At 44.5% G+C, this 72,089-nt stretch overlaps 1 protein-coding gene across 3 annotated transcripts; it reads right to left on the minus strand.

Annotated features, from left to right (window-relative positions):
• Positions 1 to 7,603: 7,603 nt before the first annotated feature.
• On the minus strand, positions 7,604 to 51,790 carry DNAJB6 (DnaJ heat shock protein family (Hsp40) member B6). Of its 3 annotated transcripts, none has more exons than XM_080936379.1 (10): positions 51,640 to 51,790; positions 39,391 to 39,482; positions 38,675 to 38,784; positions 37,339 to 37,401; positions 35,880 to 35,990; positions 25,127 to 25,258; positions 23,879 to 24,020; positions 22,635 to 22,705; positions 11,310 to 11,657; positions 7,604 to 7,839 (listed from the first exon to the last, which is right to left on the minus strand). In XM_080936379.1, exons 2-10 carry the CDS (start codon positions 39,453 to 39,455, stop codon positions 7,757 to 7,759), a joined length of 1,125 nt encoding a protein of 374 aa, XP_080792505.1. In that variant the 5' UTR covers positions 39,456 to 39,482; positions 51,640 to 51,790; the 3' UTR covers positions 7,604 to 7,756. The 3 variants fall into 3 exon arrangements, with proteins under 3 accessions (XP_080792505.1, XP_080792506.1, XP_080792507.1); XM_080936380.1 differs by having other exon boundaries at positions 11,367 to 11,657; positions 51,640 to 51,786; XM_080936381.1 differs by lacking the exon at positions 11,310 to 11,657 and having other exon boundaries at positions 51,640 to 51,788.
• Positions 51,791 to 72,089: the final 20,299 nt, after the last annotated feature.

Below are 72,089 nucleotides of genomic sequence, written 5' to 3' on the forward strand. Positions count from 1 at the left end.
CTTCCAGCAGCGGAGAGGCTAGCAGATCCCGTGCCTGCTGGGGCAACTAGATCCTGCTATACAAGAAGGAGACTTAATCCTGTGCTGTCGCCTCACTTGGTGGGCCACCCCTAGCAGAGGCCCCCAGAGCACCTTCGCTTAGGAGTCTCCTTTCCTCTAGTGCCCTGCACACATCACACTGCCACTCCCCTGTGCTCCGGGCTCAGAGGTTCATATGACATCTGAAGTGGAAACTTAAGGGCTCTTTGGAAAGTCAGTTAGATGGTGCTTTGTTGTGGCAGACACGTGGAGGCGTGTTTTCCTCAAGTGAACACAGATGAAAGACTAAGGCAGAGTCGTGAAGTCACTGAAGTAGACACCAGAGAGGGGATGCTAAAGCAAACACACGAAAGGACACGTGAGGAAGGATTCTTTTCTAATGACACCTGTACTGCTCGGCCTTACGCTGGCCTTACATTGCGTAGCTGAGCTGCATTTGTAGGGTCTCCACAGAGAGAAAGGCATCAGAAGTCTGGTGCTGTGCTGCAGTTTCTTGCCAACTCTGAGAACTCAGGCTGACTGGCAGTGATGTCAGCCAAGGCAGACATGTGGTAAGACAAGACCCACAGAGGACACATGATGTTTGGAGGGAGTGTAGAAAAGGATTCTACAGACCATGAGGGCTCAGCTAGGCTTGCTTATAGAGCTCGCTGTGTAACACTTTTTGGTCTCACGTCTTCATTGATCTTCTCTTCGCTGAGAGAGGCACAGCCAAGAATTTCTCCTGGCATTCCTCCCTGGTCCCTCCAGCTGAGGCCTGGCTGTCTCTGCTAGGTAATGCCATCACTGCTGATTGATGTTTGCTATTCCAACTCTGCCAAACTGGACTGCTGGACTATCTGTGAAGTGTTTGCTGTTGCTGACCTGTGAACTCAGTGGCCGACTTCCAGACAACACAGACAGGAGTTGCTCCAAAGAACCATTTCTAAACAGATCCACTTCCCCATATCCTCTCTTTTCCACTACCTCTAGTGGGTGGTGGGCTGTAACGAAGGTTAAAGCATTTAAGAACCATCATTAAATATAAGGTTTGAAAAGGTTAAAGCTACAGCATCTGAGCAGGGCAAGGCTTCTGCAGTACTGCAGCTCTCTCCTGGCCTCCCTGCCACAGGGCGGCCGGGGAAGCCGTGTGTGCATGCTGTGTGTGGCCTGGGTGGAGTTGTACAAAGATCTGCAGTGATTACACTGTGAGCAGCTCTGTGTCTACCAAGAGGGTATTTGCACATAGATCTACATCCATATGTGAGTACTGTTGACCTGAAGATGGGCCCCTGACTCTCAGACATCCAATCTTAACACCTGGAAAGGAAGCACCTAACTACAACGAACATGTTTCCAATTGAGCGGCCCACAGAACTGACTACATCTGGATCATCTGTCCATGTGGACGCCATTACAAGATGGTGCTGGCTCCCTCACGGTTTGAGGTAAACAACTCCATATATAGCAATGCTCTTGTCAGCTAAGGCGCTGCACCCTGCGCATGCGCAGTACATAACCTATCTCCGGCCAATCCCGAGGCCTCTGGTGTCAGCAGACTGGTGACAACCAATCATGGCAAGCCCGTATGCGCTTCTCCCTATATAAGCAGACAGCTAGGGTAGTTTGGGGCCCCTCGCTTCCTGCTCTCCCCTTCAACCAAGAGGCTCCCACAATAAAGCGTGATCTGAGAAAAATCCTCTGGTGGTGGTCGTCTTTCCTCGCTGGTCGAAGAGCGCGCCGCAATCTGTCCCCTTGGAACAAGATGAGATACATAGCTTCCGAAACGTCTGAAACTTTTGGTAACCATTTTCCCCCTTAGTGGGCACAGATGATGTGTGACAGGGGAACATCCAGCCAGTGTGACTCTGCCACTCAGCACTCATGGCCACATATGATTCTATTCCAGTTTGATCTTTCAATTCTATCAATTCTTCCTCTTTATTCAGTCTTTGACAAGGTTGAGCTTTCAATCAGCAACTTATGCTAAGTACACAGCGCTCCTTTAGCAAAAACTGTATTTTAATTGACTATTGAATCAGTCTTTGGTAATGTTTTAGATTCAAGTTCCATGATTTCTTGTGACAATTATCATCTGCTATTCATATCAAATTTGAAATGTTTCTATTAAGGTGTCCTTGAAAAAGGTAATAAAAATACCTACTTCAAAGCAATTACTGTTTTACCCAAGTGGTCATATTTTATAAAAACTACTTTTTACAGTTTTGTCTAGTGACCTGACATTTGAGCTGCACCCTAATGAACTCCAACTCTGAGTAAACTGGCTGTGATCAACAGAACCAGTGCTGAAGAGGAGGTAAGAGGCTGCCAGAGGTACACACAGGCGTCTCCATATGCAGAGCCCAGCCAGATCCTGACGTTATCATCTGACGGACACACAGCTGTGTTTAACAGAGATACAGAGATTCGAACCACCAGCATGTCAGCAGCCTCTGGGTGTAACACAGCTGCACAGCTGTGCGAAATAATCCTGGCTTGAGTCTGTCTTGGAATTATGGTCTCTGGGTCATATCGCACTTAAAGCTATCACTACAGTAAGAATGACAGGGTGAGGCGTAAGAGCACATGAGGCTAACATGAGTCTCCTAGACGTTCCCTTCCCAGTCCCACACACCAACCATTGTGTGTGCTGAACCTATGCCTAGAAGGCAGTTGGGGTGCCTAAGTGGAACCTCCTCCCAAAGCAACACTGTTGTGGGTTGATTCTAATTCTACCTGTGTTAGTAGGGTTCCCAAAACTACGTGGGCACCCGAATGTCTGCATGTAGGACACTGAGGGCCCTGCCCCAGTTGGCTTCGATTCGTAAATAAAGTTGCCAGTGGCCGCTGACTGGGCAGAGATACAGAGGTGGGACTTTAGGATTCACAGGCAACTAAGGGTGAGAATCTCACCACGGCCAGGAAAGGAAGAAGATCAGGTTTGAGAGATGTAGAAGAGACCACGCACAATTATGTAGGAGCCAGGAAAGAGTGGCTCAACACCCTCAAATTGGGTCAAGATGGAATATACATTTTAGTAAGTAATGATTAGAGGGCATTTAGCAATATGGAAGTTTAGGAGTGGCCCAACCACTGAGGCATATTAAATATAAGGTTCTGTGTATGTGTGTGTGTGTGTGTGTATGTGTGTGCGTGCGCAAAAGTGTCATCTGAAAGATTAAAGCCGATTAACCAACTATGGCTACACAGCATGGCTTCTGAAGCTACACAGAAGTCCTGGAAGCCCAGTGCTACTTATAACAATATAGTTCTAACAATAAACTTTGATACTTGACTAACTACTTTCATGGCAATTATAAATCAACCTACCTTCCTCAAAACTGAAGCCAGAGGGCAGGCAAGATAAGCAGTGGACAAAGATGCTTGCTGCTGTTGCAAAGCTCTCTCTCTCTCTCATACATACATACACACACACACACACACACACACACACACACACAATTTGTTTTTTGTTTTAAGTGAGACAAGTACTTGAGGCTAGGCCAAGCAAAACCCCATCAAAGTCTCCATCCAGGGTTCAAAGCAGTGTGAAGGCTCAGCAGCTAAAGCCCCTTGCCACACAAACCTGACAACCTTATCTTGATCCACAGAACTTACATGAAGGCAGAGGGATAGAACCCCACAAGGACGTCCCTCTGACAGCTGCACGTGCAGTGTGACATGAGTGCACCCCCATAAACAGGATGCAGAAGCAGGCTGCCCTTCCTCTCCACAGCTCACAGCTCTTGTGGAGTCCCATGCTCCAGAGCCAGCCATGCCTTCCTAAGTCAATGGGTTGATTGGGAGGACCCAGGCTCTATGGTCTGTCAATCCAGCCTGCTGCATACCTACACACAGTACCTTTCCAGGGAGGAAGTTATCCCAAGGTCTCTGGTCCCAAAAAGGGCACTGCAGGTGCTGGGAATGCAGCTGTGACTAGAGTTTATGAAAAGCCTCAATTTAAAACAACTTAAGAGAACTGGCTGCTCTCCCAAAGGTCCTGAGTTCAGTTCCCAGCAACCACATAACTTAGAGAAAATGGGATGAAATAAAAAGAAGCCAAGTATAGCAACACAAGCGTACACAGACCCAACCCCCCACAGGAGACACAGCAGGGCGAAGGACTGGCTTCAACCTGTTATAAAGTACATGGCAGACCCTCTGGTTTCCCTAAGGCGTGTCCTTTCCTCACAACTGTAACCTCAGTTCCTTCTCACTCCCACTCCTCCCCTTTCCACAGACCCTCAGTCACCTAGACACAGAAGCCATGTACAGTAGACCCTTTCTGACTCCCAGGTTTTCCACAATGTTCAGCCAAAGCCAGGAGCCAGACCTCCTGTCTCAGCCTGTCATCTGTTCTCCACCTATGGACAAGAACTGTACTGCCCTTTAACTTTAAGGGTGGTCAGGGTCCTGTGAGTGGAGGGCTCAGTTCTTCCAAGTGCTCCTGGGTACCTAGTTCAGCTGACAGGCCATTGACTTTGTTGCCTAGGAGCTACCCACCATTGATTGGCAGCTCTGGATTTAGAAAGCAACATAGTGATGGAAAAGTACTCTTCATTGAGACGGAGAGCCAGTCCCAAGTAAGACACCTTGAAATAATGAAAGACACTAAGAAAGGCTATGCTACACACCTGCCTAGAGAAAGCTCCACAGCACTGCCAAGGCAGCACAGGGAGACCACTGTCAGACCCCCAGGCCCTCTTCTCAATCTTGGACCACTGGGGATACGCATAACTTGTTCACATGGAGCCCACTACATATTTGACACCGCCTACAGTGACCCACCCTCGGATGACTCAGGCCCCGCCTTCTTTATCGTGGCTCTCAGACAGGGTGGTACCACACTGGGTAAGTCAGTTGACAGGGACACCTCAGGCAGCAGCTTTTTACAGGCCAAGCATCACCCTTGTATGAGAACTCTCAAACAGGGCACTCTCTGCCGTATCTCTAAGGGCAGAGGAAGAGAGAGAAAATCTTGGTAGGTGGTGGGAGCTGCTCCAGACCAAGATCTGAGAGTACCAGATGGTCCCAACTGCCAAGTCGGATTCACAACAGTGAAGAGCCTTGAGGAAGGATGCCGGAACTAATTTGGAAGTCAGCGGGATAAATTAGATCTCCAAAATAAGCCACTGAGTAAAACCTTGTTTAATCCATACATTGCAAGTTTTCTTTTCAGAGGTGTGAAGTGTGCAGGCAGGGTGTGTTACTGTATAGTTCTCACTGGCCTAGAAATATATGTAAACCAAGCTGATCTCAAATTCAGATTTCCAGCCTATCTGCCTCCCAAGTACTGGCATTGAAGGCATGTGTTACCGACATGGGGCTACAACTGTGCCTTTGCCACGTTTGCTGAGACACTGGTAATGACGAGAGCTGTCCACAGTGCAGCATCCCTTCTGGTTCCCTCTGCCCTACAGCTAAGATGCTGAGCAGACCTGGGGCCTTCACCATGCTCAAAAATAATCACACTCACTCACAAAGAGGGTGGGAGGGTCCTGAAACTACTAGGCAGACCCTGGGTGTGGTCCTGATCTCTCCAGGCCCCCTCTCCCCAGCCCCATTGGGCATTTCCACACCCAGAGTTCCACCTTTTATCTCACACAGAGGAGTGTCACTGGAGCTGCACAGGAGTTTACCCTGATTCTACTCTCACTGCCCCTCTCACTGCGTAATGCACCAGCCCACATATGGACCAGCAGCCCTGGCTTTTCTGTGTCTCTTCATCTAAGCACTGGCCTGGGTGCACACAGCAAGCTCTACATAGAAGTTGGTTCCTTCCTGCTGGCTATCACATTGGGCAGAGCTACCCATCTGGAAAGCCAGGCTAGCTGAAGGCATTCAAAGACTCAGGACTAGGGTTAGGGGAGGGTTAACCTGCTGGCTACACACACACCTGTGACAGGCCTGAGTTGCTGTGGCTGAAATAGTAGTGACTCTGTCCCTAAAACCTCTGTTGACCATGACATTAACAGCTAGACTGGGGTCTGAGTGGCCAAGTGGTCTCTCACACATGCATTCTAACCCTTCCTCTTCAGTGCTGGAGACTTGAACAATATTACTGTCACATTCGTGAGGCCAGGCTGAGAACAGACCTCCTGCAAGCTCCCAGCATGCTCAATCAGGCTGCTAGCCCATAAAGCCATGCTCACTAGACAACAACTCACCTTTGTACGGGACACCAACACATCTCTTTTCCCTAAAATGTCACTCTGTCTCCCATCATTGAAAATGTAGGGGCTGGTGAGTTGGCTCAGTGGGTCAAAATTTTTGCCACCAAATCTGACCACCAAAAATGGGCACCCAGAATGCACAAAGTTGAAGAGGAGCAACTCCCACAAGCTGTCCTCTGACTTCTACACATGCACCAGAGCACACCCTTAAACACACACAGACACACACACACAAATAAATGTATAAAACTGTATTAAAAAAATAAAGACCTGCTTTTATTTTTCATAGTAACAGTGCAACTTACAGACAGGGAATGACCACAAGAGAGCTGGACTCGGTGACGTTTACATTTTATTTGCGTCGGTAGCACTAAAATACATTCCTCCTTGAAGTCACATTTCCACAACACACATTATCACCAATTCGCACTCCATAAGTGCCCACACCACCTCCCACTAAAACCAAGCAAACACAGCAAACACTTCATGGTCACTTCTTCAAACCCAGGTAACCCTGTCCCAGCCCCAGCTACAGCAGTGCCCATAACTCACACAAGTCCCCCTTCCACACTGCTGGGCCCATCTCAAGCTCACCAACACTTTTTATAATGTACTCACTGCCAAGGGGATAAAGTTCAAGCAACAGATCATCATGGCCAAAAGGAAGGAACACAGCCCCTATAGGCACATGCAGCCCCGAAGTGAGATGGTGTCAGAACTACCAGGTGCTCAATGCAAACCAGTTAGGTGACAGCATGGCAGGGGTTGTGATGGGACAAAGTTTGTGAGGGGCCATTATTTGCAATCTAAAGATCTGAGGTTAAGCTTCTGCTTCCTAGCTGATTATCTCCACGCACCTCTGTGCTGTGTGCTTGTGTAAATAGCCAGTAGCACTGACCTATCATTACTAGAAATGGCATTGCTAAGCAAAACCTTTTGACTGAAAAAGGACAAATATTTCTCCAAGAAAAGATGAGATTTCCCAAAAACTAAACTATATTTGGTGTCAATTTTTGACTACCTGGAGAAGATTAAAGGTTAAACAATAAATAAGGAAAGACTCTACATCTGAAGTGGGTCCTGACGGCCTGTGTTGCTAGAGTACCCTGAATCAAAACATCCTGACACCCACGGCTCAAGGCACAGCTTACTTCACCTGTAAATTCCGCTGTACTTAAAACTGCGCACTGCACCGCCGCCAGGGGGCAGTCTATCACAAACACATACCCAACTCCCTAGGGACACTATGGACTCCTGCAACTACAAATACCTCAGGGCTTGGGCTGCTGAAAAGAATAAGGCAAACCCTTAGAACTCGAGGAAAACGCTAAGGATTTAGTGTTGGGGAAAAGCAGAGTTACAAGGCTGAGACTGTGTCACAAGCTTATACAGGTCACCCGGGATTGTCACCTCCATCTCCAACACCCCTGATCCTACCGATATGTGGGCACACGTCCATAATCCTGCTAAGCGGCATGACCCTGGGCGGCACTTAAAGGATGCCGCTGCTGTGAGCGTGCGCAACACACACGAGAGCGGCTGCTGTGGCTGCCGCCAAGTCCAGCCTAGTGGTTCCCTTTGGTCGACTTCTTCTTCTTCGAGTCCTCTTTCTGCTTCTGCTTCTTCCTCTTGGCACCTTCTTTTAGTCCTAAGGAAACATGGCTTGTGAAACACTGCATACCAGCAACTGCATCCCCATGAGGTGGGTCACTCACTAGACACTTCCCCATGGTCAAAGAAAGCAACAGGACAGTCACTCACGGTGTCCACATCAAAAAGAAAACAGAATCTGTCTGGAATATCGTGTTAAAGACTTTCCATATTGCTCCCAGAACGTCACCACTACACAGAGAAGTGTGCCACCAAGAGCAAGCACCCTACATTTACCCTGCAGTCCAGCCATAGAACTAGCTCTGTGGAGCAGGCTCCTCTGAGGCCCTGCCAAGGCACTACCTGCAGTGTACAACCTGCCGTCACCTATGCAGCCAAGTCAATCAGACACCCTCCACAGCTGCCTTCTGGAATGGAAAGTACAGTCTCTCTGGCAGCCCCATTTTCTACCTCGAAAGAAAGCCTCTATTTTTTCTGTCACTAAAGCTAACAGATACATGCCCTTACCAACCACGGTAAGACTGACAGAGGTTCAGCTCTGGACACTGGCAATGTTAGAAATGAAAGGCTTTGCCTTCAGGCTTGCAGAAGCTCAGACCCTGGCCACATGGAGTAGGTGGAATGTGGGCCTGGTGTTGAACAAGACCCGCAAAAAGAGATCTCAAAACCCCAACTTCTAGAACATGCACACAGATGCCTCAAAATTCCCATGGTGAGATCCACCAAAACCTCAACACACGTGAATTAGTTGGGGGCAGGGAGAGGCCAGCAGCAGGATTAGATGCAGGCTCTAGCTCTAAGAATTGCAAGCCATGCTCTGTGAAGATGGCCACACTCCACAGCACAACTAGGTAGAGCCAAGTTCAGCAGGAAGGAAGGAAATGTTCACTCTTTCATTCATGACTCCTCTCATGTTGAATAATTTCTATTTTTAATGACTGTGTAGTGTGTGGAATCCACAAACAAATGCAAAATGTCATTAATCCCCTTTCTAAAATGCAGCTTGTCCTCTGCAGAACAAACTTTCAAGGCCACAGAATAGCCTGCAAAAAAAAAGAGAGAGGGAGGGGGAGCCTACATATCCTAAACCCATAGCTTAGCAATACAGAGCTTACCAAGCATGTGGACAATCTACAACACGCACACTCACACACCTTTATGTGTATGTACACACACACAAACACGCATGCACACACACATATGAACACACAACCAGCAAATCATTAGTTCTCACCTCCTCACCAGCAGTTTGGACTATTCTGGCTGAGCACAGTCCATGAAACTCCTAACAACCCCAGGTGGCTTGATCTGCATAGTAAATCCTTTTCTAGGAAGATACCTCAGTGAGAATTTCTTTCATTTAGGACTCTCCACTTGCTGATACCAACCAGCCAGGCTGCACCTAGGCTGTACCCAGCAGCTCCAGGGCTGACAGCCACTGGGAGCTGCAACTGGGATGGCTTGCACCATATTTTTCCTTGTGAGAATTTTTAGGAAAACTTGCCCGAGACTTATAAATCTAACCAAAACCAATAATAAAGGCAAAGCCCCTGAAGGCTGCACTGGGTAAAGTGTGGGACGCCTGGCCCAGGACATCTTAGTTCTTCAACAGTGGCTCTCAAAATTTTAAGGTCTGGACTTGGTCCCCCTGATCCCAACAGCAGAGGGCCAGACTTTGCGAAGCCTTCCGTGTTCGCCAGAGGACAGGAGCTTGCAATACAGAGGGAGCTACGCTGCCCAGGTCATGGTTTTGTTGTGGAAACCAGAAACCACTTTTGTGTGGTTGCTGTTTCTAATTTCCCTCCCAACAGCCTCTGTTTTCACTTAATTAAGCCAAACCCTTGTGGAACTCAGATGGCAGTTTGGAGAACCCCACTTCAAAATGGGTCATCACCTCTGAGACAGAGGTAAGTGAAGGGTTACATTTTTTTTTCCTATAGGAAAGTATGGCTCCATGACTTAAATCATGGGAGTAAAGGGACATAGCAGAGGAGGTGCATCTACACCCAGGGCCACACAGGCAGTGCTTCTGACTCCAGACTCAGAGGACACAGCGAGACCACCTCGCCTACAGCTTTCCCAGCCTCACACAAGATTCCTACTGGGATCCACAGGCGCACCACTACACACCCGAGCACACACTCGCACACACAGTCTGGATCTGCACTGACAGAACACAGTGAAAGCACTTTGCTGTTCTTCCTACTAAACTCTACTGTCTCCAATCAGCCTGGGCTGGTGGCTTTAGAGGCATGGCCATGTGCGGCTGCCACACTTCTTGTCCAGATCTGCTGCAGGAGGCCTACGCACCTATAAACACACCGGGTCAGGCCTGTCCCTACACACCTTCTAAAAACCACATTAATGACATGGCATGGCACCTCACAGGCCAGGCTACAGCACCTTCACAACACAACACGAGTGGAGGGAGGTTGCCAAAATCTACAAGGCTGCTCTGTTGTTTTTCTTACCACCCTTTCCAACCCTCTTGGGCTCACTCAGCACTGGGACAGTGCTCATGGGAGGTGACCACAGCCAGAGGCACATGAAGCCCCCCAGTGCAGTCAGGCAAGCATCTGCCACTCAGCTGCACAGAGCTCAGGCACCCATCTGTTTCTGCTGGCAACTCTCCACAGCAAGGCAGCTATGCTGGCTACCCAAAACTCTAGTGATGCCAGTAGTATGCTTGCTTCTACTTTAGAACCCTATAGGTCACCTGCTTCATTCTCCTCTGAGGAGAACCAGGGGTGGGGTGGGAGTGGGTCTGAGGGCTCCACTTTAATACAAACTTCTCAAAAGCAAAGAAAGAGACCTTTGCCCTGTTTCCTGCTTGGAGCACTTTGCAACACAACATGACAGACCACCAAGCCACATCTCTGCCGTTTGGCCTGGAGCGTTGTATGTCCACAGGCACAAACATGTCTCACTTCTAGGCAACAAAACTACACTACTACAGAGCTGGGAGCCTGACTGGGAAAGTTCTATGTGTGCATGCTGACCATCTAGAATGTTCTGAGGAGTACTGGAGATGTATAAGCATCTGAGGGTGGCGCTGGATGGTGGGTGCACAGAGGAGTCAGGTTCCACCTTCACCCATGGCTCACCTGAGGGAACTCTCCTGGGAACACGGCTGGGGCTTTCTGTCTGGAGAGTGAAGCTAGTAAGTGTGCAAGTGGCCTTGGAGCAAGTCAGGCTAAGTGACAGATTCTAAGCTCTAGGGTCAAGGTATAAACCAGAACCATTAGGGGCAGAAGCAGCACCTCACAATTCCCTAGCAGTAAACCTAACCCAGACAATATACTCCATACACATCAGATACTGGGACCCCTGCTTTAATCATGGGGTTGGCCGTGAGCCACGCAGCTAGGCCATACACAGAGCAGCTGGAGAGGTGAGCTGGACGGACACAAGTATCCTCTCTGTCCCTTCTCAGCAGGCCTGGCACCTACCCCATGCCCACTCAGGTCAGAATGCAGCAACATAGGCCTGACTTCTGTGCTCGCTGACCTGTATTTGGGGGCAAAACATTCTGGGGGTGCTCCACACCAGCTCCCTTCTGCACACCTGCTGAGGTCACAGGGGCGTCACAGTTGCCAGGAACCGGCTGCCTGTCCTGCTCTTCATCTTCCCAGTTGCTTTTAGACACAAGTTTGGCCGCTGAGGCAGGCCTGGGAGGCTTCTGTGGGCGGGTGCTGATAGAAGGGGCCGGAGTCGGGGCTGGGGCTGGGGCTGGGGCTGGGGGCCGGGCCTGGGAGGGGACCCGGACTGGTGCTTGGGCCGGGTCAGGGGCCAGAGCTGGTGTGTGCTGGCCTCTCCGCTGGCATTCTTCTGCAAGGGCGTTCTCGTCGGCCACACCTGAAAGCACAGCACACCAGGGAGAGCTGTGAGCCTCAGCCCTCCCTTGGGAGCAAAAGGCTTCACACACCTTCTTTCCCAAAAGATGGCTCCATCTCTGGAGCCGCCGTACATTTATAAAAGCAGAAACCATCCATTCGGCACCACTGGACCTGAACATTCTCCTCCCACGGTGGGAAAGAAAACAACCCCAGAGAAATCAACTCTCTTTCTGCTGTATTACCATCATCCAGCGTCTCAGCAGAACAACCAAGGCACAGGCCTGGCAGATACTATTTAACATGATTCTTGCCAACCCAACAATTCAGCCCTGCAGAGAGCATGTTCATAGGCCAGCAACGAAGGAAACATCATCTCTGCACAAGCATAACGTGGTTTAAGAGGCACTCACTCCACCACCATCCCTATGGGGTACAGCCAGGCCCCAGACTCTCCCAAAATTTCCCAGCCAACACTCTGCCCGCCATCATTCAGAAGGCTGGTTTATCTTTGGTAAAACAGAAACAAGGTTTTACACACTAGATAAATACTGAAAATAAAACAAGAAAGCTACACTTAAAGGGTTAACTTCCCCTCCCTGTAACTGAGGAACAGTGCTGTTATTTATCATTTATATCAGGCATAAAACTGGAGGCAGTGACTCTACTGTGACACTCAGCTCACCAGAATAAAGCTTTGCCCTGCAGCCAGCCACCCATTGCCACCTATGTGTCAACTCGGCCAGACCTGCAAGAGCCCAGAGGCACCTGCTCAGGGTAATGTGGTATTTTAAAAAGTCTTCATCTGGACAGCTCCCATGGACCCAGGTTCTGCAGGAGCCAGACCTGTGAACTCTGGTAGGTAACAACAGAAGCTCCCAGAATCCTAAGAGGGTAATGCAGCTGGGAGATGGTGGCACTCCTTTAGTCACAGCTACACCGTGAAACCCTGCCTGAAAACACAAGTAAGGGAGGGAGGGAGGGAGGGAGGGAGGGAACAACTGGGTAAAGGGTATACCTGGGCTACATGGTCACCAGAGCACGACCTTGTGGGCTTCACCAAGGCTATTTACTGGCACTCAGTGAATCAGAAGCCTTACACATTCCATGCTGCCCCCATTTAAGCAGCCATGTGCAAAGGTAAGCCAGCAGCTACAGCCTGTCTGGAGGTGCCACGGTTTCCACTCCATTTTTTCTCACCCATCCTACATGCTCTGCCAGAGCCTGGGGATCCTGAGAAGCCACACGCTTCCTGCACTGGGCTGAGGGCAAATGTGGCATGGGCAAGCTTTGCAAGCTCAGCAAACATGTATGAACAAGAACAAAACCTGAGATCTGGGGGGCCATGGAAAGGAAACTACCATGCACCCCATGTTCAGGCACCAGGCTGAAACACTATATTCAAAGACTGCTGAGGAAAGGCACACTTAAGGTAGGAGCCATGGGGGTTTCTGAAACCAACCTCTGCTGATCAGCACACTGGACACACTTCCTGACAACTCAGGTGGTAATGATGACTCATGGTGACAGGGTTCAGAATCTGAATGGTAAATGATGGCATGTGGGAAGATAATGTAGGTGTTCACCTGATGCCTTGGGGGTATTGTCAACTTTCCCTGGCATGTCCCACAGATGGCCAGTCAGTCACTCCAGCGCTGACAGTGCACTGGAGGCCACTCTGGACTGCATAGCAAGACCTCATCAAAAATCAAACAGGCTGGGCAGTGGTGGCACATGCCTTTAATCCCAGCACTCAGGAGGCAGAGGCAGGTGGATCTCTACGAGTTCAAGGCCACTCTAGTCATATAAGAGTCCAGGACAGACAAGGCTTGTTACACAGAAAAACCCATCTCAAAGAGAAAATTAAACAAAACCATTCTCAGCCAGCCTGGGACTACATAATTTGATGTTATCACAACCCCCATATTTCATCACAGTAGGGGAGGGGAAGGAAGGAGTGCTGAGGACAAAGGTAGGGTTGCCCAATTGTAAGTTGGGAAGGAAACCATATGTTGTTTTTTCATGTGTGACACCCCACACAACTGCTGCCAAACCTTTATTTTGGGGACACTGCTTAGCCTCCAGACAGCAGCCTCTTGCTCCCCTTCTCACTTACCTCAGTATAATAACGGATATCCTCAGGTCTATCCAGAACCAAGTTCCCATCCAGCCACAGGGGGAGACAGGGTGCACCCCACATTCTGCTTCAGGAGCACCCTTCCCAAAGGTCCTGCTGGATCCACAGGCTCCACCTAGATGCACCCCACAAGGTACAGCCCCAGCAGGAAAACAAATGTCCTAACAGATGCTTATAGGCCCTGGACCTCGGCAGAGCGGTGTTACACACTCACCACCTACCTTTGTGGGGCAAGTTCCCCACACTCTGGCTTTCACAGCTTGGCTGGGACATTTCTAGCAGGAAGCCAGTCACCACAAGGTTCTCTGCTCTTGCACTCCCTACATTCCCCAGCCTGGAAATACAGTGTACCTGACTTCAGAGCACCTTCAAAGAGTTCTGTGCTTACCTGTTGATGAGTTAAACAACTAAATGTGCAAAGAGTCCAAGAGTAAGCTGGCTGGCTTTTTACCTTAGGACTGGGCAAATAGCAAAGTGGTTCAGAGAGCAAAGATGTTTTTCAGATAAGCTAAGCCTGATAACTTGAACTTGACCCCAGGACAGGACCCTCATGGGAGAGAAGCAATTCTCAAGTTGTCCTCTGATCTGCACTTATGTGCACAAGCACATGGACATGTGAGAGCATGAGGACAGGCAAGTGCACACACACTCAAATAAATGTAATAATTTTAGAAAGAACTAAGCTCTTAGAAAAGGGGGGGGGGGGGAGACTAGCAGAAACCGTCTAGACAGACTAGACATTGTACCTGACTATCCTTCCAGAACCTGGTCCTCACTCTCCTGACAGGTAACTAGCAAACCAGATGCTCAGGACTCAAAGCACAAAGACAATACTTCTTGATGGCCTATGGCAGCCAAGCAAACACTCTCAGGGTTGCCACCTTCCTGCTCAGAATGCCACCCAGCTCTCAGGGCTTTCCTGAAAATCCCCACTAGGAAATTCTCTGCCAGTAGTGAAGAGCATGGGGACACAGGGTCCCACAAATTCAAGTGAAGGAAAAAAAAAATCAGCAGATGTTAGGTCGGTTCTCTCCTTGGGCATTCTCACTAAGCACGCTCTGAAAGGGGTGACTCGCCATGTTAACGCAAGCACTCCTCCCAGCCTGCTGTCCTCACAACATAGTAAGCAGTGGCTGTCAGCCAGCACCTCAAAATAACGAACTGGCTGCTGTGATGAGACCTGTGAAGCTTATCCACTTAGCAACTGCTGCCTGCCTCTAAGGCACAGCATGACCACTGTTGTCTGGGTTATTACCAAGCCCGATTCCCATGTGGAAGGAAGACACTGGGTTGGGCTACTAACACCTCAGCACACGCACCTAGATCCAGACCAAACAGATGTGCTTACAAGCTCCAAAGTTCTCCCAGCACACCAATTGTTCTCAAGTACCACGAAGTGACTTTCACACTCTATCTGTATGATGAGCTCCTGTCCTGAATCCTGTTCTGTCTTCACGGCTGCCTATGAGGAGGAATACAAGTGCTCTACAGGTCCAGGAGCATGGCCAGTCTGACAACAGCCATGGAAATTGCCTTTTACAGGGGATGTTATCTTATAGTTCTGATGACTTTCTCTGTCCTGTTATGGTGGAAACCCACAAAGCTACAGAAAGCTATTATACCACCACGTTCAAAATGATGGCAAGCTCCTAGGCTCCAACACCTTACTCATTAATGTGGAGCTCTGAGAAGTTGGCAGATAAATGAGGACCATCCCTGCCATCTTCATATCCTGGCCCAAAGCAGCACATCACTCCTCATTTACAGTGAGCTGATTGGCTCCAACCACAGGCTTCACAGCACCCTCTTAACAGAGCTGGACAGGTGTACGTACACACACACCACCTCATCACAGAGCAGCCAGTCAAGAGTTCACAGAACCCAGAAGGTAGCACCTACCACAGAAAGGACTTCATTCCCTCACATGCAGCCTGCAAAGACTACAAAGAGAAATGCAGGGCCAAGGTCAGAGTGGCTGTGTGCCCTGGCCATGCTCTTGGGCTTCCTTCTGAAGTAAAATCATTTGTGGTACTGCCATGCTCTACGGTTTTCCCTCAACACCTAATCAGGCCTGGAGGCAGAGCTCAGAGCTCAGAGCTATGCCGGTGGCTGGGAGGAAGGTCAAATTTGGAAAGGAAGAGCAAGGGCTGAGAGTACTAGCTCTGGGGGAAAGTGCTCATTTACCAATGTGACATCATGGATTGCATACCCAGGACCCCAAAAAAACTTTTAATTATGAAAACCTACAAACAAAGCTGAATGCTGTAATATCCATAGGGGCAAAAAAAAATAAAAATAAAGAAAAAGAAAGACCTATCAAAATAAAAAGAGCACCATAAGCTAGCAGTTTTCAACCCATGGGTCATGGCCCACCCACCCCCAGGGGTACGGGGGTGGGGGCGTGCAATCAAACAACTCCTTCACAAGAGCTACATACCAGATATCCTGCATATCAAATATTTATGTTACCATTTATAACAGCAAACTTACTATTATGAAGTAGCAACAAAATAATTTTATTTCATTGGGGCATACCACAACATAAGAACTGAGCACGCCCGCACACATGCATGTATGTACACGCGCGCGCACACACACACACATCCCACAAAAAAGGTTGTGACCCACAGCTGGCAAAGGCCTGCACTTGCTCTTCTGGGAGATTCAGGTGGGCGCCCACATCTGCCCTATTCTGGCTTTCATGAGCACTATGCATCATGTGGTGCACAGAAATACATGCAGCCAAAACACATACACAAATCCATCTTAAAGCTACTGCAGCCAGGTAGTGGTGGCACACACCTTTAATCCCAGCACTCAGGAGGCAAAGGCAGGCAGATCTGAGTCTAAAGCTAGCCTGGTCTACACAGTGAATCCTAGGGCAACCAGAGCTATACAGAAAAACTGTCTCAAAAAACAGGAACAAAACAAAAAAGGCACGATTTTTTGCTAGCCAATCTGCTAGCATGATTTTTATTTTACTTATGGTTTGTTTTTATTTATTTACTTTCTTACGAGGGCAGGGTCTGGAACTCTTCATAGACCACGCTGGCTTTGAACTCAGACTTTCGCCTTACTCTGATAGAATTAAAGGTTTTTTTTTTTAAACCACATCAGCCACTGATGCCTTTTATCTAACTTTATTTATTTATATATGCATGTATGTCTGTGTGAGGTATTAGATCTCAAGAGATAAAGACAATTGTAAGCTGCCATGTAGGTGCTGGGAATTGAAAGTGGGTCCTCTTAGAAGAGGCACTCAGTGCCCTTGATCTCTGAGCCATCTCTTCTGCCCCAATGCCTTTTTTTGGTTTTATTTTGGGGTTTTTATGGGGAAGAGGGTGGTTGATTTTGGGTTTTGGTTTTGTGGGGTTTTGTTGTTGTTGTTTAGTTTGATTTGGTTTTGTAGCACTGGCTGTCCTGGAACTCATTCTGTAGTCCAGGGCAGCCTCAGAGGCAGAGACCCCCTTGCCTCTGGCTCCTGAGTACTGGGATTAAGGGTGTGTGCCACACCCATCCACTTACATTCACTTTTTTTTTTAAAAGAGATTTATGTTTGTGAGTACACTGTCACTCTTCAGACACATCATTGGATCCCATTATAGATGTTGTGAGCCACCAAGTGGTTGCTGGGAATTGAACTCAGGTCCTCTGGAAGAGCAGTCAGTGCCCAACATTCACTTGTTTGTTTTTTTTTAAGTGGGGGTTGTTTTGATGCTGGGGATCCAAACTAGAGCCTAAGGCAAGTCAAGCACTGAGCCACATCCCAGGTTATGATAGCTCATGTTTCTTTTCCACTCAGGGAACAAAACACTATCAGAGAACATCTGCCTTGGAACAAATTAAATGAAATTTTAAAAACAAACCTTCCATCTGCCAGTGTTCTGAACCAAGACACTGAGGTCACCCAGAGCTGAGACAGAAATACTCAGCAGCTGTCACATGAGTGTGGTACCACTTCAGATCCCAGAGACCAGCTGAATGTGAGCACTGACTTCACATAAGCACAGGAGGAGGAGGAGGATCAACTTCACTCAGTCATTAATGCCATCGACACGAGTTCACCTGTATTGCCTGCTTGCTCACAGGATGAAATCAGCCACACCACTGAGGTCAAACATGTGCCAGGCACTGGGACACAGGGTACTTGTTCTTAGAGGCAGCTCTGCACTGTCATCTCAAATGAACACAATAGAATGGGGACAGTTGTGAGAGGACACATGAGCAGAAAGGTAAGTGTAAGTGGGGACCAAGTGCGGCATGAATAAAGCCAGCGTGGAATGAAGGGAGGTGCAAGGGAGGGATAAAATTATGTACAAGGGGACAGACAACAGGGTCATTTTAGGAAACTGCCATTAGTGGAGAAGAGTAACGAAACGCAAAAGTAGGCAAAAGTCATTTTATCAGGAGACCTAGAGACCAGGGAATCCCTAAAGCACTGATTTCAAATAAGACAGTAATTTTATATCTAACTCAGGCTAGACAAGTACCGTACTACTGAGTCACATCCTCAGCTTTATGAAAAATATTTGTCATCAGAGATACATAGAGCAATTATGAGGAATAATTGGTGAGCTGTGTGACACTTAGAACTCCAGAATTTAAGACAGGAGTGGAGTTCCACAAATGAGTTCCAGGGTTGAGCCTGCCTGTGATTAAGAACTATAAAAAGCACCAATTGATGATAAAAGGTGCCCAGCTTCTTCTGGGTGCTGTGTCACAGACATCCTGAAGTCACTGAGTCACAAGAGACCAAGACAAGCAGCCCTAAATTCAACTGTCAATTCCATGTGAAGTTGTCCCCTATGGCACACAAACCACATTGCTCATACCCATCAATAATCCTGAGTAAGGATACTCAGTCAATCATTTCCCAGGCTGGTGGGGCTGGAACCTAATGGGCATCTTAAAAACACCAACTGTTCCCATGACTAGGGCCAAATGCTGGTAGTTACAAGACAGTGCAGCACAGCAAGTACCCACACCCCACAGCTGTGGCCACTCCTGAATGCCTCTTGTGGGCCAGACCTCATGGGGAGCACGTGAAAGGCAGCAGAGCCAGACTTCACTTCCCTCGGCCACATGCTGACCAGTAAAAAGACACAGGACTGAAAGGTGCTGGACATAAACCAGATGCCACTAGCTAAATTCTTTTGGAGCTGGAGAAATGCTCAGCAGCTAAAAAAATCTGTTCCTCAGCACTCGGGTGGTAGATGTCTTTGAGTTGGGGCTCTAGAGTTCCAGGGCAGCCTTGAAAACCTACCTCAAAAATAAATAAATTGGAGAGCATTTTTTGAATCTTTACTGCGTTGATCACCAAGAAATGGAAGCAAAATGGAATTCTCTACTTCTCTGTCTGTGATCACTGGCTTATCTGCAGTATTTTCCCCCTTTAAGTCCCAGAAACCTTGTAAACCAAGTGTACCAGCACTAATGCCATAGACATAGACACAGCTGCAGTGAATCTTGTAAAGGCCACGCAGATGCCAAAGCCAGCTTCTGAGTCATATCCTGTCCTCATAGACCACCCAAACACTGGGAAGCTGGAGGCAGGTGGGCCACCCCATGATAGTGGTGTGATCAAACACTTGACACACAGTAGGGTAGGAGCAGCAGTTTCAAAGAGCAGCACAGGCTGTTGACCATTTGGATCCGGGCCACAAAATGGAGCCAACCTCAGGTGCATGTTCTCACCTCAAATAATTTAATAAGAGAATCACCAGTAGACATATCTAGACACCTATCTCCCCGTTCATTCTGGGTATTAGAGATATTCTATTACAAAAAGTCAGGGGGCGGGCACATCTCAGGATCTATTTCCTTAAAACCTGGAGAGAACTTTTTTGTTGTTTTTTGTTTTATTGAGTCTAGGTTTCTATGTAGCCCTGGCTGTCCTGCAACTAACTCTGTAGAACAGGTTGACCTCACTCACATGCTGTCAGTGGACTGGACATTTAGAATGCATTTAGCATTCTCCCAGACAACCTATGTTTGGTTCCCAAAACCGAAGCAACCTATTCACCACCATCTCCAGCTTTAAGAAATCAGACATGTTCTTGAGCTTGCATGAGTACATGAACTCATATGTGCATACTGAGAGAAATATATAATCCAAACCAAATCCTGGGGCTGAAAAGAAAGATCAGCAGATACTTGCTCTTCTAGAGGACCCAGATCTATTCCCAAGATCCACAGGAAATTTACAACTCTCTAGCTTCTCTTTGAGTTTCCAAAGTCACTCACACTCATAGCACAGACATAAAATATCCATGCTGAAACTCGGTCTGTTGCTATGTACTGTAATGCTATGTGCGGGCCCCCAAACCCCGCTTGCCCCAGTAGACCCAAGTAACACTATTTCCGATTGAAGTAAGACAGCCTACAGCCAGAACTGAGATAGGTGGAAACTGGTGTTCCTGGCCTTAGGATCAGAGACCACGAGGAGAGAAAAGGTGGAGAGAGGAAAAAGCTGACATGGGTTAAGAGTCAAGAAAGCATGGCCATGAGGGCTGGCTAAAGTGCAGCCCGCGTGAGATATAATAGTAACTCAGTGGTTATCACTAGAAAAGTAGATTTTAATAACATAGAAAGTAGCTATCTGCCCAGCTCTTGTGCTAATTAATGCTTATTGTACATAATAAAAGTTGTGAGTGGGGCTGGAGATATAAATACAGAGTGTCTAATAAAAAAATTTTTAAATGGAAAAAAATTTTTAAAAAGGAAAACCACTATGAAGAAGAGTCCTTCACTACACTAACTCAAACCAAGTTGGAAGACACAGAAGAAAATGAGTGAGGCAAAGAGAATTCACAAAACATAGATACCTCCTACACACGGCAGCCCGCTACAGAGGATGACCTGGTGCAGAAACTGAGCACACCCTCACAACCTTCAAATTTCCTAAGACTAAGGTAGCAAAGGTTAGCAAGTCACTGCTGAATAAATAGCACTATCAACCACACAGCAATTCAAACTTTCCCCAAAGTGGCATGTACCTGGGGATTCAGCTTTCTGGGAACAAGTGTGTCTACACAGCCAGCAATGGACGGAAGAACAGGACAACAGCTGGTCCATGTGCCCTCCTTCTCCACCACCAATCATCTTTGGACCAGCATGTGTTGTGTGATCTCCAATGCTTCAAGCTCCAACATATCAGGAATGCTCACACATGTGCAAAACCAAGACAGAGGTCAAGCACTCCATTCCATTCCTGTATCATTCATTAGGCAACACCAGAATGTCCCTGTATCATCTGTTATCAACGAGCTTTCTGGTCACAAGCTATTTGTGAAGCAAAGCAAAGGGAACCCACTGTGTTCAAACTTTGCAGTGTTTCTGGGTACCCGCCTTGTACAAATGCATGGGGGTCACAGCCAGCTCACTCCTCATAATATCCAAGTGGTTCATCATCTGCTATCTTTAGACCATTTATTCACTTTATGAAGATCTGTAAATTGGCTATTACTTATTCCAGGAGTGTCAGGATCCTTACAACACTCAAAGAATCTACACACTACTCACTTCTTAAATGGTGGAGCAGGGCTTTAAATCTAAATTTAGCCTAGTTAACTGAACTTTTAGCTGGGATTGTCATAATCACAGATTGTCTTGCAGACTTAAAGAAATTTGTTTACTGGCTTTTTAATCATACCCTGAAGTTCCATGCACTATATCCCTAAAAATTGGCAGAATACTTTTCAATAAAAACCTCTGGACCACTTCCTTTTCGTCAAACAACTGTTAAACTAAAATCTGTAACAACGAGTTGTGGTGGAGCATGCTAATAATTCCAGTACTCAAGGTGAAGACAGGAAGAGCTTGAGTTTAAGATTAGAGTGAGCTGCTTCTGCTTAAAAGGTATTTCAAAATACACAGACGAGGAGTAAGCTACCTGTCTCGCACGCATGTGAAGCCCTGGATCCAACCCCGGCAGTGCTCCCTGATGCGTGATCATCTATACAGTTCACACGTGTCCTCCACCCCCATGCCCACCCTACAAATCACACTAAGTTGTTGCTCATGGGTTACAGGTCTGCATATGCTCTCCATATGCACTGAGGACAGGTCTATTATAGCTTCCACTCAGAATCCACCTTAGTGACAGAAGGAAGCACTAACGACGTGACACTAGAAGCTCAGGCACAAAATCACACAGACACAAGAAGGCTGCAGACCCCACTCATGAAAGAATGCACCAAACACATTCGCATTTATTTTCTTTTTTTTTTAAGCAAATGACAAAAACCCAAATTACCAGCATTTTTAAAACCTAAGCTTAACATTACATATTTAAACAATAGTCAAACTGACGAGGTTGCCAGCATCCATGCACAACTAGAAAACATCCTTAATTTACACTAAACCAGAAATGTGTTACCATTGATGCAGTAATAGCTTTCATCACTAAATACTGAAAATAAAATTGAAATATTTCTGTAGAAGATTCTGGCAATGTTAACTTCACAGCAGGCTGACACTACTCACTCACAATTCAACACAGTGGGAAGCAGATCCATGCTGGTGTTAAAGACAGTCTCTTCCTAGCACTACTCAGGGCTCACCTCAGATCACGTTTTGTTTAAAGCAAAGTGCATACAGAGATTACAACAATTTTAAAGACAAAAAAAAGGTCCTATTTTGTGGTCCCAACAACAAACTCAAAAATCTGACAAATGGGGGCTCCGATGAGCTGTTTTATAAATACTTTAGATTAGGTACAGTTATACAGAAAATCGAGTTCGTTTGAAATCTTCAAAAAAAAAGTTCCTGTTATTCCTCAAATGGTGCTTGTTATGGTTTAGCACTTCTGTTAAATGCGTGCGGTGAATTACTTGTTATCCAAGCGTAGCAGGTGCTCCTTACCATTTATCGTCAGGGACTTTAACTGTCCATCTTCTTCAACTTCTACTCTTTCTTGACCGTTCTCCACAATTCTGTAAAAAACGACCCATTTAGAAACCTCTGTCCAATTGGGATATATAGCAAGAGTTTTCCTAACAAACTTTTTGGCCATGAGTTCAGTCCTTAGAACCACAAAAAATAAAATAAAATAAAATTTACAATATTTGAGAATTTACATAACAGACCTGTGAAAAATAAGCCCAAGAGTTCTTCCTAAAATTCCGATCCTGCAAAAACTAAGTTTGGACACAAATATTATAGGAACTATATACAGGAGATGTTATTACAAGTAACAAAGAGTACAGCTGGGGCTGAAGTGTGGCTATGTGTGTCAGAGAGGCACTGACAATGCCAGGGAAGCTCATTACAAATGGCTTTTTATGCACACTGGCATGCATAAAAGGAAAAAATTATGCAAATATTGATAGCAAAAAGCTTTAAAGCTTTAGCTGATTTAGAAATTAAGCACACAGTTGATACTTCAGCTCTGGAGCTGTGCATGAACATGAAATATTGTACCACTGTACCCTGCTACTAAGAACAAAACACTAAGCTACATGTGATATGCATGACTTTAATCCTGTTAACCTTCACTAGGCAGATAGGCAGTAGGGTTAGGGTTTGATGTCATTTGTGTCCGCCATGACTCAAAATATAAATAAAAACTTTAAGTGAAAAACAACGATGGTGGTGATCATGATAATAACAGTAACAGGCTGGTGCCATGGCTCAGTTTGTAGGAACTTGCCTAGAACGGGTACGATCCTGCACATCAAGCCTCAGCACAATAATGGTGTCAGCAAACTGTGAGTACAGAACTGCAACTGCAATCTCAGGAGGCAGGAGAATCAAAGTCCAGGTCCTAACTAAGCATCTTTTTAAATTGACTTATTTATTTTACTTATGTGAGTCCACTGTAGCTGTCCTAAGATACACACCAGAAGAGGGCACCAGATCCCATCACAGATGGTTGTAAGCCACCATGTGATTGCTGGGAATTAAACTCAGGACCTTTGAAAGAACAATCAGTGCCCTTAACCTATGAGCCATCTCTCCAGCCTCTAACTAAGCATTTAATGTACTGGAAGCAGAGGTAGGTGGATCTCTGTGAATATAAGGCCAACCTGGTCTAGGTGAGTTCCTGGTCTAGTGGAGTTTATTGCCTTGAAAGTAAATGTATAAATTAATTTTAAAAAATACCATACCTCTTTGTAGTGATTTTTTTGCCATTAACTATCTTAGTTGAAGTCGATATTGATTTGAAGTTGCCCATTCCACTGCCGCCAAATGATGCTGAAGAGAATGAAGTGAGACCCCCATGACCTAGTGACCCGAATGGAGTGAAGCCTATAAAGAAAACAGAAAAGTACAGTTAAAAACTACATACATACCTTAAGATTCACACAAAAATTACTGAATTCCAAGCCTCAAAGGGAGTCAAGTGAGCTGACAAAGTGAGTTTAATTAGTTTGTACCTGAATGGTGCTCTACCCACATGACAGGAGGAAAACCAAAGTCCTCTCCATCTCCATCCATGCCTGGTGCTCCCTGCCAAATGCCTCCTTCCACATACACACAAACATGCACAAATACAGGTAGTTCTTATTCTTTCTCCCTAAAGCTGCCTCAAAGAAGTCAAGGTCCTGGTGTGGCACATGCCTTTAATTAATCCAAGCATGTGAGATGAAGAGGCAGGTGGGTCCTGTGGTCTCAAGACCATCCTAATCTACAGAGTGGGGCTCAAGGGTTGAGGATGGAGTCGGCACAAGGCAGTGAACAAACAGCAGGGCCGAACCCAGTCACGGCTACAGGTCTATTAGCTACTTTTTCCAGTTCTGAGAGAAAGGAGAGAAAAAGGAGAAGGAGGGAGGGGGGGAGGGAGAGAGAGAGAGAGAGAGAGAGAGAGAGAGAGAGAGAGAGAGAGAGAGAGAGAATGAATGTGTGTATATGGGGGGGACCCACACTTGCCATTAAAACCTGATAACCTTAGAACCCATTTTAAAGGAGAAAACCACCTTTAAGAGACTTTTCTCTGGCCTCCAAACACACACAATGGTATGTCTGTACCTAAACATACACACAATAAAAATTTTTTGAAGATGGAAATAATGGCCTGCTTTCTCATATACAGATTTTGAGAATCAACAATATATGTAACATTTGGCCCACACCCTATGATCACCTTAATGCATGGGTAACTATATACCCACACACCCACAATTAGTGGCCATAGCTTTATTTTGACAAGATGCCTTTATAAACCCTGACAGGGCTCAAACCTGGCATCCGGTATGGTAGGATTACAGGCAGTAATTTCACACAAGAATCTGTCTACACTACCCACCCTCAAACCAGGAAACAGATTTCAAACAAAGAGTAATTTACCTGTCCTGTCCCATATAAACTTCAAACTATACTAGCTAAAAGACAAAACAAATGTAAGGTTTTAGTACCTGTATCAAAAGCAGAAAATCCACTTCCAAAAGAAGGAAATCCACTGAAGGCAGAGAAAAAGGAGCCAGCACCTCGGCTTCTACTTCCTCGGGGACCCCTTCGGTTTCCAAAAAAGTCTTCAAATGGGTCTTCTAGAAACAGATTTTTTTAATAAAAAACAGGTTATGAAAATGTCTATTTTTTTCCCCACAGAGGAAGAAAAATGGGTTAATGCTGATACACAAGGGTCTATTAGGCACAAACACCTAACGGCTCAGCACTCTGGAGCTCACGATCAACAACTTCCACTTATTGGTATCATTCAAATAAAGCTCAGTGCTACAACAAAGCAAATGACCAGACAGTAGGAATGGTACATCCACATACACCTCACCAAGCCTTCAGGGGCCATTCAACAAAGCTTTTGCTCAGTACACAATTAGGTTCATTAGAAAAGATGGTTTCAGCCCAACACTGTGTGGCACAAGCCTCTAATCCCAACACTCCTAAAGGCAGGTGTGATTTCAAGGCCAGCCTGCTCCTCAGAGCAAGTTCCAGGATAACCAGGGCTACACAGAGAAACCCTGTCTTGAAAAACAGAAACAATACATGGTTTCAACCTTAGGTCAACTTTGTTGTTTTCCAACTTGTCATTATTTTGTGTGTGGTTAGGTGTAGTTTAGGTGCAAGTGCATACAGGAACACAGAGAGGCCAGTCGCTAAAGTTAAAGGTACTTGTGAGATGTCTGACTTGAGATCTGGAAAACAATCTTCTGCAAGGATAGTACCAATGAGCCATCTCTCCAGCCTCCAACCTTAGAAATGGGTACAGAGAGGAGCAGCAGCTTTCAAAATAATTCAGAGTCCAGCATGGTGCCCCACACATTTATATCCCAAATAAGACAGACAGATATCTAAATCTGTGACAAGCCTCTCTACAGAAATTCCAAACAGCGGCAACAGGTGAATGTAATTGCTGGTGAGCCAATGAAGCTGTCCCAATAATTTCTTTCTTGTATCTACTCAATTTGATGGCTCAAAACTCTTTATAAGAATTGAGGTGACTCAAGAGGTTAAAAGCATGTGTTGCTCTTACAGAACATTCATTCAGTCCCCATCACCCACAGTGGCTGACAACCATCTCAACTCCTGTTCCAGGGGAACCAACACCCTCTTCTGGCCTCCATGGGCAGTACCCATGTGATAGACACATACACAGGCAGGACACTCACGAACACACAAGAATCTTTTATTTTTATGAGGCCAATGGAATCTGAACTGACATTATTTGGCAGGCACAGGACGTTACTTCTGAAATACTTTTGCTGGGACAAGTGACCATCACTTAACTGGAAACATGATGGTCCTGAAAAGAAAATGTTTACCAATGATTCAGCAAGGAACTCTACACAGAACAAGTATCAACACTACAATCTAAAGGCAGCAAGCTCAGTTTTTCATTATGGCAGCTAACAGCATAAACTTACCTTAGTGTTTTTACTGACCCTAGTAAAGTAGAAAATCTGTAAAGAACCATACACCATATACTTTCAAATATAAATGCACACAGGTTGTCAGAGCTGCATAAATGATAAAAGAAGAGAGGATGAAACAAGAACTGGCTGGTCTGCTTAAAATCAAATGAACACAACATCTTAGCAGGCCCTGGTTCTAGAACAGGCATCTCTGTCTAGGATTGCCCAAAAGGCTATTTCCAGGATAGCCCACAGGGACCAGAGCAAAGAAGAGAGACTTAAGCTGGACAAGAAGGCTATCCTGTACAAGGCTAGCCAGGCAGCTCTGCCTAAGGGCCCTGCCTAAGTATCCCTAGATGGCTTCTTCCAAGGTCTCACAGTGGTTGGGTGAAGAAAGGGAACTTGTGTATTCACCAACAGGACCCACTCTATGGCAGCTCCAAGGCGGGGAGTAAACAGCTGTCTGAGCTGTGACTAAGCGATGTCATCAATTTTGTTTTCTTGTATTTTATGATTCTTTCTTCCCAGAATCTACTTTTATATTTATAAGAGTGTATCTGTATATAGGTTTGTTCATTTGGGTATAATGCCCAAAAGCCAGAAAGGGGCATCATATGTGAGCTGTCTGACTTAAATGCTGTGTTTTCACTGTGTAAAATTCCCCAGTAGCTACAAAGACTGCAAATAAAACTTGGACATGGGTTGGAGAGGTGGCTCAGAGGTTAAGGGCACTGACTGCTCTTCCAGAAGTCCTGAGTTCAATTCCCAGCAACTACATGGTGGCCCACAACCATTGGTAATGAATGACCACTGGTGGCGTCTTCTGACATGGTGACATATATGCAGGCAGAACACTGTATATGTAATAAATAAACCCTCTTTTAAAAACTTGAACATTTCATTTTCTAAGAGTCCTCAAAGTAATTAGTAGCCAATAAACCAAGTGTGTATGCCATTGAGGTTTCTTAGACAGCAGACCTGAAACATGGTTAGCAATTCTTGTATTTATAAAATCCAAACTAAAAGCTACATAATCATTTAGCCAGTATGGTGAATATAACTTTAATCCTATACTTAGGAGGCAGAGGAAGAGGAATCTGAGTTCCAGCCCAATCAGGACTACATAGCAAAACCTTGGTTTGCTTTAAAAGAAAAATTGTGTTTCAAATTGCAGGGCTGGAGCTCAGTAGAAAACCTCAGGTTCCATTCCCAGCACCTGTGAGCCCAGCAGCTGCAAGAGACGGGGGATCAGATGCTAAAGTTCATCCTCAGCTACATAGCTGAGTTTGAAGCCAGCCTGGGCTCTCGTATCTTTACTGTAACAGTTACAAGCAGCTAAAGCATACTATGTGATAATTCTCAAATTGGGGACAATCCACATCATCATGAAAAATCTCCACAGCTAATTGTAAACTAACAAGGTCTTTGTCTGCCTACATATACAATTTGGATAGCACACGCACAAAAGTCATAGGACAGGTTCTCCTCCCTCTGTATATAGATGGACTGGCACCATCAGGCTTGCACAGCAAGTGGTCTCTACCAGACATCTATTGCCCAACCCAACCATGTCTTTATTTGCAAATGCTAAAGTTTTACTGAGTGGTCTGGTTTTTGTTGTTTTTGTTTTTGTTTTTTTAAAGAATACCAAAACAATATAAAAGGAGTCATTTATACTAAGTTCAAGGGTTGTAACCTGCAATTTCTCCTTATTAACTGTTTTGAATTATTTGGGGATTTCAGTGTGTCTCAGTGGAAGCACTTTCTTGACATGTGCTAGGCTATGTGCTCCATCCCATGAATCACTAAGACCTATCATATCGGCTACAATGTTAAATTTTTTCATTCATAAAAGCAATCTGGAAGTAATGAGATCACAAGTTTGAAGCCAGCGAAACTATTATATAATAAAAACCTGTCTCAAGGAATGAAATGAAAACAGAACAAGGGTTGCTAAGATGCCTCAGTGTATGTCTGCTGACATGAGTGTGATATCCAAGTGAATGGAGGAAACTGCAGAATGTCCTCTGATTGCCAATAGCCAACACACACACACACACACACACACACACACACACACACACACACCTGCAAGTAAATTACTGAACAAAACTTTAAGAGGGGCTGAAGATGGAAGAATTCAATTCCCAGCATATACAGGGTGACTGGCAGCTGTTTTCAATTCTAGCCTCAGGAAATCAGACTCCTCTTCCGGCTTCTGCCAATACCAGGCATGCACCCATACATTATAAATATTTTAAGTAGGAACTTTATGTGATTCTGTTTTCTGGCACTGAAGTAACCAACATTCCAAAGACTGATAAAAATATCTAAGTGGTAGGAAAAAAAAAAAAAAGAAGAAGGAGCAAGCGAAGAGAGGAGAGAAAAACCACACTGAGTACATAAAAGGTAACAAAAAGCCTAAACGAGGTAAACATGTGAGACTAATGAAATACCCACATTTTATATTACAGAATGCTAATTTTAAAATCTGGTGCTTCTGTGAGCTCCCTACTAATAATAAAAGCCCAGGAGCAAACTATGCACTCCACAGCCCACACAGCAGGTAGAATACACTAATGATTCATGGCCCAAACATGCCATATCCCATTGATTCCATATCCACTCCCAAATAAAAAAACCAAAACAGAAATGTACCAGGGTGTAGGGACTAAGGGTGGAGGCAGAATATACCATGGGAATTCCTAACACCTAAAAATTCTTGAGTGACTTTAAAACCAAATTACCAACAACATAAGACTAAAATCTCTGCACTTGAGAGCTAGGCCAACCTGGCAATTCACTGGGATCTACCTCCCCACCAAACAGCTAAGCAATTGCACAAGTCCACTAATTTTAGCCCTAAGGCAAAAGGACTGTTACAAATTCTCAGCTAGCCAAGGCCACAAGATGAAACCAATTCTCAAGCAAAAACAAAAGAAAAATACAGGGCAAGAAGAGATGGCTGAGAAGTTAAATGCACTGACCGCTTTCCCTGAGGATTCAAGTTCAATTCCCAGCACCCACATGGCAGCTCACAACTGTCTAACTACAGTTCCAAGGGATGTGACACCTTTGCAGACTTGTATACAGGCAAAACACAAATAAGCATGTAACAAAATTAATTAAAGGGGACTGGAGAAATGGCTCAGCAATTAAGAGCACTGACTGCTCCTCCAGAGGTCCTGAGTTCAATTCCCAGCAACCACATCACATGGTGGCTCAAGACCATCTGTAATGGGATCTGATGCCCTCTCTGGTATGTACGAAGACAGTGTGTCTTCATAAATAAAATAAATTTAAAAAAAAAAATTAACTTAAAAAGGAAAAACATTCTAAGGAGACATACAGGGTAAGGACTAATTTCACTCCTAAGAGCTAAATTTTAAAGTGTTCCCTCATTACACCTCCCATTTTTTAACTGGTATCTTTTACCCTTCAAGAATGGAAAATGACTACTTGGAATTAACAGAAATAAAACCACAGCCCAATGCTCAGGATAGACACAACTAAAGGGTGTCGTGTATGTTAAACAAATTGTGTCACTTCTAAAGTGATTTTGTTTATTAGTCTACTTCATGAGGAGGGAGGAGTCCTGAAGACACAGTCATCACAGAACCTTCCCCTTGAGTGAACATGGTAGGACATCCAATGGCTCTGCTGGGAGGATAGGGTTAATTTCTGCTGTTCTAAGATGACAACTCAGTATTAGTTCTATCTTCTGTGCTAAATGCTCTCACACAATGTGAATCTGCTACTTCCTCTTCCACAAGATAAATTACATATTGCCATTGTTTCCTAGACCCACACCAGGAAGCTCAGGGTTCATTAAACTACTCTTTCTATCCAAGAGCATCATGGATATACCAAGAATGTGGGGCTCACCTGTGAGTTGTCCACTGTCATGAACAAACTATGAAGGTGAACGAATTAAGCCAGGCGTGATGCACACCCCTTTAATCTTCACACAGGAGAACGAGGTAAAGGCGAAGCCAGCTGGATCTCCATAGCAAGCTCCAGCCAGTCCAGGTGGGGTTACATGGAGTGACCCTGTCTCCAAGTCAATTTTGTACTGTGCAACCAACCAAAGTATTCGTGTTCTTCACTTATGTGTGGTGTGGGGAGCATGGAGAATAGAAGTGTTACAGAAAAACCCTAGACAGTAAATGGACACCTCACTGCACCGCTCAATGCTGTGGGGTCATCTACAGCAAAGTAACACAAGCCTCAAACTTCTCAAATATATCTTCAGGAGCTGGAGAGGTGGCTCAGTTTAAGAGCACAGGATCCACATGACAGCTGACAACAGTTCCATGGGATTTGACACCCTGACACAAATATACTTGCACACAAAACATCAATGCATATAAAATAAGTTTTTAAATGATAGATTCATTTGAATATATCATTTGAATCAACTAGATCATATCACTGGGAGGAGGAATAGCCTCCATCTTTCTTCCTCCCAGCCAGGACAAGTTTTCGAGAGCACAGTTAAGTATCAATCTCTATGTGGCATCTTTCTTTTAGAAAGAGCAAGAAAGCTAATGAAAGATGCAAGCAAGCTGTAGTTTAAAATCCAATGAAAATGCAGCATTTTAACAGCTAACTGGACGTCTATAACATCTAACGTCCATAACATTTTTCTACATACTTTTAAATCTTATCCGATACTCTTTCAAAAACCACTGGGAAGAGAAATCGTACTGTCCTTAAAGCAATTAAGGACGTATGTGATCAAGCTTGAGATGCAGTCACCAATCCAATGCAAGATTAAGCCATCTTTTGTCGGTGCCACTCTGATCTATGAAATTATTTTTCCTAACTTCCAATTCTTCTAAACATCCCCAGCTTTCAAGATTTTCTACTTCAAAACGCACTACTAGCTTCTAAGCTTTATAGACTAGGATTTAAACCTAAGCAACTGCTAAGAATCTTACTGGGCTGGAATCTCATCTTAAAAGATGCTGGGCTTTTACTACCAGCTCCCTGAAAAAATAACCAAGATCAAAGGAATTATGGACCAGGGATCATCACTGGTCACAGGATGATAATGTGGCACAGAGGTCACACTGAGGCCTTTTAGCACATCTGCCTCAGGTCAGCAGGGACCCCCGGCATACCTTTACAATAGTTACAGCACTCTGGGGAAGTTTCTGTTATTTAAGTCACTTTGTTACAACACTCCCAGTGCTACTTGTGCTGTTAGCTCAGTCCTCCTACAAAGAGCACTGACCTGGGGCACCTGAACCCCTCCCCTCCTTGATCTCCAAGTCAACTCTGGTAATCTGATCAAATACAACATGGTGATGATAGAAGCAATTCTTTTTATTCTAGATAAACTTTATATAAAATAAACCTTATAAAACAGAGACCCAGGCCATTCCTTTTTGTTTATTGTTGAACAAGCAGCGCCTCGGGTTCCGGCCCACTGTGCTCCTCCTCGCTCAGCAGCTCCTCATACTCCTCGCTGAGCTCCTCCGAATCCCCGAGACTGGCTTCCTCCTCGCTGGAGACGAGGTCCAGGTCCTCACTGAGAAATCCGCCCTGGCCCCAGCTACAGCCTTCACTTGACTCATCTTCACTAAGGTCCAGCTCCTCACTGGATATCACATCCAAAACCTCACTGTGCTCGTCACTCAGGGCGTCTTCTACTGACTCCTCAAAACAGGGCTGGTCTAGTTCTTCACTAGGTTCCAAGTCCTCACTGGCCACTTCCTCGATTCCTGGAGAGTAAAATGACTGACTCACTACATTAAATTTATGGCTCGAAAAAAGTACCCCTCCTCCACACAATGACCCTCCCCCACAAGGTTTTTTCCAAGGTTCTCCATATCATGGGCTTTTCCCAGTGGACTATCAAATCCTTCCCCCAGATTCACAAGTCGTTGTGAAGAAAGCATACTAAGTGTAAGGGGAAAGGAAAGACCCTCTGCCAAGAACAAAGTCAAAGGCAATCTGGGAATAAAATATGGAGTTGAACTCACACAGTTCTCTAAGAGAGAATTCCTGCCCTAACTTCTAGAACCAAAAGCCCCACTGCCAGGCACTTCTCAGTCTTACATAACCAGGACACAAGTAATCATGTCCTGGATCAGTAAAACACACGAAAAGTTAAACTAATTTGAGTTAATGTACAACATTTCAAGGTATCCTCAACATTCCAAATACAGCCCCCCTCCACTACTAACTAAGCTCCTTGTGAAAAGTGCCTATGTCCTGGCCTTCCTGGAAAAGTTGCCAATCACAGGGAAAAGTGTTTGAGCTCCTGAAGGATTCCAGAGCATCATCTTCTCCAAGTCTCTAAGGACCCCACCCCATCACCAAGGGAAGAATATCTCTCTCCCTCCCTCCCTGTCTCTGTCTGTCTCTCTCTCTCTCTCTCTCTCTCTCTCTTAAATAAAGAAAATGCCTTACAGGACATGGGGACATTGTGCAATTCCAGCACTTGGAAGGCTGGCCAAAAATACAGGGACAGCCTGAACTACATTTTAAAACAAAAGTCTTAAAAATAACTTTTTGAGAGAAAGAAAAGGGATAGGGAGGGACAAGGTCTATAAAACCCAGCAAAGACTGTCTCAACCTCCTAAATCGCTGTGATTATCACTGCATCCAGCACACTTGTAAGAGTGAGCTACTCTGAAAAACAAAAACAAAAAGGAATACAAAAGCTGGTTGTATGAAAACTGAAAAATAACTAACTGGCTACAATCAGTAGACATTGTGACTGGGTTTACAAGGGCTCTGAATGCTGAATTTCCCCCAGCCCTGCAAAAAGGACCCAGTCTACACTCCACATACCACCAGCAGGCTGAACGGTCACCTCATACACGTAGTAGCCATGGAGCAACTTCTTTTCCTGTGCGAAAATCCTTACTGCCTGAAAATGGAAGTCCCCTAGAAGACCTACAAGAATGGATTAAAGAATTATCACTGCCACACTTATGTCGCCAAAGCAGGGAGGGAGTGCCTACCTGAGCCACACCTGAGGTGAAGCAGATTTGGCACTTTTTTGCGCTACTGGTATAGACTTAAAAGCTCTAATATAGACCTTCCATAGAAAGAACTGTCCAAATACTGTATTGGCAGATTCATTTTTTCAAAGAAAACAAGTGCTGAATATTATATGAACACTGGCTTCTTTTCTGTGATAGTGCTAGAGACAAATCAGGGTTTGTCCATGATAGGCAAGCACCTACCACTGACCAACATCCACAGCCCTTAATTTTTGTTTTTCTTCTAGACAGGCTCTCAGAAGCTCTCAAGTAGCTCAGGCTAGTCTCAAAATATCTGTCATCTACCTTCCACCAAGTGAGATTTTTGGAGTTTTTAGTTTTTGTTGTTCACAATTCACTATGTATCCTTAACTCAGGATCCTTCTGTCCCAATCTCTCAGGTTCTCGATTACAAAGATGTGCACCACAATACAGGCTTCAATTTTTTCTTTAATAAGGCAAGAAAAAGCATGTTTCCAAATGCCTAGCCTCCTCAAAGACAGGAAAGTTGGCCTCCTTTATTAACTCCCAAACTGGAGAAGATAAGTCTTTCACTCAGCTATCTACCAGCAGATAGGTCATCAGAAGAGACTCCACTAACACTGCTGTCCCACAACAAACCAAGGTATAAATTACTAAACACTAGTTTCTGAAGAAAAAAAATACATAGAAGTAATTTTATTGCTTTGTCTGGTTATTCCTAGGTGGGATAAGCTGCCTTGAAGGTCAGGGCTAGTACTTCAGCTAGACATGATTACATCTAGCTGTATCTTAGTTTTCTTAAGAGTTACAGAGAATACAATCATTTTCTCTTAATACAAATTAACTTTTGCTCTTATGTAGAGACCATAGGTAGATCTTTAAGTTTTTAGTTTTTTCACACGTTTATTTATTAGTGTGTTCCTGTACAAATATATATTCATCCACCAAATTCAGGCCCTCAAGTTTGGTGGCAGGTACCTGATGAGCCATATTTGGACTGTCTACTGCTAACGAACTGTTCCTAATCTGAGATTTTTAAATGCTCTACAATGGCATCACCAGCCACGCAGCAATTACTCATTTGTTATAGGGAGCTTTCTGTATGTTTCTTCTCAACATTAAACAAGCTGGTCCATCCCAACCCTCACAATAACCTTTCTCCTATGTAATTTCACTATTAGTGAGCACACTCTGACACATTTACTGTTTTCCTTCCCTCACAAAGGCAAGATAAAAGTAAAATACCTCGCTCTGAAAGGCAGGATTAAGGAAAATCAGTATACTACACCTCTCCCTCCCCTACACACAGACACAGACAGACAGACAGACAGACACACACACACACACACACACACTGAGATCAACTTAGTATCACAACATGGAAAGTCCAAGACCTACCAAATCCAGGGTGACTTGTTCCGCTTCACACCCATGACATCATGACATCATGACATGCAGAAATCCCACCTGTCTCCCTTTGCTATCACTGGTAGACACACTGTCTTTTTCTCCTCCTGGTGATGTTCAAGTCTCTTCAGCCACACAGGACGTGTTTCCCACACAGTGTATCAGGACCAAAGAGAGGCAGTAAGAACACTTTTAACCCTGCCCTGACCTCCCATGTCCAGTGCTCACCAATGTTCAGCCATAAGGAAGAGTCCTTGTAATTAAGTGACAGCTGACAAGACAAGGACATGAACAAGTTTGCACCTGTGGACAAGGCCCCTAAGAGTGCAGGGTCAGTCATCAGACTAAAGGCAGAAGATCTACTTCCCCACAATCCAACAGCTACTCTCCCAATGCCATCTGCCTTGCTCTAGCTGCATCTTTTCTTCACTCTAAACTGAGCTACAGCAATAGTTAGAAGGGGCATGATTATGGAACTCATGTTCTGGACCAGCATCTATGATGTTTAGTGCGTCTCACAAGCTCACTAATAAACTAGCTAAAGATATCAGTCAGTATATCCATCCAAGATCCTGGTTTCAAATCCTGAGCACCAAAAGCAAGAAATAAATGCTTAAAAGAGATTAAGATCAGATTTCCAACATCTTATTCTGTCCCAATCATGGAATCATTGAAGAGCAAAACCAAATTAACTAGAATAGGATAATGCATGTGGAAGAGGGAAATAATAACACTAAAATTGTTACTGCGGAAGTCACAAATCCAAAAGCTCTTCAGAGGTTGTGGCAGAAAATGTCTAAGGACTCCACTGGTCTGTAAAGGTAGAGGTTAGTAAAACACAATGTTTACTGCAAAGGGTACCATCAGCAGCCCTCACTGGGCCAGTCCAAAAGATGGACCAAGCAGATACTTACCAAAGAAGTCAAATGAAAATGGGTCCCTTCCACCAAAAAATTCCCTGAAGACATCATCTGGGTTCCGGAATGTGAAGCCAAATTCAAATGGACTGTCAAAATGACTTCCACCTATAAGCACAGTAGAGTGTTTAGCTTATGAATTCTGTTATTTCAAAGCATATTCCACACTATCTGGGACTCTAAAAACCCAAGAGTCTTATCACCTATGTGTGGAGAGCTTCTGGGGATGCTTGGCAAGAATTTGACTTTGGACTCAGGACAGGGAAGTAAGCTCAGGCAGGAATCTGATTTTAGGCCAGAACAAAGAAGTAGGTTTCAGTCAAGAGGATGACTTTGGCCTAGGACAGGGTAGAAGGAGGCTCAGATAATCCTGTCTGTCCTCCTTACAAGCCCCGAGAAACAGTGACGTGGGACTTTGTTTCTGGCCTGGCTCATTCCCTGACTGTTTTGTGTTCACTGTCCTGCTTGTTCCCTAACCTAGAGCTGACCTTATCATTACCTGCATGTAATTAAAATGGTATAAAAGCAGACTGGGACAAATTAAACCTGCCTTTCAGCCTCAGGACTGCCTGGGGTCAAGCTGCAGTATTGTCTAACCATCTTTATAATCCTCACTCTGCTGCTGGAGGACCCCCATTGACTGACTGAGAAAGCTTGGTCACTGATGCTAACTGCATTTTACTAGCATCTGACCACATGAGTGAGTGCTCACATCAGATCTCTAAGGCCTATCAATTTCTCAGTCTCTGTCTACAATGCTACTTTAATGTAATTAAATTTCTGTCCACTGTTTTTGTCATTAATTATAAAGGCTTATGAAATCCAAGAATATTCACTCCACCAATTTCCCCATAGGTACAATATTGGTTCATGGCAAGCATTCTAAGGACCACGGTGAGGCAGCTCATCTGCTGAGCACCATTTTCATACAATAGATAGGCAGTGTCACTGTTGAAAACACAGTAAGTTTATCTATCAAGCAAAGCAAACACCTTCACATACAACTCCTACCTTGACAAATGTGTAGTTTTTCTTCCCGCTCCCTTTTATTGAAGCAGGTCCTCACTATGTAAAGCTGGTTGGCCTTTTACTCTCAAAGCTCCTGTCAAATTCTCTTTTGGTTCAGTTTTTGTTTTTATTTTTAAATTACCTTCTAATCCTTTAAGGAGGCAGACTTACTGCAGAAGAATCAAAATCATATAAAGGAATCTGAAATCCACCAGGCAGGCTTTCGGCTCATAGGCACTGCACTGCCTTAGCCCCTAAGGCTTTTTTAGGATGTTCAACATGCACCACCATGCCTGGCCAACTAGCAGTCTCTGTAAATGTTTATTTCTCATTTACACAAACTCACCCCTTCAAGGCTAATCCCAGTTGACTGAGGTGCCAACTGTAAGAACTGAACAAATGTGTGACTTATCAAGACGTTTTGTCTCCAAGAAGAAAATTGACATACCTCCTCCACCACCACCGTTTAATCCTTCTTTGCCGTATTTGTCATAGATGTCCCGCTTTTTAGCTTTAAATTTGAGAAAGAACAATCAGTATTGATAAATTCTTTCAAATCCTCAAAATTCAGTCAGTATTTCCCATTTTAAATCTATATCCATTTGGAAGACCCTCAACTTTAAAAGGAGGCAGGTCTCCTGAGCTGGCAAACTTACTTGTAACTGCTACAAATGCTTACTACAATGTCCAGGGGATGATGTTAAGTCCTGGGTAGAATGTTACGTGGATAAGTATATACAGGCTCAGGCTCTGCTGAGTTAACCACTCACTTGGTTAACAGATGCTATGCTGGTATGCACAAGCCCTGCTTGCTGCCTTTGCACTTCTAGGACAGCCACAGCACAGCTGCCACACACACACCCTTCTTCTGTCTTTTCCATAAATCTTATATTCTATTCTACAACAAGGGAAACAAAGTGAAGAACAACCCCATCTTGAGTAAGAGCCCTTGTAAGAACAGTAACAAACTCTGAATCCCAGGCTCTAGCCAAAGCCACAACAGTAATAAGACTTTGCCACATTTGCAGGATTTCAGTTATCAATGTCTTCATTAAGTGAAAAAATAATAATACTTGTGAAGTTTCAAGAATTGCCTTTAAAACTGAGGAGATTCCATATAGAGTATTAATAACACAAAGAGCTGTATGCCAATAAGCTGGCTCATTGAGCTTTAGGTCAGATTCCTTCTAGAAATGAATTTTTAAAGACAGTGACCTATTATTTCCTATGATCAGTCAATCAGTAACTAACCTTTTAAAAGCCTCTACATTGACTCATACCAGGCCACCCAGCAGGAGAGTCCTTAGGATGTGGGCAGTACTTTTCCTGTCTCTGGCACTATTCCCAGCCTTTTAGATGCAAAATCTTTCTTTACCATAAATTCAAATTTGATGGTTGCCCCTAGCTGACAGGTAACCCTTCACCCAATTGCAAACAACCTTCACAGAGGTAGCTAATGTCTGTGCTCTAGAAACAAAGTGGTGGGTTGTTGGGTGTGTGTGTGTGTGTGTGTGTGTCAAATTCTAAATTGGAGCATCCCTTCCTTGTGCAAGTAGTAAAAAAGCCCCATTGACAAATCCCTGCTGGAGCAGAACAATGTCTACAGCCCAAGGCCTATCAGCACCCATGGTTAGATGTACCAGATACAAAGTCCACAAAAAAATAAAAAGCTTTGGGAAGGGAAAGCAGTCTAACTGGGAGCAAACAAATTTTGTGTCTGTGCTCTCTAGAAAGCCCTGTCCTGATGCACCCCCAGAACCCTTCCCAAGCTCAGGGTTACTTACCATCTGATAACACTTCATATGCCTCAGCTACTTGTTTGAATTTCCGCTCTGCTTCTTCTTTATTTTCAGGATTTTTGTCCGGGTGCCATTTAAGTGCCTGTTTTCGATACCTTGAAAGATGAAAAGGGTGTATACTGAGTACATATCAAGTCCACAGAACTTTAATAACTAATAAGCAGTTAGCCGAGGTATAGCACACCTATAATTCCAGCAATGGATCTGAGTTGAGACCAGCCTGGTCTACATATTGAGCTTCAAGCCAGTAAAACTCCTGTCTCAAAAAGGGAGAAAGAAAAAAAGAGGGGCTGGAGAGATGGCTCAGCAGTTAAGAGCACTGACTGCTCTTCCAGAATTCCTGAGTTCAAATCCCAGCAACCATATGGTGGCTCACAACCATCTGTAATGAGATCTGATGTGTCTGAATACAGCTACAATATACTCATTAATATATATTATATATAATAAATAAATCTTAAAAAAAAAAAAAGAGTACTGGCTGTTCTTCCAGAGGTCCTGAGTTCAAACCCCAGCAACCACATGGTGGCTCACAACCATCTGTAATGAGATCTGATGCCCTCTTCTGGTGTGTCTGAAGACAGGTACACTGTATTCATATACATAAAATAAATAAATAAAATGAATAAATCTAAGTTTACATTATCCAATTACCAATGAACCATGGTACAGAGTTATCATCTAGAAATAAAATCACTTACGCCTTTTTAATGTCCTCAGGTGAGGCATGTCTCTGCACGCCCAGCACTTCATAATAATCCACCATGATTTAAACAGTCTGTTGGAACAAATCCTGCAAACAAAAAAAAAAAAAAAACAGCCCATGATAAAATGCCCAATCAATGAAAGGCAGGACCTTTGTCCAAAAACTGGGTTCAAGAATCATTTCCCATCTGTGTGGTGGGGCACACCTTTAATTGCAGTGTTAGAAATGCAAATCGCAGGCAGATATGATTTCTATGCCAGCCTGGTCTACAGAGTAAATCCAGGACAGCCAGAGCTCCGTATAGAAATGGGAGAGGTCCCCAAAATCTATCTAGAAAGAAAATGCTTGGAAATGACCTAATAATAGCCTAAACTATAAATAGGTCACTGGTCTGAGGCAGAGATCACTTGACCAAAGGGACTGGCTACATCTGCTTTCCTAGACCACAATGCACTTAGGAGAGATTTGGTTACTTCCTCCCCTGATGAGTTTCTGCACCAGGTATTAGACAAGACTGCAAAGATGAACACACTATCCCTGCCCTGGGAAGCATGTCAGCCTCAGTACCATAGCTTTCATGAGAATGGCACTGGCTGTTGCATTAAATTACCCACAAAAAAGGAAAAAAACATACTTGACCAGTCATAGAACCACTCTGTCCAGCACCCAACCAAACCAACACAACACTGCTCTAATGCTATCCTGTAGACTAATTCTTTAGCTGAAATCCAGGGACAGAGAGCACAGCTTCCTTTACCTGTGGATTACACCTAGTCTCCACGGAGTAGCATAAGGAAGCCGTTCAGCCTCCAGATATGTGGTCTCACTGTTGTTTAACATGCTTTCACTTAACCATGTCTAAATCTCTGCTCTACAGAAACACTAAGAGCCCAGTGGTTAAGAACTCTTAAAGTCTGCTTCCCAGTTCCCACTCCAGCTCCAGGTAATCAATCTAATGCCCTCTTCTTGTCTATGAGTATATGCACATGCCCACAAAATAAATCCTGGTTAGTGGCAGGCCTTTAATCCCAATACGGGGGGGGGGGGGGGGGGGGTTAGCCATTTTCCAAATTTCAAACATCCCATTTGTATAACATCTCTAACTTTACAAAATTTTTAAGATTTTAATGATTTCTTTTTATTTTCTAATGTGCACTTCTTTTATTTATTGATTGATTGATTGATTGATTGATTGCGAGTACGTCTGTGAATCAAAATGTCAGATCCCAGAAACTGGAATCACAGACAGTTGTGAGCTGCCATGTGGGTGCTGAGAATTGAGCGAAGGTCCTTTGGAAGAACATTCAGTGATCTGAACTGCTGAGCCATCCTCTCCATCTCCTTATTGTACAATTCCTATTCAACATGCATAGACTAATTCTAACTAAATCTAACTCTTACTGTTTGTTTTGTTTTTTGAGACAAGTTCTCACTATGTGGCTTTGGCTGACCTGGAAGTCACTAAGTAAAGCAGGCTGGCCTCAAACTCCGGGCCAGTGTGGATTTAAGGGCACCACTCCAATTGCTCAGCGTAGCCTAATGCTTTTGTTTATAGAACAGGAACCTCAAATAACTAGAGGTGGGTAGCACCTACCACACCCGAGGAATTGTAGCACTAAGGAGACTGGCGGGAGGGATGCTGTCTAGTCTGGGCCACATACCCATGTGCCAGGCCAGCATGGGTTACAGTAAACTCTGCCTCAAAACTAAATAAATTTCAAATACTTCAGAGATCTAACAGAGAATGTTCTTCTGCATATAACACAAACACATTAGAAATACAACAGAATATAAACTAAAGGCTAGGTGTAGTGGTGCACACCTAGAATCCCAGCACTCCGGAGGCAGAGGCAGGCAAATCTGAGTTCCGGTCTACAAATCGAGTACAGGACATCCAGGGGCTCTGTTACACAAAGAAACGCTGTCTCAAAATCTAGTGTGAACTCAAGGAAGGCAGAAACAGGACGGAGACACACAGTTCAGATACTGGAAAGCCCCAGGGAGTTTACAATCCTAACACAATAGCAGCCTGAGCACCAATCCAAAAGATCTGGGGTTTTCAAACTACATTCATCTTTCAGGCACAGGAAAGCTACTACTGAGAGCCCTATAGGAAGTGTGACAAGAATGGAAAAGCACAATCTTTTTTACCACCTTGACAACAAACACCCATTATCCTGCCCTTGCAGACTTCATGCCTAGCCTGGCTATACAATGAAACTTGTCTGAAAAAACATAAACACAAAATATAGCATATAATATCAAAATAAAGACTGGAGATATATGTCCAATGGTAGAGAACCTGCCTAGTACATGTAAGGTCCTGGATTTGGTCTGGTCATCAGCACCAGAGGAAAAAAACAACACCTCTTCTTCTCTATTCCATTAAATGATAAAAGTTGTGGCTGCAAAGCATCTGTCTAAAACAACTTTTTTAAAAAGTTTATTTATTTATTATATAAGTACACTGTAGCTGTCTTCAGACACACCAGAAGAGGGCATCAGATCTCATTACAGATGGTTGTGAGCCACCATGTGGTTGCTGGGGTTTGAACTCAGGACCTCTGGAAGAGCAGTCAGTGCTCTAACCACTGAACCATCTCTCCAGCCCCTAAAGCAACTTTTTAAAAACCTTTTTAATAAAATACAGGACTCGGACAAGGTGAACATTGTTGTGCTCATCCACTCTGAGAACAAGAAATCTCAAGACTGTTTCCAAATACCTGAGCCTTACAAAGTGAGACAACAGCCCCTGTGCAAGTAAGAGCACATGCCCTCTCCTCGTTCCGGATGGTCTAAGATTTCCACCAATGTTCGTGTTTCCACTATGAGTGATGCATACACTAGAGCTGACAGGAGGGAAGCCAAATGAACCAGCATGAATCCTGACTTCTAGGCAGTGGGGTACCAGCACCAACTGGCAGTTGAATACTTGAACACTGGTCGGTCATCTTAAGTGAAGAGTGCCCCTTGAGTTAAACAATTCATTTGAAGAACTCTGAGAGTTGCCAACTTCTCAACCACCAAACCCCTTGAAATAGACTGATTTAAGGTCAATGCACTCCCTTCTCCACAGCCTTCACTCACTCACTACTTTCCATTTCTGTCCTACCTCATCATTTGAAATCACCTGATTTAAGGTGAGGGCTCTCCTAACTTCCCAAATCTCCTTGCTCTCTTCTCAGATCTGCATTCTATAATCAATTTCCTCACTGAAAGGTACTCAAAGCCTCAGCTCACCATCTTTCCCCCATTATATAACACCCTGAGTCCCAAATGGAAGCCTAACCCAGTAAACAGGCACATGACTGCACAAAATAGCCACTTGGATACTGAGCATGTTGTTTCAAATAGAACATGACCAAAACTTAACTCTTGAGCCTCCCCACTCCACCCAACAGGTCTTTCTCTAATAAATTCTACCTTGATTATCTCACGGTTGTTATACCCACCACATAAAGAAAATCACTTTCAAAACATCTTCAGCATGGCCCTCCTGCAGAGGGAAGCCTTTGGGCCACACTCTTTCCAATGAAGACAGACTCAAAAACTGTTACACCCTAGGCAATACCAGCCACAAGTGACTCTACTAAGTTAACTAGGAAATTAAGACAACAATCACTCATTGTACTGACTAGTCTCCGGTGTGAGGGAAGGAGTTATGAAATAAGCCGCAGATCACCATACAAAGTTTAGGAACTATCCCAGCTTACATCAAGCTGGGTGTGGTAGGAAGATCAGGAACTTAGGCCATAGTCTAACACAGGTTTAGAGACAATAGGAAAGAAACACATGTGACCCTGTCCCAGAAAACAAATAGATGCTGTCTCAGCCAGCTCCAGACCCATCTATGCTACTTTAGACTATCTAAAAATAATAAAAGGGTGGATTTTCTGCCCTTATTTTAGCAACTTTCTCTATTAGTACCATCTACCATGGATATGGTTCAGTAGTAAAGCATTTGCCTAGACAAACAGAGATGTTTGCACACATGATATATATGGCAAGCTTGTATCCACAGTCTGGAGGCAGGAGGACTACAGCTTTGATTAGTATAAAGTGATTACTTACCTATATATAACCTGTGTCCATTTTCCATCTATCTAACTGTTGGCCTTTCCTGTTGAGATCACTAAAAACCATGCTTTGACTCTTCCAGTTTTTACTCCTTAATACAGGGATGCCAACAAGGACCAGGCACCCCTAAGTATTGGGGGGAGGGAGACCCAGTTGACAGTGCTTCTGAGATGATTACAAGCAATTAAACCTGAACTAAGACAAAAAAGGGGAAGATGAGACTAACAAGATAATAAATCAGATAAAGAATACGTGTAAACAGACAGAAATGAAGATGGAAGGTTACAGAGAAAAGACTGGGGAAAATGAAAGCTCAAGGACCTACTGATAGTACATTGATGATAGTGTCTGTCAAGACGCACTTTAAACAAGCTGCTATAGACTACTATATACAATATGAGCCCAAAGTTACTTATCCACTTAAGATGAATTTAGACTAGCCATACCGGTAAGTAAAATACTAAAATGTCAACCACTATCCAAATATACACCAGACATCAACACAAAACATGTTTTACTCTATTTGAATCCAAAACACCAACCAGAAGCCCATTCCCAATGCACTGGGTATTTATCAAATACCAAAATTCAGCTGGGTATGGTGGTAAACTACTTTAATACCAGCATTCAGGAGACAGAGGCAGATGGCTCTCAAGTTCTAGGCCAGCCTGGTCTAAAGACTGAGTTCCAGGACATCCAGGGCTACAAGGGGGGGTGTCCTCTTCAACTCTCATTTAGTGGTGATAGGCATTTTGCTTGAGCCTCTTGTATGCCAGGTAGCACTCAACCACTAAGATACAGTCCCAGGTGACCCATGCCCCTTTGAAGCATGGTCTCACTAAATTATTCAGGCTGATCTTGTATCTCTGGCAGTCTTCCTGCCTCAGACTCCTGAGTGGATAATACGGGCCTCAGCTAACCAGCTCTAATATGTTATACTTAGTTTTGTCAATCCAGGATATACTTTGTCTGAAGTTTTTTTAGTTTATCCAAGATCAAACTGCTGCCAGAAATGGTCTGTCTTATATAATTCAACCCGCAGTAGCAGTGTGAAACCTTCCTCTATGTCTACTCATGATCTCCCACTTCCAATGAGAATGTCCAGCACTCATTTGTAAGACAAACCTTACAATTAAAAAAAAAAATCTGAAGCCAAGCATAGTCTACATTGTTACTCCCAGACCAGTCCTACATGTAGACCCTGCCTACAAAGAAAGGTGTGGGAGGAGATGGGAAGTGGTTAAGAGCACAGCTGCACTTCTACAGGACCACAACTACATGGCAGCTCACAACTGTCTGCAATTCAGTTCCAATAGCACTCAACGTCCTCTGCTGATTTCCTTGGACATCTATCAAGCACATCCATGCACATATTTACACAGAGGCAAAGTATTCATACATAGAAGATTATATTAAAACAACAAAAAAAAATCTGTGACAGCCACAGTACTGCCAGAATAAGGAATTCAAGAACAACCTGGGCTACAAGGTGGTTTCAAAAGGAAATCCCCACACACCCCTGAAAAACTGAGTGTGGGTATGGAGGGCTATAGGGAGAGAAGAAAAACAGACACTAAATCTAAGGTGTTCAAACTTTACACAAGTTACTAACACAAAAAAAGAAACCAACTTTTGAGTATCTCCTGTAAATACAAGAAACGCTAAACCACTCCTGGTTGATTTGTAACATTCTTGGCGCCAGCAAAACCACAAACCATGTAAAAGTACCACCATACACACACCTGCAAAAGCAAAAAGACCTGCTTGCCTTTGATTCCCCCAGACACCCAACACACACACACAAGTTGCCCTCTGAAAACTACATGCATGTTGTGCCTCAATTCATACACTAACAGGCACAGCTTTTTTCTTTCCTACCCCTACTCCCAACCCCCGACCCCACCCCCCCACACAGAATCCCTGTTTAGCCCTGGCTGTCCTGGAACTCACTCTGTAGACCAAACTGGTCTTCAACTGAAACTCCAGTGGCAAGCTAGTTTTAATTTTAAAGAACACTCTGATAGTAAGATTCTAGGAAAAACCAATTATAAAGATTGCTCTACTTTATGTGTGAATGCAGGTGCCTAGTTACAGGCACTTGTCAGTGTGAGCTGCCTAAGAGTGCTGGGATCAGAACTCAGACACTCTGCAGTACACTCTGCTGGATGGGAAGCTTGTCCACGCCCCATTGATACTGCCCATCCAGAGGAGCAGGGTGGAGTGCAGGCTGGAATGAAAGAAAATAAACAGCATGTATGCAAATCTTTTGAATCTCAGATCTAAACAGACCCTGGTTCAGAGACTGATTTTTATGTAAAAGAGATTCAATCCCCAAGATTGAACTCCAACTCGTTCCCTTCGGGCTTTTCTCCTTAGAAACCCGCTGGCAGGCCCAGAAACCTGCCAGGGCGGACTTGTCACTGCACCCTTCCCGAGTGATGTGCTCTGAACTCTACAACCATACTCCTGGGCCTTGTTGTTGCCAGATACATGACTTCCTGATGCACAGGCATTTCTCTGTCCACGAAGGACTGGGTAACAATCAAGTCACCAACAAAAATAGTTTTTTTCCTTTCCCACAAAAGAGGATCATTACTGAAGAGCAATACAAGGCCATATCCACCAAGATTAAAGCTATCTTTTAGTTAACTTAAGGCCAGGGGTAGTGGCACACCTTTAACCCAGCATTATGAAAACAGGGTGGGGTGTTTGAGTTCAAGGACTACATAGAGGCTACTCATGTACAAAAACAAGAAGAGATTTAGTTAAGTTTTACTGGGCATGGTGGCAAATGCTTTTAATCTAGGCAGTTGGGAGGCAAAGGCAGGCAGAGGAATTCAAAATTAGCCTAATCTACATATTCAATTACAGCCAACTAGCACTGTGTAGTAAGACCCTGCCTTGGGAAAAAAAGGTTTAAAAAACCTCATGTGTGAGTTCAATTTATGTGGCAGCATCAAACTAAATAAATGTAGTGTTATTTTCTTGACAACATGGAAGCAGAAAGCAAATGGGAAGAGGACCAAGCCAGGCGAGGCAGTCCTACAAAAATCTGGCTAGGGGCAGAGGCAGGAGTAGAATTCCAAGCCATTGAAACATTAACAAAAACTTTTAATTGTCAAAGCAGTAACAAATTATTTGGAAGGAAATTAATTATAAATCCAGAAACATTTGCTGAGTATCATTTCTTCTCCTCCTTCTCCCTCCTCCTCTTCGTCATTATCATCTCATGAATTTCTAGAATATATTAGATAAATATACTGAGACCTCAGCAAGTCAAGTCTGAGTTCAATCCCCAGGACCCAAATGGAAGGAAACTCCTACAAATTGTCCTCCACAGGTGAAAACATCTGTGAAATCTGAGTGAGGACACACAATACACAATACATACCTTTGAGGGTAAGAAAATTCTAGCTAAGATTAGGGACAACTTTTGTTTTGGTTTGGTCTGTTGTTTTAAAACAGGGTTTCTCTGTGTAGACCAGATGGGTCTCTGAACTAGAGATTTGCCTCACCTGCCTATATCTCTGCCTCCCAAAGGAGTGCACAACCACAGCCCTACTAGGGACAAGTATTGAGACCATTATGAACAGTTTAGTGACACTGTCTCAAACTTAGCAAGAGAAAAATCCTGGGTTTGGGAGTAGGATGTGGCAGCAGTGAAGTGCCTGCAAAGCCAGCAGTTGGAACTGATTTGAAGCCCACTACCCACGTTTAGCCAAGACTGCAGACTGGAGGCAAATCTGTGTGTGTGGCACATCACACAGCCAGTGTGGCCATTTGGTTGAGCTCCTGGATTCAGTGTGGAGACCTCCACAAGCACATGCACACACTCACATATACATACTACACATGCAACTTTTTTTTCCTTAATTGTACTATATTTATTAAAACAATCACAGCCCTTGTATAGGATTAAACAGTTTCTCTAAGTAACCATCCCCTCATGTTCTTATATTCTGTCTTCTAAGTGAACAACAGTACAAATTCAGGAGATTCTTTAAATATAAGAAAATACTGAGGAGCAAATCATTTGAAAATGCATGACAAAACTTGGAAAAGTATAGAACAGGACATATGCTAGCTGCTACGGATGAAGACCATATACAGGCAGGAATGTGAATATAAGAACTGAGAAAGCACAAACACTCAGGGAAAGCAAATGCCAACAATAATCAAGAAACAGCACAGGGATTAGGTGGTGACAAAATGAATATAGAGAAAGAGTGAGGGGGGGGGACATGCAACTTTTTTAAGGTTCAATATCATTCCCTTTCCCCAAAAATACAAAAATTTTACAGGTGACAAAAATCATGTTTTGCATTAAAAAAAAAAAAAACCTTTCTGAAGGCTCATCATTCCTAAAGTACCCTAATATTTTAATACATCACAGTTCAGCACTGTTGAAGCCAGAAGCAATGGCCCTTATTCAGAATGCCCAAATGGTCTTTATGACTTGGATTAGATTAGTCCTTTTAAGAGAAAATCATCCTATAGTCAACTGAAGTACAAGGAACTGAAACCTCTTTAGAGGGAACACTGTAACCCTAGGAGATAAAAGTATTTTTAGCATTTTGCATTCTCAGGTAGGAGAGTAACATGGAAGTAGTCCTGTGCTCTTTCTAGGCCATCCTAAACTATGGAGTTTGACAAAACACTTTATCCACAACACTGTCTAATTTAAAACAAAAATTCTAGACCAGACAAGGCGGTGCACTCCTTTAATCCCAGCCCTTGGGAGGCAGAGACTAGAGGTTATTTTTGTCCAGAACAACTAGAGATAGAGACCCTGTCTCTGAACAACAAAATTTTACAAGCTGGCTTATCTATTAAGTCAGTCTCCAGGCTTCCCCCTCCTTTTAAAGAGATTTTTAGCAGACTTAAACATGCTTGGGGAGCACTCAGAAAAAAATGGTATATACCCTAGTGTATCACCAGTGTAGCCTCAGGAGAAAATGGTCCATTTCTCCCTCCCACATTCATTAGGGGAGGGGGCACACCTGTGGAGTCCACAAGACAACTTTGAGTCAATGCCCTCCTACCACCCTTATTTGGGTCCCAGGGATCAAACTCTAGTCCTCAGGACTTCAAGTGCTTAACCACCTCACCAGCCCAATCACAACATTTAAGTTTCTGTCATGTTCTTCTTGCCAGCTCTTTTCTTCTCACTAACCTTAGGCTTATTACTTGAAGTAGGGTTTCACTAATCAGGCCAAGATGGCCTCTACCTAAAATTCTACCTCAGCCTTTTGAATTACTGGTATCGAAGACCCACACAACACTACACAGCTCACTGCACCTTGTTTTTATTCCCAAGTCTAAACTCTTAAATTCTATATATGGAAGAAGAAAAAAAAACATTAATTTGCCACTCTAATCCCTCCTACAAACTCAAAGTCTGTAACTGTAGGCCCTTCACCACCAGATGATGTCCTAGATAAATTTAAGACTTAACAATCACTTTCAAAGTAAAAAAGTCAGTTTTTAAGAATCCTGAAAAGCTGGACCAAGTAAAAAGACAGATTCTGTTCGATTTGCTTGCTCTTTAGGAAGGCATCAGACTCTAAAAGTATATGAGCATTAAATAATGTAAAGGCACACACTACCACACCAGTAGTGGATAATGGTAACAAAGTGGCTGGTGCAGGTGGCACACTTCTTTAATCCTAGCACAGGAGGCAGACTGATTCTGAGTTTGAGGCCAGCCTGCTCTACAGAGTGAGTTCCAGGGGTTCACAAAGAAACCATGTCTTGAAAAACAATAACAAAAAAAGTGCTGGGTGGAACTGTTGGCAGTTGCTACGGGCACAATACTAGTGGTTTACACCGGGAAATGGTATTATCATTTAACTCTAACAGGAGTAGAGCCACTATTCTGAGGAATTCCTACTTCTGTTTTCAGTTTGCAAGAATATTCATCACCCAGTATACTATTTAGCTCACATCTAACACTGAAATCAACAATACTTTTGTTTTAAGCAAATAGAACATCCAACTCAGGAGGAAACTGGCCCACCTCTGCCTCAGACAATAATTTACTTGGCTTTTTGTTTGATTTCTCTGAGGCAGGGTTTCACTGTGTAGCCCTGGCTGTCCTGAATTCCATCTGTAAACCAGGTTGGCTTCCAACTCAAGAGATCAGCTCGCTTCTGCCTTCTGAATACTGGGATTAAAGGCATGGGCCATCGCTCCAAAGCTCAATGACCCGAGTCCAGCTTGTTCATCTTCCACAGAACAAAAGCAACTCAAAAGCAAACCTGTCAGGCTATGGAGCTGGCCCAGGTGGCCAAACAATTCAGCCCCTTACAACCTAAATTCCACCCCAGGAACCTACTGAAATACAGAATCCCAACTGACTCCAAAAGTTGTATGTACTCTGGGCTAAGCGTGAAGAGTATTACTGAAGGCCAGCCTGATGTATATACCAAACTACAGCTTAAAAAAAAAAAAAAAAAACTCAATCAAAAAGAACAAACTCAGAACTGGCAGTGTATAGCTATAAGTACAGAACATACTCATACTAACAGGAAAGAGATGGAAGACTCCAGGCATAGGCTCTAACATACACATGCAAATAAGCACAATAAAAATACTTTAAAAGTCAACTTTCTCAGCTGGGCATAGTGAGCACTGCCTTCAGTGCACTTGGGAGGGCAGAGGCAGAGGGATCTGAATTCAAGGCCGGGTTGGTATATAGAGCAAAGTTGCAAGACAGCCAGGGCTACACAAAGAAACTGTCTGGGACAGGGGTTGGGGTGGGGGACCAACTGAAAGAGACAGACACAAGAGAGGCCAAAACTTGAGAGTCTGCCTAGGCAAAAGAGAGAATGGAAGAGAATGAAAGAGTAAAAGAGTCACCCATACCTACAAAAGGAAGCACTTCTCATATTTCATGTTCTTCCTAATTCCAAAATTCCACCCCAAGTTCACTGCAGTGTCTGTACTGATCACACAGTAATCACACAGTGGAGGGCAATTCCGCCTGAGATGGTAACATCCCAAAGGACAACAGGGAGTCCGGTAACAGATACAAACACTTCCTTTCAAGCATCAGTCTGGCGTGAGGTTTACTTTACAGCCAAAAACAGACTAAGTTCAAATGTCAGGACGCCTGTTCTTTAGGCTGTTCCCTCCTCCTGGCTTTTACGTCCAACATTTCCACTAAAACGGATGCAGTAGCTGTCACTTACTTCCCTAACAAGCAGAACGTCCTGAGATCCTAGGGCCTAAAATTAGTAAACCCTAACCACAAATCTATGGTTCAAATAAAGACGTTAAAAACAAATAAAGTGGGTGCACTGGGCGTGCACTCTCCACCTTAGAAGATGGGACCATCCCCGCTATCCCCTTTCAACGGTTCACACACAACTTGGGTAACAAAGCTTTTTTAAAACTTGACAAACCCATCCTGTTAAAAAAAAAAGAAAAGAAAAGAAAAACTCCGTCTCCAAAGTTTTTAAGACAACCTTTTAGTTTGCACTGTAGAGTTCCCTTGTCTACACAACCCAAGTAAATTAAGACTTAATGTAAACTTCAGTTACATAAACTTTGTTACATAAACAACCTTCAAGGCCAACAGCAAACGAGTTTTAAAAGTAAGCTAAGCCAGGCAAGTCGCCTAGCAAACTTTTAACAGTCCCTAGGAGCATCCTGGAAACCGCCTTGGCCTCCCCACCCGGCCCCCTTCGCAGCCTGGCGGCCTGGGCTAGCGATTGCGCCCTCCATGGGAGTCCTGCTCTTCGCATGCCACCTGACCCTGCTTGCAGAATGCACTGAGGACGCCAGGACAGGGTGACACCAGCCTCGCCGACTCCTGGAGATCTGCGGCAGACCTAGCGCGTGCCGGGTCCAACCGCCACTGCCGACCAGACAGCCAGAGAAACGGACCGCAGCCAAGCGCCGTGCTAGGCCTGACCAGGAACGGCAAACGCTCTTCACAGACGCAGTCGAGAACCGGCCCAGACAAGAAACACTTTAGGACCCAGGCCTAAACACCAGACTTCAGCTTGGACTGAAACCCGTTCGGCCCTAGCGAGCAGTACCGGCCCCACCGTCGACCCGGCTTCCTACACCCGTATTCCGGGCGCCAAGCGGGTTAGCCCATCCGCAGGCCCTCCCCTCCCACCGTAGTCAACCCTGCTTCCCGCCCCAGTACGCGGACCCTCACCGAGGACGCGGCGGCCAGCGAGGGGGGAAGTCAGGCGGCCGGTCTCCTCGCGGCTCTGGCACAGCTGCGCTGGTGGCGGTGGCGGCGTCTCCTCGCGCTTTCCTTTCTCTCCTTTTCTCCAACAACAAACAGGAAGTGCGTCACGCGGTGGCGGCGCGGCGACGTCGACTTCCGCCCGACCCTGAAGCTAGCGTGCGCAGCAGCTTCCGTGTGCGTCGGACTCGATACCGCGGATTTCGCGTTCCGGAAGATTCTCCGAGCTGAGGATGGTGGGACTCTGCAGGGTTTATATACGCGAAGGCGGATGAATATAGCGAGAAGCGCCACCTTTCGCAAGCTCTAGGCCTGCTGGACTCTAAAGCCTGAGGCGACCTGTAGACAACTCAGGAGCCTGCGTTTGCCCGGAAGCAGGCTGGGAGGAAGGACGCTCACTACCTTTGACTGTGGATTCAGAGATAACGACCTGATAGCGTAGTGGGACTCACACTCCCTATATAGATGTGGAGTTGTGGTCCCGAGGTTCGGCCAACAAGCAGTCCCGACTTAGATCCTCCTTAGTGTCCCTTAGTTGTACCGTGAAAGGTCCCATCTTTACCAGCATTTAGTGCCAAATCCAGCGTCTGGATTTCAACCACCTTTTTTTTTTTAAGGATGTATTTATTTTGTGTGTGTGAGTACACTGTCAATGTCGTCAGACACACCAGAAGAGAAAGGTATCAGATCCCATTACAGAAGTTGTGAGCTGCCATGTGGTTGCTGGGAATTGAACTCAGGACTTCTGGAAGTGCTCTTAACTACTGAGTCATCTCTCCTGACCCTCAACCACCTTTTTGCCACACGGGACTCTTTTTTTTTTTTTTTTTTTTTTTTCCCTATGCTAGTTTGTGTTTTTTTTGTTTTTGTTTTTGTTGTTGTTTTTTTGTTTTGTTTTTTTTTGTTTTGTTTTTTCGAGTGCAGAATTTGATTTTCCCAGTAGTAGACATTGAACCCAAGGCCTTGTACATCCTAAGCACTCTACCCTAGAACCTATCCCAGCTCTTTAACTTGGGGACAGGTATCACTTAGTTATTGCCTCTGACCTTGAACTTTCCAGAGATTTGAGGTTTGGGATTACAACTTTCACAACCACCAGGCCTAGTTTTCATTGAGATGATGAACAACAGGCATTTTGTACATTTCCTACTTAGTAAGAGAGAAACAGCTGTTCCAATGCCGCGTCCCCAAGCCTGATAACACGCCCTTCAACCTTGAGGGCCCAGTGCTCTGGTTCTTCTCAGTGGCCCACTCTTTGCTCACCTCCCATGTGGAAAAGTTACATAAACTTGTATAGTTAACAGGAGTGCTGAATATTGATATTTGTGGAGTGCCTACATGTGTGCGAAATTGTATATTCCTTTCTCTTGTTAATGTGCCTGATGTCCATCTATTTAATAAACTTGTTAGGTAACAATTACAACAGGTTGTCTATGGAGAGTAAACTTATAAGTGAGCTAAAAACCAAAATGGAGTCAAAAGTCAAACCGAACAAGTTGCCGGTTTGTACTGGCTAGTCTTAGATCAACTTGATACAAGCTAATCGTCAGAAAGGAGGGCGCCTCAGTTGAGATCTGTCCGTAGGCAATCCTGTAGGGCATTTTTTTTAAATTAGTGATGGATGTGGGAGGGCCAGCCAATTTTGAATATGGCTGCCCCTGAGCTGTTCCTCCAGGGTTCCATTAGGAAAGCCCCTAGAGCAAGCCAAGTCCTCCTCTGCAGCGCATGCCTACAGGAAACTAAACTGCCTAGCTGTTGATGTGGAAGTGTGTAAGTAAGCCAAACAGCCCAGCCCCCAAGTGTTTTGTAATGGCTTTCCTTATAGCAATAGTAACCCTAATTAAAAATTGCACTTCCTAAAAAAGATCTCCCCTACCCCCCCACCCCCACCCCCGAAACTGGCCAGTTTCAATTAACATGATAATGAAGTTGCGTCTACCTTAATCCTTAAGCAGATAAATGGAAACCTCACATTAACCTATTGGTTGTCTTTCTAATGCTGGATCTCCCAGGCCCATTGTGCTAGAAAAGTAACTTTGAAAGGCCCAGTGGATTCTTTGTTTATGCCTTCTTCAGCCTTTCTTCAATCACCCCATAAACTACCAGAAGACTTGCCTGATTCTAGAATTGAAAATAAGTCTGTTAAAGTTGGGCTTCGGCTGGGTGGGGGGAGGGGGCAGAAGCAGACCTTTAATCCCAGCACTTGGGAGACAGAGGTGGCAGATCTCTAGTAAGACCAGCCTGGTCCACGGCCAGCTCCAGGACAGCTGAAAGTACAACAGAGAAACCCTGCTTTGGAGGGGGAAAAATAGGCTTGGGGTGATAGCACAAACCAATAATCTCAGCATACCAGAGGGTGACATGGGATTACCAAGAGTTCACAGTGATCTGAACTATGTGAATTAGTCTGTCTCAAATAATAATAATAATAATAATAATAATAATAATAATAATAATAATAATAATGTTAAACCATGCAGCATTTGAAAGACTGGGTCATTAAGAACCTGAGGCAGGGCTGGAGAGATGGTTCAGCAGTTAAAAGTACCGACTACTCTTCCTGAGGTCCTGATCTCAATTCAGCAACTACATGGTGGCTCACAACCATCTATAATGGAATCCAATGCCCTCTTCTGGTGTGTCTGAAGACAGTTACAGTGTACTCATCTACGTACAGTAAATAAATATTTTTTTAAAACACTTATTTAAAAAAGGAAAAAAGGGCTGGAGAGATGGCTCAGTGGTTTAGAGCACTGGCTGCTCTTCAAAAGTGTATATCTCAATGTCCTCTTCTGGTGTGCATGAGGACAGCAACAGTATATAAATAAACAAACTAAAAAATCTTAAGAAAGAAAAACTGAGGCAGGAGGATTACTAAAGGCCAACGTCAACCTGGACTACAAAGTTGAGAGCCTGTCTCAAAAATAAATGTAGCCAGTCAAGTTGGCCCACACCTGTAATCCCAACACTCAGGAGGCAGAAAAGGGTGTCCTCTGAGCTTGAGGAAAGCCTGGTCTACATAGTATATTCCAGAGTTAACTCATACCTATAATTGAGCATTTGAAAGGCTGAGGCAAGAGAAAAGGAATTCAAAGAAAACTTTAGATGCCTTAAAAAGAAAAGGGGGGGATGTTGTAATTTTGTCCTTTGACAGAGGGTAAAAGGAATTTTTGTACTGGTCATAGCCTCTAAAGTTTCCTCGGTTTAGACAACTGGAACCTCCCATTGGTATGGTTCTAATGTTTCTACACCAGTAACTTGCTAATTGGGGAAGTTGGGGGTAGGGTAATTTAGTAGCCTGGGTGGCACCCTGATGGCGGAGGAAATATTCACAGAGACCCTTGGGCCCCTTTCTTCAGCTGTCAGACTGAAACAATAGATACCAATGAAAGACCCTCGTCCAGAGGACCTTTATCTGAGGGGACCCCAGGACCCAAGAATCAGCCGAGACCACTGGCTGCAATCAGCATGAGGGTTTATTTGATCAAAGTACACAGGTACCTGTGGGCACACAGTCTCTCAGAGGACTTGCGCGCCGGACAAAGGGGCAGTCCCCTTTTTATAGGGCTTGGGGGGCAGAAGCAAGGTACAGAAGCAGAAGCATAGCAACAGGGTTCTAATTGGTTAGTTTAAATGTGGCCAGGGAGTGAGCCCAAGGACAGGGCTCTAAGGAAACAGCTCCTGATACCAGCCGGGGCTGCAGCTCCTGAGAATAGTTGCCTTGGGCTTATCTAAGTGTGGGAACTATGGCAGAAATATGGCTTTAAGGAGGCAACTCCTGGTACCAGTCAGACTGCAGCTTCCGAGGATAATTGCTTTGGGCTCATCTAAGTGTGGGGACGGTGGCAGAAATATGGCTTTAAGGAGGCAACTCCTGGTTCCAGTCGGGGGCTGCAGCTTATCTGAAAGCTGGGCTTGTCTGAGTGTCTCCCTTTCTTTGTCTATTGCTAGCTGGCCTCTCACCGGTATCTTGCTTGGCCACCTGGGACCCTGACCTAGCCTGCCCCGTGTGTGCACAGCCTTACAGACATGGCATTTACTGTTGCTAAGCGGGGGGTCTTTCACCAAGGAATTAAATTTTTCCCAAAATCCATGCTAGGGGAAAGGAAGGGTAAGAGGAGCTTGCCTCTCAGAATGACATTATCTCACAGAGCAGTGTGTGTGTGTAGTAGTAGTAGTAGTTCCTGGCTTCTAATTCCATCTTTTCTATAGCATGACAACAGTGTCACAGAAATGGATCTAATTTGTCCAAGTTTCAAAAGAAATGCATTCATTATCCTAAACAAGTTGCAGAGCCTGTGATGACTATTGTAGAATGAACTACAATCTAAAAATGGAGGGTACATCTGTGATCAGGATCTTCAGGCAGGAAGAGGAAGACACACCTGTAATCTGGGCCTTACTTTCTGCTGGAAGCCTATATAAGGACATGGTAGAAGCAAGCTCTTTGCCTGCTTGTCCTCATTTTCCTAGCACTTACATTCTTTTTTTTTTTTTTTTTTTTTTTTTTTTTTTGTATGACATCAGATCTCGTTACAGATGGTTGTGAGTCACCATGTGGTTGCTGGGATTTGAACTCAAGACCTCTCTGGAAGAGCATCAGTGCTCTTAACCATCTTTCCAGCCCAAGCAGGTGCATTCTTTTACTTGGCATTGGAATCTATATCTTCAGGATTCCAGCACATACAGAGACCAGCTGACAACCCCAACCTTGTGAAACTGATCTCTTGGACTTTCATTCACAGCTACTGATTGTTGGATTAGTTGAACTGCAGCCTGATTGTCATTCCAATAAATGCCCTTTTTATAATATATAATACATGATAATATATATGATATGTATCATATATATTATATTCTGTAAGTTCTGTAATTCTAGAGAACGCTGACCAACACAGTACCACTTGTCTGTACTTCCAGCACTTGGGATGTGGAGGCAGAATAATATTTAAGCTCATAATCAGTTACATAGTGAGTCGTAGACCAGTGGGGGACACATGAGCTTCTGTCTCTAAAAACTAGATAAATGTGTGTGTGTTTGTGTGTGTGTGTGTGTGTGTGTGTGTGAACAAGAGCACACATGTACCCATGTGCTCTCTGGGAATTGAAAGTAGGGCCTTATGAGTGCTAAGCAAGTGCTTTATCAATGAACTAAAAAAAAAAAAAAAAAAAAAAAAAAAACCAACTCATGAGACATGGTGGTGATGCATGCCTTTAATGCCAGCACTGAGAGGCAAGCAGATCTCTGTAAATTCGAAGCCAGCCTGTAGTCCACAATCATCACAATAAGATCTTGTCTCAATAAATAAATAAACAAACAAAATTTAAATCGGACACAGTGCTCTATAATTTTTCTTTTAGTACGTTAAATAATGTCCAATCAAAACGAAATGACATACAAGTCTGGCATCTTATAATACAGTCTAAGATCATCTCACCAAAACCTAGATTTTATTCTTATGCAAGGCTTATTCAGCTATACACCATGCAAGGCTATCAGGCACAATCACATTCAATCTGCCAACCTGCCAGTGGAGTTCTATTTACATCTGAGTGTTGACTGTCCTATCATGTGACATTTCACATTCAAGTAAGTCCCTGCAGCCATTGTGAGCTAATTCTGATGTGCGGGCACATGAATTTTAAATAGTAAAATGTCAGGATAGCTGGAGATCTTCCCCTACAAAATAAGTAAATAAACAAACTAAAAAGTAATATGTAGATATCTAGAGCAACCACACACACACACACACACACACACACACAGCCTACAGCAGTTATTGGAGAACAGATATGAACACTCCAGATTAAATAAGTGTGGTTTACATGAATGAATTCTGTTAAAAAAAAAAAAAAAAAAAAAAAAAAAAAAAAACCTGCAGAGCTCTGCCATGAAATTAAGGATCCACACCATAGCCGATGTCACTTACCCAGACAATGAAGATGTGGACCAGATGTTAAGGCCTAAGTAACTATTACCTATTTTGTGCTGTTTCTAATATCATAAGGCAACTTTGTCATATATCGTTACTGCTGTTACTGAGACGTGCTTTGGTGTTCTTGGAAACCAGTCACAACAGAGGTTAGTTTGAACTGCTTTGTAAAGGACCCGAACCATCCACCCAGCAGCACTTCCTGCGCCTGTGAGCTTCTCTGGTATTTCTCTTTATAAGTTTTCCTTGGGCTGGATCCCACAAGAGACACCTGAACCTACTTAGAATAAGGCTTCCATTTTGAGTAGGGATCCAATAAAGTTTAAGTTTCTAAGACCTCCCTGAGAACTGATATCCTACTTGGCAGATGTATATAAGTAACTGACATCCTGGTTGACAAGTTAAGACATGAATGTTAGACAACAAAAGTCCCCTGCTACCAATGGGAACAGGATAAATGTAAACAAAGACATAGTCCTAAGAAAGAAGACACAGCCCTAAATCCTGACTGGTGGAATAACTTGGCACAGATAATTTATAGACGTCAGGCTTAAAAAGCCCCACGGGATCTTGACTCAAAGTCACAGCTGCTACCTCTCTACAGTCTGAACTGTGGCCCTGATTGATCAGTATTGGGGTATGTATGGGGTTCAATAAACCATCCCTATTTGAGTGAGATCAGTGTTTAAGCAGTTTGTGTGGTGATTCCCAGACCCCAACACCAGAAAGAACTCAGATTGAATAAAAAGCATTTGGAAATAAAAGACAAAATACAAAAGCAAAGAACAGGCCTTGGACCAAAAAGCATGTTGTCTTAACAAGCAGAGCTCCAGCAGGGACAGGAGGCAAGTGGAAGAGCACAGAGTCCATCTTGAAAGCAGTGGTTCACAATGAGAAAAGCCAAACAATGACTGAGCTGCAGTTTCCAGAAAGATCTCAGGGATCCAGCTGTTCCCTATGATCTCTTCCCTCATCTGTAAAACAGAGATAATTGGCTTGGGTGAAGGTCACCTGTGTATTTACACCATTCCTAGACATGTGCTCACACTCAGAACTAATAGCTCTGACAAACTCAGCCGAGGGGATGGCTATCCCTGACAGAGTGGGCAAGTGACAAAAGGAGATTTGTAGACAAACACGGTGTTCGCCCTGCCGCACCCCACATACACACACACTGCCCAGCCCTCCCGGACCTGAAATGAAGGTCCTAAAAGAGAGTCTAGCAATTTCATCAAACTGTAAAATGTGTCTTTCGTCTAATAAAAGAAACTTGCTCTAAGACAATAAGTGCAGAAGTGGGAAAGAAAAGTAAGATGCACACAGGTCATGAGTTTGTAGACGGCTAGTTCCTCCTTTCTATGAAGTGAATGTAAGGCAGAAAAATAACTGTTGGGGGCTGCTTTCTAACCAGAAGGCCTGTACTCAGTCTCCAGTACTGCAAAACGTAAGTACAGCCGAAGAGACATATAACTATATTTAATGACATAAAATGTATCCGGGATATGTTTCTTTTTGTGGCTTTTTTAAATGTTTGCATCGTTTTTCAGTCTGTGTGTATTCATGTGTGTGGCAGAGAACCATGTTCAGTGTTGGTCTTTGCTTTCTACCTTGCTTGAAACAGAGACAGTAAGTATGGCAGGGTTCTGAGGTGGTGCAAGCCTTTAATCCCAACACTCAGGAGCCAGAGACAGAAGATCAGACTTTCAAACACAGTAACTGTTGGGATTCTGTAAACCCCACCCCTCAGTTACCTAGCAACAGCCAGGTATACCCCACCCCTCAATTACCCAGCAGTGGCCAGGTATGCTCCGCCCCAGTGACCTGACACTATAAAGGAGCTGCTTGACCCCTCCTCTCTCTCTTGGCCTCTCCTGCCCTTGTGCTCTTGCAGCCTTGCTCTCCCATTTCCCTTCCCCCCTCTCTCCCATGTGCTCATGGCCGGCCTCTACTCCTCTACTTCTCTCTCTCTCTGCCTCTACCACCCTCTTAACTCTCCCATGACCTGAATAAACTCTATTCCGTACTATACTGTTGTGTGGCTGGTCCCTCAGGGAAGGGATTCCCAAAATGGACCCCTCAGAGGCATCTCCCTTGCCCTCAGGCCACGCCGCACCTCCATGGGCCATATGCCCCCCACTCTCTTCATCCTTCCCCTAACATTGGTGCCGTGACTCGGATCGTTAACCTTTCACAACATTGGTGCCCTGTGACTTTTCCTTTCATTCGTGCCCCGTCATCTTTTCCTTACAGTAACAGCTTTTCTCCTCCGATGAAATAAGCCAATTAAAACCAAGTTAAGAGCACAAAGGCAGGTTTACTGGAGGTAGCTTTCGAGCAAGTTCCCTGATCTCACAGGAGGAAGTCGTGGAAGTTACCAAGCAGATGAGGGAGACTGATGGAGAGGGAGGGGAGGGCAGAGAGACCAAAATGTCTGGATTCTATAAGGGAAGAAGAGCCTCTGGGGGAGACGGGGGCGGGGGAGGGAGGACCCAGTCCCTGGGTTATGAAGTCCAGCCTAGGGGGGTGGGGTATGCCAACCAAACCTCCAAACAAGTCGGGACTGAAGGAGGCCAGGTCCACTTTGATATGTTAAATAGGCACCCCAGTCTCTGGTCCTGCGGGCTGTCCTGGGATAGCCAACATCCCTTCCAAACCAGGCTAGGTTATAAAGTGAGATCGTCTTGAAACACATACAAAAACAGACCGTTCCAACCTGGTATTCAGTGAGCACACCTGCTCTCTACTTCGGAGCTGCACACTAGCTGCTTTCACTGTTTTGAGACAGGGTCTCATTAAGCCGACCAGACTGATCTTGAACACACTGCTGCTCAGGAAGGCCTTAAACTTCAGGTCTTCCTCATGCTCTCGGGAAGCTAGAATTATAGGGCTGGGATTTTAGATTTAGCTAGAAAATAAATATTTACAAAATTAAAAACCATGAATGACAGACTCAGAACACTGTACACATAGTTAAGATAAAGTCAAGGTTAAGTGTGGGGTGCAGTTTTTACTTAGCCATTGATTGAACATGTACCCCTAATGGGCATATCTAGTGTTCTAATGCAGGCTCCAGACCCAGTGCAGAGGCTCAAGAGAGTATATGATATAAATAGATGGCTGTCCCAGGTAAGTGACAATGGAGAAATCTAGAGTCAGAGGTCATGTCTTAGGGTGACAGAAAGGAAAAATGATAGTATACTTTTTGTTTGATTGGTTAGTTGGCTGGTTGGTTGGTTGGTTTGTTGGTTGGTTGGTTGGTTTGGTTGATTGTGAGATGGAGTTTCTCTGTGTAAGTCTGGCTGTCCTGGAATTTACTCTGTCACCAAGCTGGCCTCAAGCTCAGAGATCTGCCCATGCTGCCGCCACCTGGCATAGAATACTGTTTCTAAAGCAAGCTTTTTCACATTCTCAGTATACCTTTTGGGAAATTCTTTTCTGGGTATAGGAAAATAATTCTACTAGGCAGGTAGCTCAATGGAACACTGTTAGTTAATGTGTGGGGACACTGGGTTGGATCCCTGGTATTAATTTAAACAAGCAGAACAAATAAATAAATGAAGGTATTGTGGCCCAGGCCTTTAATCCCAGCACTCTGGAGATAAAGGCAAAGGGATCTCTGTGAGTTCAAGGCCAGCCTGGTCTGGAGATTTAGTTCCTGGCTAGTAGCCAGGGCTATTCAAAGAAGTCTTTGTAGGGTTGGAGAGTACGGGGAGTGGGGGGGGGGGGAGAGATAGGGAGTGGGGGATGGGGGGATAGAGGGTTGGGGAGTGAGGGATGTCTCTACTCATTCCATCATCACTGAAGGCTCTGGCCTTGCTAAACTCTGTCTCTGAACTACAGTGCTAGCCATCTTATAACTTTTTAAGAATGTGCATTTATCAGTTGTGTCCTTGTGTATGGGTACCAATATTATAGGACATGTGACTATCATTCTCAGCTAAATAGTGAATTCAAGGTCAGCTGGAACTACATGAGATGCAAGACTTTAGAAATGCAGCTGTGACAATAAAGATGACTGGAAACAGACCCTGCTTCTGGTCATCCTGTAAATGACCCTCTCTGTTCTCCTAGCTCCCCCCTTAGCCAGGGCCACCCTTGTTTTCTCTCACTGTAAAGTATGCTTTACGAACCAGTCACCCCAAGTTACCCATCTCTTCCCAGAGCTCAGCAGGGTGAAAAGAGCAAGCAGACTCCAACAAAAGAGGCAGGAGCATCATTTGTAATGAATTCTCTCAGAGGACTGACCTCCCAGTCCTAGCATGCTCAAGGCCCTGGACTCAGTCCCCAGCAAAACGCAGACACACACCTCTGAGTAAATAAGATTTTAAAAAATGAGCTAAAAAGTAATGAGATTCCTGTTGCCAGAGGTATTCAAGCAAAGTTGTGAATAACATGTTCCAAAAGCCCAGGGTCCATCAAACTTGGCATCCTTCATGGTCAGCCGTCTATGCATTTATTCAGCCCATACTTACCCAGTGACCTGCAGGACTGGAGGGGCACAAGACAGGCTCACAGTAGAAGTCCTTGACACAGTCACACATCAAAGCTATCTGTGGCCTTTCAGTACAACGTGTTATGTTAACGACAAAGTATTCTGAAGGCCTTTTACAGACCCTCCAGCCCCAGCCTGACTGTTGTTTCTTTGCGACAGAGTCTAAGGGAGCCCAAGTTGATCTCTACCTTACTGTTGTGGCAGGAGATGACCTGGAATGCTGGATCTTTCTGCCTCCACCTTGTAAGTTAAGACTTCAGGCTTGCACCAACCATCACTTGAGTATCTGTGGGAAACTTTCAAGTGCACATAACTCTAGAGGGTCCAGTTTTTATTGAAAGCATTGTGAGCTGGGAAGTTCCCAAGCACTCCCTTTCATTTTTCTCAAGGCCCAAGGTCCAGTCTACCATGACCCTCATTTGGCATGAAGTCAACCAGACTTAGGACACAGAGAGCCTTGGAAACTGGCAGAGCAGGACTCCATTGTCCAGACCAGAGAAGAAGCTCCAAGATAATGTCAGCAGCTTCCCAGCTGTTTTGGGTCCTCAGAAGTGAGAAGAGCTGCTGGGTGAGGATGTCCTCACCCCACCCCCACTCACACCCAGAAGGATGAGTAGTTTTTCATCTTGCTCAGCAGAGTTCAAAAGGCCAGCTAACGCTGCACTGGAGAGTAAGAAAGAAAGTGGACATGCTGTTCTCAGAATGATGTGGTTGGCCACCCACCTTCTCAATGCCTGAGAAGGACAAGCACAGAAGACATGAAGGCCCATATTCTGAATCCAAAGATCCTGCAAGGCTCCTCACATGTGGGATATAACCCTCTCCAGACTCCTCTCCAGACAGAGCCCTCCAGAATGGCCCCTGTCCTCTTGTTCTTGTTGTGCCACCAAGGTTCCCAAACACTTTCACTCTTTTGTGAAAGGTGGAATTTGGCAAGATCTCTTTTCTAATTGACTTTCAGCCCTACAAGATGGATGTTCAGGACTGAAATAAAAACTAGACACAAGAGTTCTTTCCCTTTCCTTCCTTTACCTTCCTCAACCTCTCCTTCCACCTTCCCAATCTCAATTCTTCCCCACCCAATGGCATGAACCAAGGACCTAGCAAGGAGTGTAAGGTGTGTGCTTGCATACACCAGGTCACAGTAAAGGCACCTATTCTCCTAATGACTGCCTATCAACACAAATCTTCTATTGAGGATAAAGCCAGTTATAAGGCAGAGAAAAGGAAAAGGAGTCCCCTCACCCCAGAATCTGGCTGAAGCCTCTTGCTAGATGATGTTTAAGAATTCTAACACAGGGGCTAGAGGGATAGCTCAGAGGTTAAAAGTGCTTGCTGACTGCTCTTCCAGAGGTTCTGCATTAAAATCCCAACAACTATCTGTAATGAGATCAGATGCCCTCTTCTGGTGTATCTGAAGACAGCTACAGTGTACTTATATATAATAAATAAATAAATCTTAAAAAAGATTAAAAAAGAATTCTACCACAGGGTCTGAGGAGATGACTCAGTAATGAACACTAGTTGCTCTTTCCAGAGGACTTGAGTTCAATTCCCAACAGCCATATCAGGTCATCCACAGCTGCCTAGAATTCCAGCTCCAGGGGATATGATACAGTCTTCTGACATATGCATGTTTGCACATATACCTGGTTTATCCTTCCCCTGAGCTCCTCTTTCAAAAGACTCAGTTATCAAATCTAAGTTAAAGTCTTCTTTTAGGTTGGGAATGAACACCTGATTAATCCCAGAATTTGAAAGGCAGAGGCAGAGGATCCCTGAGTTCAGTTCATCCAAGACTACAGAAGGTATACAATGAGACTTCTGTTTTTAAGACAAACAAACAAACAAAAATATAGGTCTCAGAGAAGAAATGCTCAGGCTGTAAACACAGACATTACTGATATTACCACTTCCATTTTCCTTTTTATTTTTTTATTTTTGAGGCCAGGTCTTACTGTCTTGCTTTTGTAGTCCTCACTGGTAACAACCTAGAGATAATCTTGCCTTAGCCTTCAGAGTTTAGAGATTACAGGTGAGAGCCACCATAGTCAACACCCCTGGACTGAACCATTTGGGAAAAAAGTGTTCATGGATCTGGGAGTATAAACCAGAGGTCCAGACAAGTCTTGTGTGCACAAGTTCCTGGGTTCAATCTCCTGAAAACATTATTCTCAGTGTCAACAAGGACACAAGATGAGAGCTAATTTCTCTTCACAGAATGGTATGCCATGAGTCAAACCAAGCTAGCAAGCATAACACAAGAGCAGATTTGTGTCTTTTTCCCATTGGCTGGGACAATCTGACCTCAGTCTTGTGACTGGCTACTTTAAAAGAGTTGGTGCAAAGACAGAAAAAAGACAGACTGGCCACTCTGGGCCACTGGGTTCCAGGAAGGCAAGTGGCGCTTCTGTATAAACAAAATTTTACTAGGTTGGGGAGATTAAAAGATGTGCAGCAAATTTTTACAGGTAGGATAGATTTGTGGAATCTTGGCAGGCTAGTTATCTTGGATAAAAAGCAAACAAACCAAAAAAAGGAAGAGAGAAAAAGAAAACAGAGTAGGGTGCAGATGTGCTATTTCCCTTCCAAGTATTTATCATCATATAACCTAGGAACAGGGTGGTTACTCTGAAACTTTGCTGTTCTAGATTTAATAAAGCTCTTGATGCAGTTGCTTTGGGCTGAGCTCCTGCATAGGACACCAACAGAGAAAATTAGTCACTCATAGGAAATGCCCCAAAGTCAACACACTTGATGACAGCGCCCCAAGAAGACCAGCTCTTTCTGAAAACTGGGTCTTTGGCTCCAGCCAGGCCAGTGAATAGAAAGTCCCAATGCTCTAAGGCTTACAGAAAGAAACCCAAGCTACTCAGTGTTCCCAGGTTTTAAAAATATGTTTACCTATTGCCTGGTGGAATACCCCTTCTATTTTTGGCTTTTCCTTTCTTCCTTCTTCCTTTTTTTTTTTTTTTTGAGACAAAGTTACATGTTTCCCAGGGTAGCTGCAAACTCTCTATGTAGTCAGAAGACCATTTCCTGCTATTCCTGCCCCAACTCTCAAGTGCTGAGATTACAGGACTCTTACTGTGCTTAGCTATTGGGAGCCCTTTTTTCTGGCCAGGGTTTTGCTCAGTAGACTCGGATGATCTGACACTCACAGTCTTCCTGCAGGGTCCTCTTCTGCCTCTCAGGAGTTAGAATTACAGACGTGAATCACTCACACCCTGCTTGCTTCCCTTCCTTCTTTCTTTTTCTTTTTTCTCTTATTTTGAGACAGAGTCTCACTCCATAGTCTTGACTTTGCAGATATCCATCCACCTGCCTCTGCCTCTGAAGTCCAAGAATTAAAGGCCTCACTTCATAGGCTGCCTCAGCCACCTGGCACCACCTTGAATATTCTTAGTTTTGTTGTTTTGAAACAAGGTCTTACTATGAAGCCATGGCTAGTTGGATTCACTCATGGAGATTCACCTGCTTCTGCCTCCCAAGTCTTGGGATTCATTCAGGGTTAAAGGATGGGACACCATGCCCAGCTGTTCTTCTAGTTTGCTTTGTCCTATGTTTTTGGTGTTGGTGTGTGTGTGTGTGTTTTGGTGTGTGTGTGTGTTTGTCTGTGTATTTTGGTGTATGTGTCTTGTGTGTAGTGTGTGTGCATGTGTGTGTTTTGGTGTGTGTGTGTGTTGGTGTTTATGTGTGGGTGTGTGTTTTGGTGTGTGTGTGTGTTTTTATGTGTATTATTTTGGTGTATGTGTGTTGTGTGTAGTGTGTGTGCATGTGTGTGTTTTGGTGTGTGTGTGTGTGTGTGTGTTGGTGTTTATGTGTGGGTGTGTGTTTTGGTGTGTGTGTGTGTGGTGTGTAGTATGTGTGCTTGCCTGTGTGAGTCACAGCCTTCCTGGAAGGTCAGGGAGGGGACAACTTCTAGGAGTCTATTTTCTTTCTCATTATTGAAGCAGGGTTTCTCCTGCTGTTCCCACACTCTGTACTGCAGAGGAGCATTTCCTGAGTTCTAGAGATTCCACCCAGGTCATCCGGTGGGCTTGCACAACCCCACCTCTCCCTGCCGAGCCATCTCCCAGGCCTCCCCCGCCTGCTTTCACTGCCTCAGTCTTCTCAAGCTCCCAGTTACTGTGCTACGTGACTGGATCCTAAGGTAGTTCAGACAGGTTACCTTGTGGAATGTCACACTCAGCTTCTGTCAACTCCTTCCTCATGGTTATTATCTGACTGTAACGGATAATAACAGAGCTTTGAATGAGGAAGAAGGGCTTCTGGGAAAGCTTCTGCATATTCAAGAAAGGAGAACAGCCCAGAGGAGACGTGGTGGACCAAGACTTAAGATTGCAGATACCGCACTAGGCTTAGGCTTTTGTTGCCCGTCCCGTCTGCCTTCCATCTGGAGACTCACAGTACTTTCCACTCTTGCTTTCTCACCCAATGAAGTAAACCTTGATTATTAGTTTGCTCTGTCTGTGCCCTGGTGCAAATCCTCCTCAGGGACAAGAAGCAAGACTTTTGCTAAAGTTGGGGTCAGAGGGTATGTGGGAGGAGGGAAGGATCATCTCTAATAATTATGTGTCCTTCTATAGCAGGAGAATTCCTAGAAAGAAGCTGTGCCTGCAAAGGCTGATTAATTAAACTTCAATGACCGTGGATAGTAGGGAATGTTGCAAGTTCAGAACCTAATTACAATTTATCTTAGGCTATCTTTAGTCCACTAAATAGCCGTTCCTTGACCCCTCTATTACATCTCTAACATGGTGACTAAAAGGAATATCCCAATTTAACAAACCCCTATTCTAAGTAATCAAAGATTTAAAAATGCTATTAGATAGCAGCTGAGGCCTATCTGATGGTCCTACCTATGTATTTTATTTATGATTTATTTCCGTAGACGTTTTTGGTTTTTGGTTGGTTGGTTTTGTTTTTTTGAGACAGTATCTCTCTGGGTAGCCCTGGCTGACCTAGAACTGACTATGTAGAACAAGCTGGCCTCAAACTCAGAGAACCACCTGCTTCTGCCTCCCACTGAGTGCTGGGGAAAAAGATACAATCTGTCCATGGTCCCTTGTACATGATGTCACATAGTCACATACCTGCCTCCAGTTTTTTTCTCTTTGAATTATATTATTATTTATTATTAGTAGAGGGCTGTGGTGCCTGAGGCTGGATCCCAAGGCCTCTGGCACTCTACAGGAACTGAGCTGTATCCCTGAGCAGCACACAGCCCTGATTCATTTCCTGTTTCAGAGTCTGAATCTTGTCACTCACTTGAAGGTGTGAAGATCAAAGCCTAGGCCCTAGAAGCTCTAAGGAGTCAGCCATTTATCCTCAATACACCAACTAAACAGACACGTAAGGGCAGAAAGCAGGGAATGATGAATTCAGCTTGATCACAGTGGAAAGGAAGACAAATAAAGGGGTCCTATGGTGCCCCCAAGACTGTTTTCATAGTACCAACATAAAGTTTAGGGTTTTGTTTGTTTGTTTGAGACAGAGTTTCTAGTTCTGGTGATTCTGGAACTCATATAGATCAGGCTGGCCTTGAACTCACAGAGATCTGCCCTTCTCTGCTAGGATTAAAAGTAGGACTAATACTACCACACTTATTAAGGTTTAGGTTTAAGTTTAGGGCAAGAGGTATGCCTAGCTAAACAGTCCTGTGGTCTCACCCATCAGTGACCCATCATTACCTTAGCCCCAGTCTCTCTGGCAAAGTGGTCTAACAAGCTGTCAGGACAATGTGAAATCTCTTCCTCAAGACGAATCTTCCTCAGGCTGGTACCGGGGCTCCAGCCTTCCCCTTCTCTTATGGGATTCTTAGGGAAATTTTAATTATTTTTAAAGATTTATTTATTTATTTCATATATGTGAGTACATTGTCACTGTCTTCAGACACACCAGAAGAGGGCATCAGACCTCATTACAGATGTTTGTGAGCCACCATGTGGTTGCTAGGAATTGAACTGGAAAAGTAGTCAGTGCTCTTAACCACTGAACCATTTTTCCAGCTCAGCAATTAATTTTTTTATGAATAAGACATCTACCAAGAACATGGAAACATTCAATCCAACCTGTGCAGCCTCTCTACCGCTCTCCTAGTAACAAAACCCTATCACAGACATCATAAACAAACAAACAAACAAACAATGTATGTTTGGGACAATGAGGTGACAAGGTACATACCTGCATCTCTGTAGTGGGGAGGCTGAGGCAGGGGGATCTGAGGTTTCAGGCCAGCCTGAGCTATACAGTGAGACCCTGTCAAAAAGAGAGAGAAAGAGGGGGGAGAGGAAAAAAGAGAAGAGAAGAAAAGAGGAGGGGAGGGGAGAAGAGAAGAGAAGCTGGCTGGTGGTAGCATTCACCTTTAATCCTAGCACTAGGGAGGCAGAGGCAGGTGGATCTCTGTGAATTTGAGGTCAGCCTGGTCTACAAAGTGAGTTCCAGGAGAGTCAAGGTTATACAGAGAAACCCTGTCTTACAAAACAAACAAACAAACAAATAAATGGGAAAAGAAGCTAAGTGCTTTCTCAGCATGCTCAAAGGCCTAAGTTGAGTTCTAAGCACCACATAAAATTTAGAACGGTAGAGCACACATGTACCATCAGCCCTTGGAAGATTGTGACAGTAACACTAGGAGTTCAAAGTCATCCCCAGTTACATAGCAAATTGGAGGCCAGCCCAGGTTAAAAGAGACTGTGATGGTTTGTTTATGGTTAGCCCAGGGAGTGGCACTATTAGGAGGTATGGCTCAGTTGGAGTAGGTGTGGGCTTAAGACCCTCCCTCATCCTAGCTGCCTGGAAGTCACTCTTCCACTAGCAGCCCTCTGATGAAGATGCAGAACTCTCAGCTCTGCCTGTACCACACCTGCCTAGATACTGCCTAGATGCTGCCTGGATGCTGCCATGCTCCCACCTTGATGATACTGGATTGAACCACCAAGCCAGTAAGCCAGCCCCAATTAAATGTTGTCCTTTATAAGACTTGCCTTGGTCATGGTGTCTGTTCACAGCAGTAAAACCCTAAAATAGAGACCCTGTCTCAAAAATACTATTCGCTTGTTGTTTTGTTTTGACACAGGCTTTCTCTAAGTAACCCTGACTGTTCCTAAACTTACTGTATAGACCAACTTGGCCTCAAACACAGAGATCTGCCTACCTCTACCTCCCAAGTCCTGGCATTAAAGACCTGTGCCACCACCACCCAGATTTTTCCCCCATTAATTAATTTATTTATTCACTTCTCCATCTTTACCCCCTGCTCCCTTCATTCCCCCATCACACAGTCCCTCTCCCCAACCACCCTCCCCTTCTCCTCTGAGAGGGTGGAGCCCTTCTATATTCCCCCCACCCTGGCATATCAAATCTCTGCAGGGCTAGGTGTAACATCTCCCACTGAGGCCAGACAAAGCAGCTCAGTGAGGGGAACAGGATCTACAGGCAGGCAACAGATTTAGGGACAGCCCCTACTCCAGCTGTTGGGGCCCGTGAAGACCGAGCTACATATGTGTGGGGGACTTAGGTCCAGCCCATGTATGCTCTTTGTTTGGTGGTTTAGTTTCCAAGGGTCCAGGTTAGTTGACTCTGTTGGTCTTCTTGTGGAGTTACTATCCCCTCTGGGTCCCTCTGTCCTTCCCCCACGTCTTCCATAAGACTCCCTGAGGTCTGTCCAATGTTCTGCTGTGGGTTTCTACATCTGTTTCTGTCAGTTGTTGGATGGAGCCTCTCAGAGGACAGTTATGCCAGGCTCCTGTCTGTAAGCTAACAGAGTATCATTAATAATGTCAGGGATTGGTTCTTGCCCATGGGATGGTCTCAAGTTGGGCTGGTTATGATTGGCAATTCCTTCAGTGTCTGCTCCATCTTTGTTCCTGCTGTGGGTGGGTTGGTGTCCTTATCCCTTTACTGGGGGTTTCACCTTGCCACAGGAAGTGGACACTTCAGGTACCAGAAGAGGGTATCAGACTCACTGTAACTGGAGCTATGGACAGTTGTAAGCTACTATGTGGGTACTGAGTACTTAATCGGGATCCTTTGCAATCAAGCACTATGTGCTTTTAACCACTGAGCCATCTCTCCAGCTTATCCCTTCTTTCTAAATTATGTGTATGAGTGTGCATGGGTTTGTATATGCACTGATCTCTGAGCTGTCTGACTGGCTTGCTAGACATATAAGCTGAGAATTGAACTCAGGTTCTGTGGAAAAGAAGTATGCATTCTTCTATACTGAGTCATCTATCTAGCCTTCAGAGTCTTGCTTTTCTAGTGGGGTCCTCTACACCCTGTTCATATCTCCTGTTGGTGGATTGACAAAGGGTCACCAAACTGGGTAAGTGTGGCTGTAAGCATCTCAGGGCTGTGAGCAGGAAGGATGTGCTGACAGCTTTGGGGTGTGACTCAGTCAAGGACATGACACTGCCACCTGTATGAGTGTAACACTGTTATCCTCTGAGTATTGCTGCTGGCACAGCTGTCTCTGACCCTTTCTCCGTTTTATTGTTGTCTTCTTCCAGATTGAGCCTCATGTAGCCAAGACTGGTCCTGAGGGCTTGACCCTCCTGCCTCTGCCCTAAACTCCAAACTATGACAGGGAGTAAGTGTCACGCCCAGCTCAAAGACTCTCTGTCTCTCTGTCTCTGTCTCTCTGTCTCTCTGTTTCTCTCTGTCTCTGTCTTGTGTGTGTGTGTGTGTGTGTGTGTGTGTGTGTGTGTGTGTTGCCTCATACATATCTGTGCCTGGTGCCCTCAGAGGCCAGAGGTCTAAATCAGAACCTGTGAGGCTGGAGTTACAGATAATTGTGAGCCACCATATAGATTCTGGGAACTGAACCTGGGTCCTCTGGAAAAGCAGTAAGTGTTCTTAGCCACTGATCCATTCATTTCTCCAGTCCCTCAAAGACATCGTTAACTTAGACATAATAGATGGAGCCTGCCAACAATTTATGAGACATAGCATTATAAAAATAGACTTGCTTGAACACATAAGAATCCTACATCAGTTGGGACTGGAGAGATGGCTCAGAAATTAAGAGAGCACTAGCTGCTCTCCCAAAGGACCCTGGTTTAGTTCCCAGCAACCACAAGGCAATTTACAACTGTCGGTAACCCCAGTTCCAATGGCTCCGGCACCCACACACAGACACGTGTAAGAAAAACACCAGTGCACATAAAATAAAAATAAATAAATCATTTAAAACAAAGCCAAGAAGAACTCTACTACAGAAACCAGGTCCAAAAGGAGCCTGAGAACTGGAAAGTCCTGTTTCCCGTAATTTAGTAGTTGTCCTTACTTCAGAGTCAAAATTATTTTAGAGTAGGAAAATTACAGCAGCTGTGTTTCTCATTCGTGAGAACCAAGTCACAATGGCCTCATTGTTAGAGTGCCAAGGTGGCAAGTAATGAGGGCCAACAATGAGTCTCATCCTTTCTACTTCCTAGGATCCCTCTTGGGATTCATGATCCTGAGAACACCTAAGTCCCATGATGCTCCTGCCAGGCACTGTTGGACCCAGAGCTTCAACACCACTCTGCACCAGTCCACCCCATCTGTTCAGGCTCCTCTACACTGGGTACAACTGCAGCCTGCGGGGTGGCCGGGTAGACTACTGACTGGGCTGCAGACCCATGAGTTGCAGATGCCTCTGTAGGGAGGTGGAGGCATAGAACTATAGTGTCTGTCAGGCTCCAAGGCCAGATTTCCAGGATAAATGGAAACTAATCCCGACCTCCCCTGGGGTGGGCTACATTTACTAGGGTAGATGTAGTGGAGTTAGGGAGCTCATGACACAGACTACCTGGGCTGGAGAGTGGTTTGAATTCTAGAGCAGATAGAATAAGGTAGGAATTGTATTGTCAGAAATAGAATCTCAGATCAGAGCTCTTATTCCTGTAGTCAGGCCTGGCCACATAACTAAGAAGGGCAGGTTTAAGAGGTGCTGGAATTAGGAGTGTTTTTAGAACCAGTTTTGTTTGTTTGTTTGTTTGGGTGGGTGG

This window comes from Micromys minutus (genome assembly GCF_963924665.1).
Source record: "Micromys minutus genome assembly, chromosome: 23".
In the NCBI taxonomy this organism is placed as follows: Eukaryota; Metazoa; Chordata; class Mammalia; order Rodentia; family Muridae; genus Micromys; species Micromys minutus.

What these genes read in the sequence shown, in the direction of transcription:
- DNAJB6 (XM_080936379.1), bottom strand. Translation starts at nt 39,455, where the DNA reads ATGGTGGATTATTATGAAGTGCTGGGCGTGCAGAGACATGCCTCACCT. An exon ending in CCTGAGGACATTAAAAAGGC is followed by an intron (nt 38,785 to 39,390) that starts GTAAGTGATTTT and finishes TCATCTTTCAAG; the next exon opens with GTATCGAAAACAGGCACTTA. An exon ending in AAACGGTGGTGGTGGAGGAG is followed by an intron (nt 35,991 to 37,338) that starts GTATGTCAATTT and finishes CTGTGCTTATAG; the next exon opens with GTGGAAGTCATTTTGACAGT.